This window comes from Rutidosis leptorrhynchoides, chromosome 2 (assembly GCF_046630445.1).
Source record: "Rutidosis leptorrhynchoides isolate AG116_Rl617_1_P2 chromosome 2, CSIRO_AGI_Rlap_v1, whole genome shotgun sequence".
In the NCBI taxonomy this organism is placed as follows: Eukaryota; Viridiplantae; Streptophyta; class Magnoliopsida; order Asterales; family Asteraceae; genus Rutidosis; species Rutidosis leptorrhynchoides.
The window spans coordinates 638,575,414-638,647,502 of record NC_092334.1 but is presented as its reverse complement, the minus strand read 5'-3'; the positions used below and the strand labels follow the sequence as shown (position 1 = coordinate 638,647,502).

Below are 72,089 nucleotides of genomic sequence, written 5' to 3'. Positions count from 1 at the left end.
TATACGCCTTTTTGATCATTTGGAGGTATGTTTTATGTTACTTTATTAGAGGTGTCTTAATATGATGAAGCGATGTGGTTTTGGGCATTTTTATGGAGTAAAACGAAGAGTTTCCTGTGCCAGTACTAAGCCGCGGTGCGGCCAGAAGACCTGCGGCGCGGGCTATAACAGAAACTGAGGGTCGAGCATATTGATAATGGTTGGAGTGCTGGTTAGTACTAAGCCGCGACGCGGCTGTGTGGCCCGCGGCGCGGGTCGCATCTGGGTCAGTTTTTCAGGGTATAAATAGGGAAATTCAACCCTACCTTTAGATCACTTTTTGTCAGCCAATTTTCTGAGCAATAGGGGCAATTTTCAGTCACTTTTGGGGAATTCCAAGGTTACTCTAACGCTCTAATCATTCCGCTATCAAGGATCAATTCAAGTAATAATCAGGATTCATTGTGTTAGGTTGATTCTTACTTATCCAACAATGTTTTCTCTATTATTTATTAATTTGATTTCTTTTGTTGCCATGGTTATTGGCTAGTTATTTTAATGTTTGTCAAGACTTATAAACCTATATTTTGGATGCTACTTAAGAGTTATTCGTTTTATTTATGATGATTTGATGTTTGGATCAAAGAACAATTCTTATTAAAGCAAGACTTTTCGATTCAATTGGTTGTGTATTTGTTTGATAGGATGAGAGTTCATTAATTTAATGCATAAATTTACAACTGGTTTGTCTTAATTGGTTGTTTGCTTACTCGAAGACGAGAGTAAATTGAATTCAAAAGGCTAGACGAAATAGGGGAGAATTACACACAACGAGAGTTGGCGTGATTACGATTCAAGTCTTCATCTCAGTTGAAATATTTGGTCACAATTAGGAGGTCTTAGGCTACAGGGAATTCCGTGTCGTGTAATTTTAATTGAAGTGTTTGCGCTGGGGAATTCCAGGTGAACTGACTATATAATTCGCATAGGATAGAAAAATAACTGGGGCATCTTCTAAATGCATCCAAGACTAGGTGTAAAGAGTCTAGACGAACATTTGTTTTCCTATTTGATTTAAACTATCTTATTTTATTTGTCTGTTTGCTTTAAAGCTTAAATTCAAAAATACCAAAAATATTGTTCTTTTTCTGTTTATAACCAAATCTTGATTTGGCTAATCGTTAAATAGCCACAAAACAAATTATCTCGTACTTTCAACTTTCATAGATTAACTTAGTTTATTTTTTATTAGTTGCAATCTTAATTTTCACGTTTAAACTGTCCTTGGAACGATTTCGGAACTACCAACTTTATACTATTGCACGATCGGGTCCACTGCCCGTTAGCGTGTAGTAATCTTTAAACCGATATTTTCCAGAGATAAATTATATACTAGATTTCACACATCAGTGTACTTTCAGGGGGTGATATTTATATTTACGTTAAGTCTAGTTACCATGTGCCCACGGTTATACATATACTTTTCATACTGTTTTGAAACATTGAAATCTCGTGGTCAATCTTATATTACTGTTACAAATTAAACTATAGCTCACCAACATTATTCTTGACGTTTTTAAGCATGTTTTCTCAGGTGCTTAGAGGTTTGTTGCTTCCGCTGTTAGACTTGCTGTCATGCTGTTTAGACTTGCTGTTAAGGACCTGCTATGTTAGATATCTGCTGCATAACTTAGAGATGTCTCAATTATGGAACTTTTCTTTTGCATTCGTAATTTATATTATTTTCAAAAATAATGACTTTGTAACGATCTTTGTGTCACGTTATCTTTTGTAAACGCTATGTATTTTTATGAATACAAACTGGTTTTTAAACAGCATATAGTATTTGACCGTGTAAAGATCATGTTGTTGACGAATCGTACACGATGGTTTTGTACGGGGCGTCACATTTATCACAACTTTTTTCTTCGAATAATTAATAGAAACATCTTTATACCTTGTGTTTATTTAACTTCAACAATAAAGTACAACAACACACTAATAATAATGTTTCTAATCATGATTTTTAATCTAATAATCACATCTATATAAATTTGAAAATGCCTTTCAATTAATCTTAAACCGATCAAAGCATGCAAATAATAAAATCTTATAAAAGTACTAACATGAAAACTCTAGTAGCCATGAAAAACTTTTTACTTCTTTTATCCCTTTTCTTTTAGTCATCCTTTATAGCAGTTTGCATTGCATCTAATGACTTAAATTCCATATAGCCAAAACAAAATTCATGTTACTGTCAAAAAAGTAAATATGACATTTCATAAAAAAAAAAATTAGTATTGTATAGAATCGTAAAAGTGATCAACATTTCAGATTCTCATTAACAAACCTTGTCACTTCTTACATGGATATCATAGCTTTTGGTAGGCCCAAACATTTTCAATTCCTTATAGAGTTGTGCAACTATTACATTCATAAGCAAATCACACACATATATGGAGTGACCTACTGATATACTCCTTATTTTATTGTTATCTAACCATTATTTATTACTCAAAAACTGAAAATAAATAAACCTTACATCTTCTCATATCTTAAAAATAAATGAATTTAACGTTAATGTATTTCAATTTTTACCATCATGTTGAATATATGTATTTTCTTAATATATTATTATTAATCTAATTATATATATATATATATATATATATATAATATTAATCTAATATATATATATATAATATATAAATAATAAAATAATATAGTTCACCATCATAAATACATCATACTAACGACCTTTGTAGTCAATCTTTAAATAGTATATAGAGAAGAAGATTTATAGATATATAGTTATCAGGACTTATTAAAATATAATTTTAGATTTATTGTTAGTTATTTTAACTTTTACCATGTGAGTTAAGTGGGTAACTTAATAGTAAATCACTTGGATAAATGATCATATTTAAGACTCATAAAGGAAGGGTAAATGCAATGGAGTTAAGGTTGAATTTTTTTTACAGATAATAAATAATATAAAAGAATGGTAATTCTGGTGGAGTTAACGATTTATTATATATATATATATATATATATATATATATATATATATATATATATATATATATATATATATATATATATATATATTAGATCAATATATTATATATATATATATATATATATATATATATATATATATAATATAAATAATAAAATAATATAGTTCACCATCATAAATACACCATACTAATGACCTTTGTAGTCAATCTTTAAATAGTATATAGAAGAAGATTTATAGATATATAGTTATCATGACTTATTAAAATATAATTTTGAATTTATTGTTAGTTATTTTAACTTTTACCATGTGAGTTAAGTGGGTAATTTGGTTAACCTAATAGTAAATCACTTGGATAAATGATCATATTTATGACTCATAAAGGAAGGGTAAATTACAGGTGGTAAATAATATAAAAGAAGGGTAATTCTGGTGGAGTTAACGATAATTATTAAGGCATATTTAATTTTTCAGGACTCAATTCTTATATATATATATATATATATATATATATATATATATATATATATATATATATATATATATATATATATATATATATATATATATATATTGACGCATCATCCTAACACATCACTCAATATACCACCCCACTACTCCCTATTTTACCAACACATCTGTCACGTCAACGCCAACTACCTCACCCACCCACAGACATGCCAAAAAAAATCCGCCACCTTCTTAAAAGAAAAATTAATTGATTTCTACTACCCACACAAGTACCATGTCACAATAAATTCAGCATGGTCAAATTTGTCGACGTGTCAACCGGCAACATCATCGATTTTGAACGATGTGTCACGGACTTATCTCGATAAGCTCACGTGCGGCACTTAGTCTCTACTAAGTCAGCCTTACTCGAACCTTATAACGATTCAAGTAACCAAAAGAGAAAATATTATAGAACAGGTGGAATTGAAGAAAATACTTATATTGCTTGAGAATGCTTTACAAGAGAGAATGTTTGAGATTTGAGTTGTGGTGTGCCAAATGAGGCCACCCCTATTTATACTACTCATATCACAAAATGGATGGCTAGAATTAAATACAATGGATGGCTAAGATATCAGAACTAGAAGCTTCATGTGTCTAGATATTTCCATGGACATTCTATACCATTCCATAGAAGAACTCATGGGAAAGTTCTAGTGAACTTCCATGAGGTTCTTGGGCCTTCTTTGATTTTGACATATTGGGCCATAATCTTAGTGGGTTGGGCCATAAAATTATTGGATTGTGACATTCTCCCCCCACCTAAGCTCACGACGTCCTCGTCGTGTGATCCTCGTGATACTTCTTGATTTTGTCTGTGAACTGCCACAATAAGTCTTCGGCCTCCCAGTTTGCTTCACTATCGGGTAAGTTATGCCACTTAACTAGGTATTCTCTATAGCTCGGCACACCTCGTCTTCATACTGTTCGATGCAACAAGATATCTTGCACCTCACGATCAAACGAAGTCGCAACTGCCATTGGTGCACGTTTGGAAACTCCTCGTTCTGGGTTTTCCTCGTCTCCGTGATAAGGTTTTAGAAAACTTACGTAGAAGACTGGATGAATCTTTAATTTTGTTGGTAGTTGAACTCGATAAGATACATTCCCAACACGTCCAATCACCGGGAATGGGCCTTCATATCTCCGAATCAATCCCTTATGCACTTTCCTAAATGTTTTGAATTGTTGAGGTAGAAGTTTCACCATTACTTGGTCCCCAACTTTGAACTCAACATGTAGTCTTTTCTTATCCGCCCATTTCTTCATTTTCTTAGCCGCCTTATCTAGTGATGCTCGTGCCAAGTCATCCTGTTTGCGCCACTCCTTCATCATCCTATAAGCGGTTGGGCTGCTTCCATCGTATGAAGTGGCCAAGGCATTCGGGGTCAATGGTTGACGCCCTGTTACCAACTCAAAAGGACTTTTCCCCGTGGACTCACTCCTCTGAATGTTATAAGAGAACTGAGCAATATCAAGAAGCTTAGCCCAATCATATTGATTTGCACTTACATAGTGTCGAAGATAGAGCTCCAATAGTGCATTCACCCTTTCCGTTTGTTCGTCCGTTTGGGTATGAAAACTCGTGGAGAAATTCAAGTCTGTCCTCATGATCTTGAACAAGTCCATCCAAAAATGCCCTGTGAACCTTGGATCTTGATTACTTACTATCACATGCGGTATCCCCCAATACTTCACCACATTCTTGAAAAATAGTTTTGCGATTTCATCCGCGGTAACTTCGGATGATGCGGCTATGAAGGTACCATTCTTAGAAAACCGGTCTACCACACCCTTCCGACTTGGGTAAGCAAGTAATGAAGTCCATGCAAACACTCTCCCATGGTCCTTTCGGTGTAGGTAGCGGCTGTAATAGTCCTCCTGGTTGGCGTTGCTCTATCTTATCTTGTTGGCATATTAGGCATGTCTGCACGTACGTCTCTACGTCGTCTTCCATCCTTGGCCAATAATAAGTGCCTTCTACTAATGCCAGTGTCCTCTTGATACCTAGATGACCAGCCCACTTTGAATCATGACACTCCTTCAAGATTGTCCGTCTAAGATCACCCTACTTAGGCACATATAACCGGTCTCCTTTGGTGAATAATAGATCACCCTTGAGCCAAAACCTTCGCGTTTTCCCATCTCGAGCCAATCCAACAAGGTTTTTGGCTATAGGATCATGCTCTAATCCCTCCTTTATACGATCTTGAAGGAAGAATTCTGGTTTTGTGATCGTTGCAAACTCCGCCTTACGACTTAGGGCATCAGCTACCACATTGGCTTTCCCAGGCTTATACTCCAACACATAGTCAAATTCGGCTAAGAAGTCTTGCCAACGAGCTTGTTTGGGACTCACCTTCTTTTGGGTTTGAAAATAACTCGTTGCCACATTATCCGTCTTGATCACGAACCTTGATCCCAAAAGATAATGCCTCCATGTCCTCAAACAATGAACCACCACCGTCATCTCCTTCTCCTGCACAGTGTACTTTCTTTCCACCTCGTTAAGTTTCCGGCTTTCGAACGCGATCGGGTGACCCTCTTTCATTAGAACTCCTCCAATAGCAAAGTCCGATGCGTCTGTGTGTAACCCGAACGGAATGGTCACATCCGGAAGTCTCAACACCGGTTCTTCCATGACAGCTCCTTTCAACTCCTCAAATGCTTCTTGACATTTCTCACCCCACAACCAAGCTTTGTTCTTCTTTAACAATTCTGTCAATGGAGCCGCTTTCCCCGAGTATCCCTTGATAAAACGAAGATAGTAGTTTACTAAACCAAGGAAAGAGCGTAAATCATTCACCTTCGTTGGTGCCTCCCACTCTTGAATTGCCTTGACCTTAGCCCCGTCCATGAGTAACTTCCCATTTTTAATTCTATGTCCAAGAAAATCCACCTCCTCTAATCCGAATGAACATTTCTCTAGCTTCACATACAACTCGTTTTCCCTTAGTACTTGGAATACTTGCTTCAAATGCCTCACATGATCTTCCATGGTGTCGCTATACACGACTATGTCATCCAAGTACACCACGACAAACTTGTCGAGGAAGTGGAGAAATAATTTGTTCATCAAAGTACAAAATGTGGCAGGGGCATTGGTTAAGCCAAAGGGCATGACTAGGAATTCATAAGCATCATACCTCGTCACACAAGTGGTCTTAGCCTCATCTCCTTCGGCAATTCATACTTGATAGTATCCCGACCTCAAGTCCAACTTGCTGAAGTATCTCGCTTTCCCAAGTTGATCGAACAAATCAGCAATAAGCGGAATTGGTTATTTGTTCTTGATAGTTACCTTGTTCAGTGCTCGGTAGTCTATACACATTCGCAAGGACACGTCCTTCTTTCTTTGAAATAGCACCGGTGCACCATAAGGGGCTTTTGAGGGACGGATATATCCCGCATCCAATAACTCCTTGAGTTGTCTCCGCAACTCCTCCAACTCGGGTGGGGGCATTCGGTAAGGGGCTTTGGAAGGTAGTTTTGATCCCGGCTCCAACTCGATCGCATGGTCTATCTCCCTCCTAGGTGGTAGCTTCCTTGGTAACTCATTAGGCATGACATCCTTGAACTCATCAAGAACTTTCTCAATCTCCTTGGGTACCTCCAGTTTTCCCTTTTCTTCGGCCATCTCTTGCCTTGCTACCGCTAAATAGCAAGTCTCATTCTTGTTGTATCCCTTCTTGAATTGCATGGCCGAAAGTGACTTGGATGCACTCTTGCTTCCACATTCGGTTGACACCATACAAGTTTTCCCACCATCCAAGATACACAGTGAGTTAGCGAACGGCATAGGGAAACCGCGTACCTTATCTAGGAACTCCATCCCAAGTACTAAATTGAAGTCATCTATATGCACGACCGATAGATCAATCGTTCCTTTCCATTCTCCAATCTTGACTTACACATCTTTAGCCACCCCACTAATCGGTTTAGCATTCGCGTTCACCGTCTTCATCATTCCGCCCTCCTTTATCTCTTTAATCCCCAATCTTTTAGCTTTCTCGGTGGAGACAAAGTTATGAGTAGCTCCCGTATCTACCAAAGCTCGTACCCGGTTTCCTCGAACATAAACTTCCACGAATTGGAGTCCTTTAGCCATTACTTTGGGTACCTCCACCTTGGCCTTGATAGCGTTGAGTATTTGCATCGATCCCATGCACACATCCTCATCCTGACAACCCGCCTTTTGAGCTTCCATAGCATGAAGGCTAGCTTTCTTCGAACAATCTCAGGCTCTATGCGATCCATCACATATGAAACATCCATCATTCTTGTAAGAAGTTTTTATGCTCTTGTTATTCCCGGTTGGTGGCTTACGTGTATTATCATTCCTTGATTAGGCGGGCTTATCTCCCCCACCTTTCTCATGGCTCACCTTCTTATCTTTTGACTTGAACGAATCTTTCTTATTAGCATGGTCTACTAGTGCCTCCGCTTGAGCAATTGCGGTGGCAAGGTCTTGGACTCCTCGTCTCTCCAACTCCGTTTTTGCCCAAGGTTGCAAACCATCGAGAAAATAGAAGAGATGAATATCATCGGGAATATCTGGGACCTCCAGGCTAAGGTTCGTGAATTCTTTAATATACTCCCGAATCGTCCCGAAATGATGTAATTTACGTAGATGACTCATCTCCTCCTTTTGAGCATTCTTGGGGTAGAATTGATTCTTAAGTTCAGTAAGGAAATCATCCCAAGTATCAATAGTAACCGTACCTTTCTCGATATCTCCATATCGACGACGCCACCATAACGCTGCGGTATCCTTCAGGTAACGGGTTGCCTTCTTGATCTTCATTGCATCATCCACTATGTTGACTCCCTCCAAGTATTATTCCATCTCCCATATAAAATCATCAACCGCTCAGGCTTCCCGCTTCCCCACGAACCGTGACGGCTTGGGAACGTCCACCTTCAGAGCATTGCATCCAGTGTTGCCACCCCCACTAGCCATGAATCTCAAACAAGAGTTCATGTTGGTTTGTAAATCCACGAGGCGTTGGTGAATAGTGGAGACCTCCCCTCCATTTCGCCTCGCAACTTCGTAATCTCACCCATGAGCATACCCCTTAAGTCATGGATCTCACGTCGCATGTCAACGTCTAGCACGTTGATTGCACTCTTACAATCATCTTTCAATTCGTCAAAGTCCCCATCCAAACCATCCAAACGTTGGTGGGCGTCTTCGACCTTTGCTTTCACGTCGTCCATGGATGTATCTACATCCATGATCCTCTTGTCCAAGTTTGCGACAAAGTCTTTGGACGTACCTCAGTTCTTCTTGGCTCCTTGGCAAGTCTCTACCCGACCACGAGTCCCATCACCCATCACGCCACTTGTTGCGCTCACATTCTTCTCGGTCTTGGTTGCCATCTCCTTGAATCGACCTTGCTCTTGATACCAAATGTCATGGACTTATCTCGATAAGCTCGCGTGCGGCACTTAGTTTCTACTAAGCCAGCCTTACTCGGAGCTTATAACGATTCAAGTAACCAAAAGAGAAAATATTATAGAACATGTGGAATTAAAGAAAATACTTATATTGCTTGAGAATGCTTTACAAGAGAGAATGTTTGAGATTTGAGGCGTGGTGGGCCAAATGAGGCCACCCCTATTTATACTACTCATATCACAAAATGGATGGCTAGGGTTAAATACAATGGATGGCTAAGATCTCAGAACTAGAAGCTTCATGTGTCTAGATATTTCCATAGACATTCTATACCATTCCATGGAAGAACTCATGGGAAAGTTCTAGTGAACTTCCATGAGGTTCTTGGGCCTTCTTTGATTTTGACATATTAGGCCACAATCTTAGTGGGTTGGGCCATAAAATTGTTGGATTAGGGTACCATAAATTTAAGTTCTGGAAATTTTTATGCAGGTTACTTTTTTTATTATTTATTAACATTAAAAGCTAGAAAGTTTTTTTGCATGGAGTAGAACTTAGACTAGAAATAGATCATACCTTTTGCGAAGTCAGAATTTCAGATCAATGGTGTCAAAAAGTAATATAGAGTATTAAATGTAATATATTTGTTCCCGTTATATAATATTGAGTTAATTATAGCATTGATCCCTGTAGTTTACTAAAGATTATACCGCTAGTCCTTATCTTTTTAAAATTATACCCGTAGTCCCTGTGATTTTTATAATGCATGGTGGTAGTCCTAAACTAACGTTAGTTAATTTGTTCGTTAACTAATTATATGTGTGTAATACCCAATAAGCAGGGACTGTTTTTACGATTTGTTGAAAAATGGAGGGCTTAAATTCTAAAATTTCTATTTTATTGATATAAAAATCTGAAGAGTCCATATCTTCATTTTCGTTTAAACACTATTATACAGTAAATTATTGAGTTTTTTAATAGCAAAATGAAGAGGGAATATATCAAAACAAACACCTTCATTATTAATGAAGGAGGTTACAAGATCATAAATGTAGGACCTGAACATTTCGTTACAAGAACATAAATTTAAAAAACACACAACAAAGTCTAAGCCTTACATTTATTAACCCAAGGATTTGATTGATCCATAACATATTAACCCATTTAAAAAGGCTGTGCGCAACTTTCAAATGGTAAAACTTAGACCCCTTTAGCAAACGTATATCGATAATTTATAGAGTAACCAAACCACAGTATCTTCTTGAGATGGTGTGATATAGAACAAAGAGAATGAAGCAATTCATTAGCATCAATTGAATCTTGCTCATTCAATGGCAAGTCTACCGTTGAATGTTAGGAGGAAGCAAGAACCAAAATTGAAAGAACTATAGCATGTCTAATATGGCAGATTGGCAGCCCAAAACTGAAAGAACAAAGCTTGGTTACAATCTCGAAGAGGTACATGAAACTCACCATTTAGCCTCTCGATTAACACACAACGACCATAGGTGTTTCACAAGGCAATCCTCATATTACTCACTTTCGTTTAGGTTTGTCACTCCCGACCAAACTGTTCATAGCACTTTCGAATTTTCCAAGAGTGTGTTAAAATACAATGCAAATTTGGAATAATATGGAATTTGTAAATATGTATGGAAAAATATCTAGATATTAATATGTATACGAAATATCTAGATATTAATATGTAAAAGAAATATCTAGATATTTATATGTAGAAAAATCTAGATAATATAGATATTTGTAGGTGAGAAATATCTAGATATTTATCCATGAAAATATCTAGTGTGTAGAAACTTCCATGAACAAGTATAAATATGGGTGAGGAGTTTATTTGTAATCAAGTTGTGAAAAGAGTGAGAGTTGTGAGGAAGTAAGAAGAGTGTGAGTTAGAGAAGAGAAGAGAAAACATATAAGTAAGTAATATTGTAATTGTATTTTGTATTAATAAAAGTGTTCTTTGTTAAGTTTCCCGGTTAAGCCTTAGTTCGTGTTTAAGTTCTTAGTGCACTTGTGTAATTTTTATTATATGGTCGGCTCTGCCGCCTAAGTGATATATGGTCGGTTATACCGCCTGAATTATATATGGTCGACACAGTCACCTAAGTATTATTGTGCACTAAGGATTTATAAAATTAAAGGCTAATCAATGTCAAAGTGTTGGTGTAGTGAGTCTAGTATAGTCTAGATCCTCTATATTGGGTGTGTTGGGCTCGTCGAAGCTTCCAACAATTGGTATCAGAGCAGGTCGTTCGGGACCATTGCTAGTGGAGGTACTCATCGGTAAATGTTGGACGTTTACATCGTCTTGTTAACACCAAGGCCCTAAGGGAGATTCTGTCAGAGCACAGTTAGGAACTGTGAAAGCTCATTGGTCTGGGACCAAGCTTATTGAACGTTGGACGACATGATGGCAGATCTTGCAAGTACGAGCAGTGGAATCAAGAGTCTCAATAACCACAACTATGGTTATTGGCGAACTTGTATAGAATCCTACCTACAAGGATAGGATTTATGGGAAATCATTGCTGGCAATGACACAATGCCTCCACCGAAAGAAAATGCCGAAGCCTTGAGAAAATGGAACATCAAGGCCGGGAAGGCTTTATTTATAATGAAGACTACAATCGAGGAGGATCTATTGGAGCACATCCGTGACGAGAAAACACCAAAGGCAGCTTGGGAAACTTTTGAAAAATTATTTTCAAAGAAGAATGAAGCACGCCTCCAGCTCTTGGAAAATGAGCTTGCAGGTATCTCACAAGAAAGTCTATCTATTTCTCAGTATTTTACCAAGGTGAAATCTATTTGTCGTGAGATATCTCAACTTGCTCCTGAAGAGAAAGTGAGTGTTGCAAGGATGAAGAGAATTATCATCCATGGCTTAAGATCCGAGTATAATGGATTTATAGCCGCTGTGAGAGGATGGCCTACTCAACCATCATTAATAGAGCTGAAGAATTTATTGGCTAATCAAGAGGCATTAGCCAAGCAGATGAATGAAGTAACCATAAAAGACGGAGAAGATGCACTCTTCACCAATAAGAAGAAAGCAACATCTCGAAGACAAGAGGCGATGAAAGAAAGTAAGACATATGGGTGGAAGGGTCACCCAAAATCAAAAGGAAACGCTTCAGGGGGAGCTCAACAAGGAAGAAGAGATCATCGCCAACAATACGGGAAAAATGATAAGAGAAAGAATGGTAAATGCTTCAATTGTGGCAAGAAGGGTCATTTTGCTCGAGATTGTAGATTCCCCAGAAGGCGAACTTTCAAAGAAAATGTGGCCGCCGCAAGAGATGAGAAGAAAGAGGTCACATTCGAAGCATCCATTAATGAGGAAACTTGGGATGCAGAAGCAGAACTCTCCGTTGAAGCTGACATGGATGATCAAGCTCTTACAGCAACCTTAAATTCAAAAATAAACTACAAAGATGATTGGATCATTGATTCTGGGTGCACAAATCATATGACCAATGATGAGACGAAGCTGCAAGAAATAGATGATTACAAAGGAAAGAGAGTCGTGTTGACAGCCGACAATTCAAGGTTGTCTATTTCTCACATTGGAAAGACAATAATTCCAAGTGAAGGTGGATTTCATAAGCTCCAACTCGAGAAGGTGTATCTTGTCCCTGGCCTAAAGAAGAATTTACTGTCAGTACCACAATTGACAGCAGAAGGGAATTATGTGCTCTTTGGACCAGAAGATGTGTCCGTATTCAAGAGAGTGAAGGTGGTTGGCAATTCAATTATGCAAGGAAGAAGAATATAGTCGGTCTATGTACTATCTGCTGAAACAACATATGTGGATAAGACTCGAAAGAATGAGACGGCTGATCTTTGGCATGAACGTCTTGGGCATGTGGGCTACAACAAGTTAAAGGAGATGATGGTGAAACACATAGTAAATGGGCTTCCTCAAATTGATATCCGAACAGATACAGTATGTGCTGGATGTCAATTTGGAAAAGCTCGCCAATTTCCATTCAAGGAGTCACAACATCAGTCCAAGACACCACTAGAGCTCATACACTCAGACGTCTTTGGCCCAGTGAAACAAACATCACCTGGAGGAATGAAGTATATGGTGACATTCATTGATGACTTCTCAAGGTATGTGTGGGTTTACTTCATGAAGGAAAAGTCTAAGACTTTTCAGAAGTTTAAAGAGTTCAAGAAGAAGAAAGAAAGTGAGCTCAATAATAAGATTAGGTGCTTACGCACAGATAATGGAGGAGAATATTTATCGACTGAATTCAATATGTATCTTGAGAAGCACAAGATCAGAAGGCAATTAACTTGCCCTAATACTCCACAACAGAATGGAGTGGCAGAACGTAAGAATCGTCATCTTGCTGAAACTTGTCGAAGTATGCTTCATGGTAAGAATGTACCAGGAAGATTTTGGGCCGAATGTATGAGGACGGCTTCATACGTGATTAACAGACTCCCACAAATAAAGTTGGGATATATTTCACCATATGAAAGATTATGGAAGATCAAGCCAACCGTCAATCATCTCAAGGTTTTTGGATGTGTATGCTACATCTTCGTACCAGATCATCTACGAAGCAAATTTGATAAGAAGGCAATTCGGTGCATTGAAAAGGTTGGAGATGTTGTGATCCAAATACTAGAAAGTGCCATACTTCAAGAAATGTGGTATTTGATGAAGGTTCTTCATGGTGGTCACCTCAAAAGATAGAGCTTCCAGAATCTCATGGATTATAAGAAGGTCCAGAAGAAAAAGAAGAACCTAAAGAGCAGATATTGGATCCAATAAAAGAAGGAGAAGGATCATACTCTAAGGAAAAGAGTCCATGGAAAACTGATGTACATCAATCTATATCCGAGGAGGTTCGTCCAAGCCAAAAGGAAGTCGAGGAGCATGCACAAGAATTAAGGAGATCAGCAAGGCCGAGACAACCTAATCCAAGGTATGCCAATGCTGCTCATGTGGATGAATCAATACCTATTGAGCCTTCTACTTATGAAGAAGCGGCGCAAAGTCGAGAATGGCAGAAAGCAATGGAAGAGGAAATTAATGCACTAAAAGAAAACCAGACATGGAGTTTAGTTCCAAACCCAAAAGATGTAAAACCAATATCTTGTAAATGGGTTTACAATGTGAAGACTCGATCAAATGGCTCCATTGAAAGGTATAAATCTCGACTTGTTGCTAGAGGTTTTTCTCAACAATATGGGCTGGATTATGAAGAAACGTTTAGTCCAGTGGCGAAGATCACAACAATTCGAGCTCTACTAGCTTTAGCCGCTAGCAAATCTTGGAAGTTGTGGCAGATGGATGTCAAGAACGCTTTCTTACATGGAGAACTTGACAAAGACATTTATATGGAGCAACCAAGAGGCTTTGAGAACAAGTTTCATCCTGACCATGTCTGCAAATTAAAGAAAGCACTATACGGCTTGAAGCAGGCTCCAAGAGCTTGGTACGGGAAGATTGGTGAGTTCTTGGTACAAAGTGGTTTCACAGTTGCTTCTTCAGATTCTAGTTTATTTGTGAAACAAGATCAAGGAAAACTAGCCATAGTGCTAGTATATGTGGATGACTTAATCATCACGGGAGATCACTATGAGGAGATCCAAAGAACAAGAGAGAATCTGTCTATCAGATTTCATATGAAGGAGCTTGGAGAACTCAAACATTTTCTTGGACTCAAAATAGAGCAGAAAAGAGAAGGATTATTTCTGGGACAACAAAAATATGCGCGAGATCTTTTACAAAAGTACGGAATGCTTAATTGCAAACCTATCTCAACCCCAATGGATCCGAATACAAAACTACGAGCAGATGAAGGAAAAAGTCTTCAAGATGTTACCATGTATCGAAAGTTGGTCGGAAGTCTTATTTATCTCACACTAAGCCGGCCAGATATATCTTATGCAGTTGGAGTGGTTAGTCGATACATGAGCAATCCGAAGAAGCCTCACCTTGATGCTGTACGACACATCTTAAGGTATGTTAAAGGTATTATTAACTTTGGTATTTTATACAAGAAAATAAAAGAATGTCACGTGACTGGATATTGTGACGCCAATTACGCTGGAGACTATGATACACGACGGTCAACAACTGGATACATGTTTAGTCTTGGATCGGGAGTAATATCATGGTGCAGCAAGAGACAACCAACAGTATCCTTGTCAAGCACTGAAGCAGAATATCGATCGACAGCATCAGCAACACAAGAAATTATATGGTTGAAGCAACTAATGGAAGATCTTCATCAATCAACAGATTATCAAGTAGAGCTTTTCTGCGATAACCTATCAGCTATACGTCTAGCAGAGAATCAAGTCTTTCACGCAAGAACAAAACATATAGAAGTACACTATCACTATGTTCGCGAGAAGGTCTTTGAAGGGGAGATCAAGATGGTGCCAACAAAGACAGATGAACAAGTTGCAGATATATTCACCAATAGCCTAAGTAAACCAAAGTTTACAAAATTCAGAGAAGCACTTGGAATGGTCTGCAAGTCATCGTTGAAAGAAAATTTGCATTGAGGGGGAGTGTTAAAATACAATACAAATTTGGAATAATATGGAATTTGTAAATATGTATGGAAAAATATCTAAATATTAACATGTATAAGAAATATCTAGATATTAATATGTAAAAGAAATATCTAGATATTTATATGTAGAAAAATCTAGATAATATAGATATTTGTAGGTGAGAAATATCTAGATATTTATCCATGAAAATATTTAGTGTGTAGAAACTTCCATGGACAAGTATAAATATGGGTGAGGAGTTTATTTGTAATCAAGTTGTGAAAAGAGTGAGAGTTGTGAGGAAGTAAGAAGAGTGTGAGTTAGAGAAGAGAAAACATATAAGTAAGTAATATTGTAATTGTATTTTGTATTAATAAAAGTGTTCTTTGTTAAGTTTCCCGGTTAAGCCTTAGTTCGTGTTTAAGTTCTTAGTGCACTTGTGTTATTTTTATTATATGGTCGGCTCTGCCGCCTAAGTGATATATGGTCGGTTATACCGCCTGAATGATATATGGTCGACACTGTCGCCTAAGTATTATTGTGCACTAAGGATTTATAAAATTAAAGGCTGATCAATGTCAAAGTGTTGGTGTAGTGAGTCTAGTATAGTCTAGATCCTCTATATTGGATGTGTTGGGCTCGTCGAAGCTTCAACAGAGTGACTTAATTTTTTTGGTGTTGACATCAAAATTAAAGGATTATTAAAAAGTTTCTTGTTCACCATCTTTTTGACATCTCCGTTAGCCTCTACATCACTAGATATATCAGTGGATTCGTACAAAATAGAGGAATCGTAAATCTCCTCATTAAAAGCCGCCACTTTAGCTTTCAACTTCTTCTTAGTCCCAATTGATGAAGACCAGCCCAGAATAACTTTGTGATAAGGCTAAAAAGGAACATATATTTCATAGCAAAATCCCCCAAGAAAGACAAGATTTTAGTTGCAATTGTTCCATTTTCGAGTAATATTCGTTTATTTTAAATAAGTGCGAAGACAAAAGGCGAAAACGAAGATTTGAAGACGCAAAGGTCCAAAAAGCTCAAAAGTACAAGATACAATCAAAAAGGTTCAAATTATTGATGAAGAACGTTTAAAAATGACAAGAGTACAAGTTACAAAACGCAAAGTACAAGATATTAAATTGTACGCAAGGACGTTCGAAAATTCGAAACCGGGACATGAGTCAACTCTCAACGCTCGACGCAACGGTGTAAAAATTACGAGTCAACTATGCACAAGAATAAAATATAATATTTAAATAATTCATAATAAGAATAATATTAAATAATAAAAAGTTGTTAATTGAGCATAGTTCAGGGGTCGTAAATGAAAATTTCAATTCTAATTTGCCTATAAAGGCGATGATTTACGATCAAAATATGGGAGACTTTTTTTTTTCGATCAATTTTTCTATCTTTTTCTTACTTTTCTATATCAAATATCAATATCTATATTTATAATTCTCTATCATAATGTTAATGTAATCAGATATAACAATAATCTTAATTTTAATTTTAAATTATGATAATAATAAGATTTATGATAGAGATCGTTTGAGTGTGTAAGTCGAAATTCTGTCCGTGTAACGCTACGCTATTTTTAATCATTGTAAGTTATGTTCAACCTTTTTACATTAATGTCTCGTAGCTAAGTTGTTATTATGCTTATTTGAGCCGAAGTAATCGTGATGTTGGGCTAAAATATTAAGAAGGGGTTATTGAACTTTGGACCATAATTAAGGTTTGGGCAAAAGACCGACACTTGTGGAAATTGAACTATTGACTATTAATAGATGGGGGGTATTGTCTAATTGAGTGACAACTCATTGGAGTCTGTCGAACCTATCTTCAAATTAATTAACCTAATAATTAATAATGATTATGGTTGTCCTATTTAGTGATGTTCATATGGAATCTGTTATAATCATTTAATTAATCAATTGGGTTGGGTAATTGATTATTCATTCTGATCAAGTGGATGAATTAATATTCATAAACTAATTAAAACAGGGGTGGATTACATACAGTGATAACTGGTGTAATTGTTGACAGAAGTGATAACTGCGTCACAGTTTAAATCCTTAATCAGTTGGAATATTTGACTTCGGGTATAAGGGTAATTTGACGAGGATACTCGCACTTTATATTTATGACCGATGGACTATTATGGACAAAAACCAGATAGACGTATCAAATAAACCAGGACAAAGGACAATTAACCCATGGTAATAAATTAAAATCAACACGTCAAACATCATGATTACGGAAGTTTAAATAAGCATAATTCTTTTATTATATTTCTCATCGTATCTTTATTTACTGTCATTTTATTACTCGCAATTTTATTTACTGTCATTTTATTTATTGTCATTATTTTACGCACTTTAATTATCGTCATTTATCTTTACGCTTAAAATATAGAATCGACAAACCTGTCATTAAACGGTAAAACCCACCTTTTATAATAATATTACTACTTATATAATTATATATATTTTATATAAATATAGTTAAAAATATAGTAAGTATCACCAGCTCCCTGTGGAACGAACCGGACTTACTAAAAACTACACTACTCTACGATTAGGTACACTGCCTATAGTGTTGTAGCAAGGTTTAGGTATATCCCATCCGTAAATTAATAAAACTTGTGTCATATTTTGTAGTATTTTGTATTAAAAATAATACTATTTCGTACCCTCACGCTACATCACCAAGTTTTTGGCGCCGCTGCCGGGGAGCGCTAAAACGCTATATTTATTTTAAATATATTTGTACAAAAATAAAAAAATAAAAATATATATATATGTGTAATCGTGCACTCTAGCCATAGTCACATTTTTCTCAAAATATTTTAGATCTGTAAACATCGAATTGGTGCGTAAAGCAAAATGCAAAATTAAGATATTCTAATGAATTACTATGTATTCATCACTGTATTTTATGGGTAATAATTTGAAAAATCAATAGATATTTAGCATTTGTTTGTGGATTAAGGTAAGGCTACGTGGACCTGCCTCCACCAAGTGAAATGAATCGTTTATTGTCATGGCCTCTTTTTGTTTTCATCAAGTTGAAAACAAAGTTACAACTGAATATTGGCCTGAGTACAACTCATTAAGCCCTATTATTATTAAATTCTAAACCCTATTTAGGTTTCTTATATTTTATTATTTAGTTTAACTTCTTATTTAATTAGTTATATTTAAGTTTTAAATTAGTTTTATTAATATAGTTAAATTAATACTTTTATAAAATATATATAAAAATAATATTTTTGTAAAAATAATATTTTTATAAAAATAATATTTTTATCACTTTTTATTTATTTTATATTTTGTATCTTTTTGTCATTTTTAGCGTAATTTTTGTATTTTTATCATTCGTGCCTAGTTTTAAATATAGATTTTGCCGTAGTTTATTTTTATATTTCTAGATTTTTAGGTTTGCCGTAAAATCCCTTAAGTGTTTATTCCTTAGACTAAGATTTAGGTGCTTTAGAATTTTGCGACACCGTTTTCGTGCTACTTTCTTATTTTTATTTTTCGACGCCTATTTTTCGACCTTTTATTTTTTCGACGTTTTTCGACGCGCAATCTATTTCTTCCTTATTTCTCGTCATTCTAGTTATAGGACATAGAATTTTATCTACTACTTATCTAATATTTCTTAAACGGAAAGAAAAATTATCTAAGTGGTTAAATTAATGGACGTTGACATTTTTCTGGTTCGTAGTAATAGTTGGATTTGTTAGTGGCTAGTTGTGGGCTTCCGATTTAAAGGGTCCTGGCTACCTGCTACATCTTTTGGCTATTCGAAACGTGGGCAAAAATCAGAAAAGTCTATTAATTGGACAACTTATATAAGTTTTTCTTATTTTTTATAACTAATAGGATATTCTGTAAATGCACCGAACAAAACGTTCACCACCTTTCATACGTTCACCACCTGTAACTCGATCAAGGCATCTAGCAAATATTGTCGCCGTTGATTTTTCTTTAGAATCATCATCTAGTCGACCAAGTACTCCAACTCAAATTTCCGATAATCCATCTTTTAAACCCGACTTCACAACTAAGAACCCGGAGGATATTCAAGGACAATTCCAAGATCCAGAACCACTAATTATTCCTCCTGAACTACAAACTGTTAAATCAGAATCTTCTAGTGATTCGGATTCAACAAATTCAATTATGGAAGTAACGGAACCTCTAAGTATGGAAGACCGAATGAGAGCCACACGCACGGGCCAAGGTCACGCTATTGTTAAGCCAGATATTAATGCACCAGATTATGAAATCAAAGGACAAATCCTACACATGGTAACTAATCAATGCCAATATAGTGGTGCACCGAATGAAGACCCAAACGAACATCTACGTACGTTTAAAAGAATTTGTACACTATTCAAAATCCGTGAAGTGGAAGATGAGCAGATCTATCTCATGTTGTTTCCCTGGACTTTAAAGGGAGAAGCCAAAGATTGGTTAGAATCGTTACCTGAAGGGGCGATTGATACATGGGATGTTTTAGTTGAAAAATTTCTTAAACAATTCTTTCCGGCATCCAAAGCCGTGAGACTTCAAGGAGAAATTGTTACGTTCGCGCAAAAGCCAAATGAAACATTATATGAGGCGTGGACAAGATTCGGAAGGATGTTGAGAGGATGTCCTCAACACGGTTTAGACACTTACCAAATAGTACAAATATTCTACCAAGGTGTCAACGTTGCTACACGAAAAGACATCGACATAACAGCTGGTGGTTCCATTATGAAGAAAACCGCAACTGAAGCTTACAAAATTATTGATAACACAGCCTCCCACTCGCATGAGTGGCACCAAGAAAAAGATATTTTTCGTTCATCTAAAGTGGCTAGAGCCGATTCTAGCCATGACTTTGATTCCGTTTCAGCAAAAATAGATGCTTTCGAAAGACGAATGGAAAAGATGAATAAAGATATTCACGCAATACGAATCAGTTGTGAGCTATGCGGTGGACCACACTTAATGAAAGACTGTCACATTGAACCAACATTGGAACAACGAGAGAATGTTTCCTATATGAACCAAAGGCCTGGAAATAATTATCAAAATAATTATCAACCGCCAAAGCTAAACTTCAATCGAAATCAAAACATTCTTTACAATCCAAAAGGACCCGAAAATAACTGGTATAACCAACAAGGTCCGAATAACCAACCAACTCAAAACAACACTTTCAATCAACAAAGACCTGGCTTATATAAACCACAACAACAAACCGAAGAGAAAAAGTCAAATATGGAAGACGTGGTATTCAAGCTAGTTGAATCTCAAACACAATTTATTGAAACTCAAACCCAAACGAACGAGAGATTTGATCAGTCATTAAGAACTCAACAAGCTTCCATTTTGAATCTAGAAAAACACGTAGGTACTCTTGCTAGCATGATGAGTGAAAGGGAACAAAGAAAGCTACCGAGTAATACTGAAGTAAATCCTCGGAATGAAAATGTTAATATGGTTTCAACAAATTCTGAAAAACCAGCATCAGAAGATGGGGAGATTTTAAATGTAAGTAACAATGAAGAAGTTACACCACCACCACCACCTGAGTATGTAAAACAAGTGGTGACACCATACAAACCACCCATCCCGTTTCCAAGAAAAGGAGTTGAGTATGAGCAAGTGATAGGTAATAAAGATTGTGATACTTCTGGAAAGAAGAAGAAGAAGAATAATAAGAAAGTACAAGAAACAAAAACCGTAAAGATAAACCCGGTGAAGACAGTTCCACCAAATCCTCCACCTAGGGTAGGTGATCCGGGTGAATTTATTGTTCCTTGTCTACTTAGTGACTGTGTCATGTATGATGCACTAGCAGATTTAGGTGCGAGTGTAAGTATTATGCCTCTTTCATTATATAAGAGATTAGGTGTAGGTGAGTTAAGTCCAACGGATATGAGTGTTCGACTCCTTGATCAAACCATTAAACACCCAGTTGGAATTGCTGACAACCTACCCGTTCAAGTAGGCAATTTAACCTTTCTAGTCGAATTTATTGTCATTGACATAGAAGAGGACCTAAACATTCCTCTAATTTTAGGTCGACCATTCTTTGCGTCCACCGGGGCGTTATTTGATGTAGGAAATGGAAGAATGACACTTAGTAGTGGTAACAAATCGATCACCTTTATGATTCGAAAGTCTAAATCTCCACCAACCAAAACCATTGAACCATCAAAAACGATTGGTAACAACCATGTTGTTTTACCAACTTCAACGGTAGTGCTTAATAATAATAAAATGCCTAAGTGTGGGGAAAATGAAGTAACACCTAATGATGACATGATAACAAAGAACCCCGTTGTTGATACGAAATTAAATGATCCCGTTATTAATAGTTCAATGAAGAAACTTTTTAAACGGGCTATCGATGCTAGAAGTAAGGGGAACTTTAAGTTATGTAACCGGTTAGTATCCAATCTGTCGCCTAAAGAAAAGGCGAAACTAGTTGAATTTTGGGATATTACGGAAGAAGCCGGGCACTGGCTTAAAGAAAAAGTCACAGATAGGCAAGTTGATTATGGACCAAAAGAAATTGACGATGAAGTTAATCACAATTTCGACACCACAGCTACCTAAGTGTGGGGAGATTCAAATATTCTAAGAAAATGTTATCTAGAGTTAGTTGTTCTGTTCTCGTGTAGTTCCGAGAATGGAATCCGATTGGTCTTTTCCGCTAGCAGACACTAAAGAACTAGTTTTCTCCCCCCATTCTGATTTTTTTTATTTTGTAGGTTTTATATGAAATTAATATGCTTTTTAAATTTAAGTTTTGTGTGAATTTAAAAACAAAATTTACTTTAATTCATTAAGTTTAAAAAATGATTTCTAAAATTCGTCGTGAGTTAAAGACTAGGTCGTTGAGCCGAAATTGCTTTACCCGAGGGCGGGGCGACAAATTTTGTTATCATTTAATTTTATTGATCTAAAGTATGCAAAAAAAAAAAAATATATTATATTAATTTTTGAACGTAGGGGTTATATACCAAACTTCAAAAATATGTATATATGTTTGTATTTTATGTACACAACAGGGTAAAACAGCGCACTTTCAAAGACTGTCATTAAGTTCAACAAAAAGCTACTAATTTTGATGACAAGGCGCAAAATATCAAATGTGATGTAAAATAATATGCTTACAAACTGGGTATTTTTAATCACTTTTCTACACTAATCACCCTCATGAATTTATAATTATAGTCTGATTTCATGCAAATGAGGGCATTGCATGATCTCAAGTGTGGGGAAGGGTTATAAATTCTCTCGGGTTTACACTTAGTTTATTTGTCAAATTTTGTGAAAATTTGAAAAATTTTCAATTAAATGAACTCAAAATCATGTTTATACATATTTATGAACGATGAAAACTAGGTGATAATACCGAAATTATCGTTACCTCGAAAAGGACATAAATTGAGAAACACCCTAAAACGCTTGAATTCATTTAAAATGAAATAGAAGAAAATAAAAAGGCAAAGAAAGAAACTAAGTGTGGGAAGAATGTACCAAGTTATTCAATTTAAAACATATATCACATATTTTTGTACAAGATTATTGCAGGTACTTTTGCTTTGGACGATACTAATCAGTTTTACCCGGTTTACTGTAATACATTTGAAAGAAAGATGGATCTACACGATGAATCAATTCCATCATTAAAAGGAAGTAAAGTCTTCCGAAAAAGACACGCGCTTCTTGATTTAGGTCATGAAGTTGTCGTCCAGACCAGCTGTAGGTTGACGAAAAATCTAGAAAAGTCATCACTAAAATCAGCAGGAAATCCACGGACCTCAGCATCAAACAGGGTCGCCAAGTGGTCAGATTTATCCTAACCATGAGAAGGATTTATCTCGTACAATGGGGAGGCACCGTGCAAATTAGCTTGATAAGACTAATGAATCAGATCCCCAGAAAGGATAATCTCCTTAAAGATTAAAAATCAGCTTTTAAGACTGATATTACTCAATCCTAGAGATTGACCTTAAAGATTGAGAATTCAAACTCATGGAATTCAATGATATCTAAACTCGAGCTTGAACGAGAAAATATTTTGATCAAAATTAAAACCGATTTGTTTTCTGAAAAACCATTTTCAATGCGTTCATTACCATTGAACGTAAAATCCTAAGAAATTCACCTGGAATTCATTAGGTCACCTGAACCAAATCGGGTGTCAACCGTAAGAACGGTGGTTGCATAGCATGGTCGGAGACAGGACCTTGTGCCAGACCGAAAAATTATAGGATGATCTTTACTATCGCTCCTACCAAGGATAGTTCTAGCATCCGACACGTTAAAAGACCATAATCAAATGCATGTCACGGGACATTGCCTTAACAGTTTCTTGTTCATCGCTTTCCTTTACAACCGGACGGTAGTTTACCGAAAGGTAATATACGGAACAAGTAAACTGGATGTGTGCTTTCCGATACCGGGATAGCAGTGGATTACACGAACCTAAATGTTTTTAGCCAAAATATTGATCCACAAATATATTTTGCAACACCGATGGTGGGTTAAATCAGAAAACTTGTCTAGGGTAAAATCTAGCTTGAATTTTTAAAAGATCAAATGTTTTCATAAAGATCCAATTTCCTAAAGGATCTACATTTTTATAGTCATGTGGGACTGTAAACCGCCTTTCAAATGTGCACTTTGCTTTGGAAACCGAAAGTAAATCGGCTATTTGATTGCAAGTGTCGTTGACCTAAACCCAAGGCAACTGTGGATGACACACCCACCTTTAACCATGGTTCTATTGTTAATATCATTGTTTATACCGCTCTATCAAAATCACTGATGTACAAAGTGTGAAGAATAAAGAAGTGATTCGTGTGATGTATTATATTATTTCAAGACTGTATTGCTTGAGGACAAGCAACGCTCAAGTGTGGGGATATTGATAAGGCTAAAAAGGAACATATATTTCATAGCAAAATCCCCCAAGAAAGACAAGATTTTAGTTGCAATTGTTCCATTTTCGAGTAATATTCGTTTATTTTAAATAAGTGCGAAGACAAAAGGCGAAAACGAAGATTTGAAGACGCAAAGGTCCAAAAAGCTCAAAAGTACAAGATACAATCAAAAAGGTTCAAATTATTGATGAAGAACGTCTAAAAATGACAAGAGTACAAGTTACAAAACGCAAAGTACAAGATATTAAATTGTACGCAAGGACGTTCGAAAATCCGAAACCGGGACATGAGTCAACTCTCAACGCTCGACGCAACGGTGTAAAAATTACGAGTCAACTATGCACAAGAATAAAATATAATATTTAAATAATTCATAATAAGAATAATATTAAATAATAAAAAGTTGTTAATTGAGCATAGTTCAGGGGTCGTAAATGAAAATTTCAATTCTAATTTGCCTATAAAGGCGATGATTTACGATCAAAATATGGGAGACTTTTTTTTTTTCGATCAATTTTTCTATCTTTTTCTTACTTTTCTATATCAAATATCAATATCTATATTTATAATTCTCTATCATAATGTTAATGTAATCAGATATAACAATAATCTTAATTTTAATTTTAAATTATGATAATAATAAGATTTATGATAGAGATCGTTTGAGTGTGTAAGTCGAAATTCTGTCCGTGTAACGCTACGCTATTTTTAATCATTGTAAGTTATGTTCAACCTTTTTACATTAATGTCTCGTAGCTAAGTTGTTATTATGCTTATTTGAGCCGAAGTAATCGTGATGTTGGGCTAAAATATTAAGAAGGGGTTATTGAACTTTGGACCATAATTAAGGTTTGGGCAAAAGACCGACACTTGTGGAAATTGAACTATTGACTATTAATAGATGGGGGGTATTGTCTAATTGAGTGACAACTCATTGGAGTCTGTCGAACCTATCTTCAAATTAATTAACCTAATAATTAATAATGATTATGGTTGTCCTATTTAGTGATGTTCATATGGAATCTGTTATAATCATTTAATTAATCAATTGGGTTGGGTAATTGATTATTCATTCTGATCAAGTGGATGAATTAATATTCATAAACTAATTAAAACAGGGGTGGATTACATACAGTGATAACTGGTGTAATTGTTGACAGAAGTGATAACTGCGTCACAGTTTAAATCCTTAATCAGTTGGAATATTTGACTTCGGGTATAAGGGTAATTTGACGAGGATACTCGCACTTTATATTTATGACCGATGGACTATTATGGACAAAAACCAGATAGACGTATCAAATAAACCAGGACAAAGGACAATTAACCCATGGTAATAAATTAAAATCAACACGTCAAACATCATGATTACGGAAGTTTAAATAAGCATAATTCTTTTATTATATTTCTCATCGTATCTTTATTTACTGTCATTTTATTACTCGCAATTTTATTTACTGTCATTTTATTTATTGTCATTATTTTACGCACTTTAATTATCGTCATTTATCTTTACGCTTAAAATATAGAATCGACAAACCGGTCATTAAACGGTAAAACCCCCCTTTTATAATAATATTACTACTTATATAATTATATGTATTTTATATAAATATAGTTAAAAATATAGTAAGTATCACCAGCTCCCTGTGGAACGAACCGGACTTACTAAAAACTACACTACTCTACGATTAGGTACACTGCCTATAGTGTTGTAGCAAGGTTTAGGTATATCCCATCCGTAAATTAATAAAACTTGTGTCATATTTTGTAGTATTTTGTATTAAAAATAATACTATTTCGTACCCTCACGCTACATGATCACTTTGCAACCAAAATAACACTTTTTAACATATATCTTGACCATTATTCAATATAATATCATACAATAGACCTACAACTCTTATATGTCCATTTACCCACTTACCCCCAAACTTTCTTCATCTACGGTTTTCTTACTCAAAGCCTAGCTATCAAAAGAACAAGAACGAGATATAATTAAACTTTAGGATTGTGGGGAACCATAAATCTTCAAAAAACAAGCTTCATCAATACAAATCCGTGATTCCTTCCCCAATGTTCATACAATCGCCTCCTCCTCTCTCTAGGAATGAGTTTTAATAAGAAGTGTTTAAAAGAAAATGAAAATCAGGACTCTTCATATTTTTAGATCGAAAAATAGAAATTTTTAGAATCTAAACCCTCCATTTCTCAACAAATCACAAAAGAGTCCCTGCTTATTTTGAGTATTACACACATGTAATTAGTTAACGAAAAAATTAACTAGCATTAGTTTAGGACTACTGCCATACATTATAAAAACCACAAGGACTACTGGTATAATCTTAAAAAGATAAGGACTAGCGGTATAATCTTGAGTAAATCACATGGATCAATGGTATAATTAACTCTATAATATTTGATAAAAATTATATGAATTGATTGAGTTTTAATTGTGTTTTCATTGATATAACTTTTATTAAATATTATATAACACAAATAAAAATATATAAAGTTAAAGTTGAATAAAAAAGACTGGAAAAAGTCAAAGTGGACACTTCTGGTGGGACGGAGGGAGTATGTATTAAAAGAGAAGAAAAAAAAAGTACAGGTCGTTGGGAAAAAAACAAGTGGGCCCCACATTTCCAACAGTTACTCTCGTTGCAGGCCCACCTGGAGGGCTTGTTGGCGACTTGCTGATGATGGTAGTTGTCAGGTGGCGGCCGTTAACGGTCTTAGGCGGCGGACAGTTGCAAGTGGCTTGATGTTTCTTGTGTTTAGGTGATTATTTATATGGTTTTGGGCCTTCTTTAAAAGATCCAGTTAGCCATAATTGCTTTACTTGACATTGAAGATTACTTACACTTTTCTTGTTTATTTTAGGGATGTAGTAATATCCCACGAATGAAAAACGAATAATAAAGCATAAATAAATAAAGATAAACAACATGAGATTTAACGTGGTTATATCTCAACTTCAAAACACGGAGAAGGGTCACGGGCGCAAACCAGAGATTTTTCACTATAAATTTCGTGTACGCATTGTATGGGTTACATATGGTGTTTATATAGGTAAATCTAAACAAGGAAACAACTTAACGAGCAAGAAAACTCAATCCTAGAATTTTCTCCCGTCCTCGCGAACCTCGCGACCACACTAGAATTTTTGTGGTCACGAGTTTTGTTTTCTCAACAGACCATTTCTCTGATGTGATTCTTGCGACCATAATTCTAAACTCGCGGTCACAAGTTTCACAGATTCAGCAAACCTTGTTTTATTCGAACTTCGCAATCCAACAGAAATGAAGATGAAAATGATTAATATAAAATCGTAGTACTATACGGGAAGTATGGAACGATGGAAGTTAAATTCTAATATTATTAATATAAATAAAAAGTTACATAATGTTAGTAATGGTCCTAAAATGGCTTGTACGTTATGCATGTTGAAAATGTTATCCGGATATGACAATTTAATATGGTGAAAAGGACTATATCTTAGAAAGGATACAATGTATTTTAGCTTCAAAAAGGTTACGATGACATATAATAAGTTGGATATACTTGCTGGATACGACTATCTAATCAAATCAAAGAATAGAAATAATGGAGTTGGCTTACTAAATAAGACTATCTAAATAATGTACACCTTAAAAAGGACTTGGCTTACTAAATAGATAAATAATAAATAATTATAAATATAAAAACTGCAAAAATTCTTTATAAACGACGTTATGTGATCACACGTCAACCCACCTAACTAACTAAGGGCATCAACCCACCTAACTAACTAAAGTTGCGTTTATTTACCACTTAATTGAATGGTTAAGCACTGAATATTGAATGAAGCATTCAGCGCATTTGTTTTGACTTTTGAATGACATATGGTGTTGAATGATTCAACATTGGGTATGGAACTATATAGAGCTGAAATTCTTGTTTAACTATTAAAACACCTAAATTTAATATAATATTCTCTTTAAATTATATCAAGAACACTTATTAAACAATTTTTTTGAACGGCAGTATCGGTATCACCTAGAGCTCCCCCCCCCCCCCCCCCCTCTCCTTAGAGAAGCTAATTCTGGCAGTACCAATTAGATCCCAACCCTTGAAATCGAACCTGCGCCTACTCGTTGAACACAAACAGACCGCCCCCTCGTATACTACTTATTAAAAAAAATATATTGTAGTTTTTATTGGTATCAAATGTTAATAAAGTAATTTTACATCATTAATTTATCTATTTAAAATGCTTAACAAACATGTTATTGTAATTCAGAAACAACTTCATTTATATTATAAACTATTCGACACTTAATCATTCAATCTTATCAAATGCACCCTAAGTCAGTGGCGGAGCATGAATGTTATGGTTGAAGGGGCAAAACTTTGTCTAATGTGTGATACGATTTTTTGCAAGAAAAACGCTAACTTTGAAGGCAAAATTGCATATTTTATACGCACTTTAGGTAACAATATCGATCCTGATTGTACATCATCTAAGTTAACTTCTTAAACTTTAGTTTTAAAATTGATTTCAAGGTAAAAATGCCCAAGTGATATGAAAGAATTAAGTAGATTGTTGATGAAAACAAAATATGTGCGCCTTCACCATTTTCGTCATATCTTCTTCATACGGACTCCAATTTAGTTGATTCGAAAGCCCAAACGTCTTTAACTCAAAGAGCACATAGAGGAGAGCTCTTTACCACCACCTGTTTCCCTTTTGTTATGCAGTCTTTGCCCCCAACCTCGTCGCCCCGTGCATCTCCCCCGCGTTGTCGTTGTTTTATCAGTGGACCAAACTTGCTACCAATGGACTACTGATTCTTCCACGCCCGCACATCAAATACTAAGGGAAGCTCGAACGGGACAATAATTTGTCGGTGGACGAAAACTTGCTTAACTGGAATGTCACCTTGAATCGCTAACCCAATGAAAGATCGCAATGTTCTAAGGATCGAGATTGTAAAAATGTAAACTTTACAATAACCCAAGGACAATACAATAAACTGTTATAAACTTAGGAAAATGCTAACGACAACCCTAAAGTTGTCGTTAAGATGCATAAAAAGCTTGTAAAATTCAAAAATCGTTATAAACTTTAACCTAAGGTTATTCATCTATGAGTATCCTTTCTGGTAAATGTCAATGTCAATGAGAGGGTGTTCAACACAATCCAACCATGTGGAACTCTCAGCATCACATGCCCTTGCATTATTGTCATAAAGAATTAAACATGTTAACACATGACCATTTGTACCTCTACGGTACAGTTATAATGACTATATATTCCTTTAGTACTATGGTACAAATAAGAAAATAAAAAATAAAATGGTTTTGAAATTTTAAGATAGATTTTTGGAAATATTTAGAGCTATATTATTGGAAATTTAGACATATACAAATACTCCGTAATAAATAATTTGTACACTCTTAAGACCACTCTTAACAATGACGCAATGTCATGGCATCAATGACTGCCACATCAGCGTCACATCAACACATTCTTCCCATCACTAACCAACCACTAAATACTAACAACCATGACGTACCCATCACACACTTCCTCACACCCACTAAATTAATTAATTATTTACGGATACAAGTTTAAAAGTATTAAGTACAACAAAAAATTGCTTTGCTTCCGTGATCGAATTTGCTGTGCAACGACATTTTGGAATACGGGTCTTCAACGACCCTTCAAGGACCAATTGCTAGTATTGGAGTCCTTGAAGGGTGGAGGTCATTCACGGCCCAAGGACGAAACCGATACTACCACTCTAATAACTTCCCCACATTTAAATATAACTTCTCTCAACCAGGTAACTTACTTAATATACCACCAATTACATACATCTAATTCTTAAACATAACCATTAAAATTACAAATAGTGAAATCCTAGATTTTATTTTAGTATGAAAAGCATAATTGTTTGATTTAAATTGAGTTACTACAGTTTATTGTAAGAACAAAACCAAAATCATGAGTAAATGGTTTCTAATATACGGTATACTCTTGTATCGCTCTACTATTCTATCTTAATTTTAGTATGCCATAACATCCATCGGTAGTCATGTTCGGAGGCTCATTCATGTTCATTTTCATTATCAGGGTCGTCTCATTAAAAGTTCTTGGGCGAATATGAGCCCTTATACATGTTAAATTTTTCTTACTTAAATAAAATGATAATATTAAAATTTATCAATAAGTAACATGTATATATATATATATATATATATATATATATATATATATATATATATATATATTCAAATTTTTGGTTCTTCTAAATTTTTAAGTCCTGAACGGTCGTCTATCTTGCTCCTACTCGAAAACGTCTCAACTCATTATATCCTCTGACATATAAGTTTTGGTCTTCTCCTTATGCCGTGAACCGTGATGGCTAATTATCGCCGAATACAACATAGAATAAAAAAAAAAAAAAAAAAAGGGACCGAAAATGCAATTAGCCAAAAGTTTACTTGATATTTACCGTTGCGAGAAGAGGTCAAAATTACTAATCTAACAACAAATAATACAAACGACAAATGGACCCACAGTCACACGCAATGGAACAAGGGCGGGAAGAACACACAGTCACACGAACCACCGTCACTCCGGCTCCGGCCGGCCTGAATTTCAAGGTATTTACATTCTCTCTCTAGGTTTCACAATCACGAGTGATTTGTTTATGCTTGTGCACTTACAATCGTGCCGGCCTCTACTTTCTCTCTCTGTATCCAACAGCTATTATACATACATTTATTTATTTATATAATAATAAAATAAATATATGTATCTATGTATCGATATACATTTCTCTCTCTCTAGGTTTCAGGAACTGAAGAATCAATGGCTTCCGGTACCAAAATGATGAACACTAGGCACGAGAAACAACACATTGCTCCACCGCCTTCTTCTAAACCTGTTACCGGCGGTGGCGGTGCTACTGCTTCCGTACGGTCTAAAACACCGTCTTCTTCTGCTTCCAGACGCTCTGTTACGCCTAATTCTCGTTCTCACACACGCCAAAACGATGACGATTCAGGTTAATTTATATCTATTTTCATCTGTACTACTACTAGTATTTTTTACTATTTGCGTCTCGGAATGTGTAAGTTTTTGTTCTGTTATGTGTTGATATTAATTTTGAAAAGTCATAAGCTAAAATACCTATACCTATTTGATGATATTATACTGTATATACTATATAGTTTCATATACAAGTATATGCAGATTTGTTTTCAGTTGCAATTTGGAGTTTACTTTGAAATATTTTTAGTGTACTTTGCTATGATGAATTATTATCCTCCATCTTTTCAGTACTGATATAAATAAGTTGTTTGTGATGAACTTTTGCTGTTCGAATAAATAAATGTGGAATTGCTCGTTGCAGATTTTATCAGGAAAAAATGAGTAGACATTATGCGAGTAAATTGGTAATATTAATGTGGAACTTATTGCTTATAAAAGAGAAACTGGAATTAGTGGATAGAAATATTAGTAGTGTTTATGTAAGTTGGAAACTAATTTAATGTTTAGCTTTAGAGATGATCAAAACACTCTAAAACTGATAGTACTGGTTTTGAACTCGACTGAAACCGGTCCTAGAAAAGACTGGACTGGTCCTAGGAAAGTCTGACCTTATTCAGTTTAGATCAAGCAAATATTCACATTAAGGTAAATATCAATTTGAGTACAATAATGAGGGTTTAAAGACGACAAACTAGAAAACTTCTTAAATATGATCTAAGTTACTCGTGTTTATTTATTTATTTCTATTATGCTTTTGTTTTCTGATAGAAATTAAGTTTTCAAGTAAATTCTATTTCGTGCAAATTTATCTTTTTGTGTACGAAATTATTTCTCTAATATTAGCCAACTGATCAACAATCTCTAATGTATATATATTTTATTCACCCTACTTTTCACTTATTCAACTTTATTTTTTAATTTTTAATTTTGCACTACAAAATAAAAACTTATATTTTGATCAAAAGTTTGTTGTAGATACCTATATATAGAATCTCTATGAATAATAAATGAAAGTTCGAATTTCAACAATTGGCAAAAATATTGACCTTGAAGAAAAATACTGGAGTGGACTGAAACTAGTATGAGGCTGGATTGAAATTCTAAGAAAGACTGGAAAATCTGATAGAAAATTGGTCTGAAAATGGTCAAGTTCTAGATAAGACTGGTTTTTATTTTTTGCTAAAAGTGGACTGTTTTTAACTTGACTGAAAGCTGGTCTAAATTAGAAATTTTTTTAATGCTTACTGTGTTCTGTTGAAGGATAGATGCAGTTGTACTTTTGAGTTCTGTTTAATTTGTTTTTAGCTTTAAGCATGATGTAGTTCCTTTTTCACTGTTTGATGTACAAAATTGCAACCAAATCAAATATTATAACAAGTGTTACAGACAGTTTGTTTTGATGGTGGTAATGGCCATGGGGTAGCTTAGTATGATCCATTAGATAGCATGATGTTGAATTTGTAAGGAAAATAAAGTTCATATGGAATATAGAAAAATCTAGTGCTAACATCAATAATTACAACTTACCTGATCTTAGGAGTTACTCTACAAGTTACTTTTGCATGTCCATTGGACGAATTATGGGTATTCGTTTGTAGGTAATATTTGGAATAATTTATGTTCATCCTTTTTTTTCAGAATCTGGAAGAGTGAGGGTTGCTGTTAGACTGAGACCAAAAAACGCAGAGGACCTTATTAACGATGCTGATTTTTTCGACTGTGTAGAACTTCAACCTGAAGTAAGTATTACATTCAATTTAGAAGAGTTTTAATTATATTGCAGACCATAACTCACGCTCTAATTGGAATTATTTGTAACATCCATTTCATTATGTATGATTGCTTTCCATCATGCAGCTTACAAGGTTAAAGTTGAAGAAAAATAATTGGAGTTCTGAGGCTTACAGATTTGATGAATTGTTTACAGAGTCTGCTTCTCAAATGCGTGTGTATGAGGCGGTGGCAAAGCCTGTCGTTGAGGTAAGTGAGAAATGCTTGAGTTTAAATGAATTTAATGCTTCTGTGTTTGTGTGCAGGTGAACAAATTTCAGTACTTTGAATGCTACTTTTTTATACCGTTATAATCATTAGAGTTGTTTTTTTTACTTCTGTAGGGTGTGTTGAATGGGTATAATGGAACAATTATGGCATATGGTCAAACAGGAACTGGCAAAACTTATACACTTGGCAAATTAGGGAAAGATGATACATCAGAGCGAGGAATTATGGTCAGGGCTTTGGAGGACATCATTGCTGCTGCATCTCTAGCATCTGATTCTGTGGAAATCTCGTATTTGCAGGTAATTCTTATTTTCAATTAATCATGTTTATATGAATGTTATTTCTTACTTATGTATTCTTTATTTTCAATGAAATAACTAACTTATACCATCATTCAAATTATACTGAAACGGTAAGTCCTATATGGATCCTTTACTGTTTAAAAATCAATGAAGTTTCCTAATAGCACTGCTTTGTCCCGTAGTATCCAGAACATTACTCTATTACTCTAAGTAGTAACATGTAATACAATATTAAAACAGATATATTAGGTAAATTTAAACCCCTACTCGAGTTGTTTCAAAAAAATATATTTCCGGTTATTGTAACAGATCTACATGGAATCTGTTCAAGATTTACTTGCACCTGAAAAGGTTAACATTCCAATTGTCGAGGATCCTAAAAATGGGGAAGTGTCTGTACCTGGTGCAGCGGTAGTCAAAATCCAGAATGTTGACCACTTTTTGAATCTACTCCAAATTGGAGAAGCAAATCGCCATGCAGCAAACACAAAGATGAACACCGAATCTTCTCGTAGCCATGCAATTCTGATGGTGCGTATAAATGAGAAACTAGAACTTGAGGTATCCACTTACTTAAAGGCTTAATGACTCATTAGATCTAATTTCCCATTTTATACAGGTATCTTTTAGAAGATCTGTTATTGAGAAAGAAGAAAACAATACATCTCTTCGAGGGAATGATGATAGAAATGTGTTAGTTGGCGGCCATGTGATACCGACTGTTCGAAAGAGCAAGCTACTTATTGTTGATCTTGCAGGTTCTGAACGCCTAGACAAATCTGGTATGTTTTAATGAACTTTTGTACCAGATTTATGCTACCTTTATTATTCCAGTTGAGTGATAAGCTTTTCGAGTAATCCTTTTAAGATACACACAAAGAACACTGAACTTGCAAAAATGAGCGATGTTTTTGACAAACCATGGGAGTGGGAATTTCACATTTACATTTCCATCCTTTGTCCATAATCACTCGTTCTGTAACAAATCTTTTGACTTTTGTCTTATAAAACAATGGTCTCTTCGCAATAAAAGACTATTACGATGAGCGGAAGTCATAATTCTCTTTGTAGTTTTTTGTTTGGTTATTTCAGGCTTTGATCTTGTGTGTCCTCATGCTAGATGGTTTTTAATTTGTGATACATGTAGGTTAATTAGTGTCTACAAATAAAACACTCACATTTCTTGAGCCTGCATATGTGTATTTGCTCTTTTGGAACTTATATTACAGTTGCAAACACTGCAGGAAGCGAAGGTCATATGGTTGAAGAGACAAAATTCATCAATCTCTCGTTGAGTTCCCTTGGAAAATGTATAAATGCATTGGCTGAAAATAGCCCTCATATACCTACCAGAGATTCTAAGCTAACGAGACTGCTTCGTGACTCATTTGGAGGTAATGCGATTTTATTTTACATTTACTTACACACAGAGACACACACACGCACTCATACATACATTCTTTATACCAGTTAAATTTGTATCTCAAGTATGATACCTATGATGATTAAGAGCCAACCTTTACCCACAAGTAGTGTGTATTCTACTTGGAGATATCATTTAAGTGATCTTTTAATCTTTTTGTGTAATTAATTCGTCCTACCATGTTCATCAATACAAGCAGGCTCTGCTAGGACCTCACTGATAGTAACAATTGGACCATCTTCTCGACATTATTCAGAAACTGCAAGCACCATAATGTTTGGGCAACGGGTAAGTTATATTCCCAGCTGGTATGCCATTTCTAATTGTTAATAAAAAAATTGTGATGATCGGACATTTTAGGCCATTTACTTATTGGTTGGTTGCGTTTGGTTGTGTTTATCTCACACGCACTAAGTAAAAAAAAAAAAACTGTTGAAAGGGGAACGAGTCGAGTGGGTCGAATATCAAGTCTATAATTAGTGCATACAACCTCCAATATGGTGTTATACGAAATAAGATTATTTTATTTATGATATTGCTTTTGTAATTAAACAAACGTGTTAATTATATGTAAAAATTGACAAAAGAAATTTGTATAAGCTTATCAACCCGCAGTGGCCTGTCGCAGCCCGTACTACAAATGATCCGTTCCAACCAAAGCCATCTGAACCCATTCCTCAAACAGCCCAACCCAGCTATCATGTTGCCATTACAAATATGTTTCTCACTGCAAGTTCCCTAAGCGCACACATGTTTATGTATACATATGGTAGAAATCCAATCTTCATATATCTAGTCTTCTACTTATAATTCTTCTTACAAGTTTTTATATTTCTGTTTGATCAGGCCATGAAAGTAGTAAATTCGGTAAAACTAAAAGAGGAGTTTGATTATGAAAGCTTGTGTCGCAAACTCGAGAATCAAATTGATATACTCACAAAGGAAGTTGACAGGCAACAAAAATCTAAAGCAGACAACACTCATAAATTGGAGAATAATCTCAAAGAATGTCAAAAGAGCTTTAAGGAAGCAGAAAAGTCTTTAATTGCAAGGTGTGAGGTACATTTCTCTATTTTTAGTTTATCTGTCTATAGCAACTATATTTACATAAACTATAATTCCCTCCAAAAATCAGCTGTTGACTTTCTGCTCAATTCACACTTTGACTCAGGTTCTAGAAAAGGATAAATCACAACTGGAAATAGAGTTGAAAGATATTTTAAAGGAATTGAATTTCCAGAAAGATCATAATGATGTCATTTGCAAGGAGGTTGAGCATCTTAAAAGAAGCTTAATGGATTATGAGGTAGTCAAAATCTTGACCATCTGCAATATACATGAAACTGTACTTTTCTACTTTTCCTCTATTAGAAATCTAAAAGTCTGACCTTGACTTGCAGTTATTAGGGAAGGAGAAGGTCCGTTTGGATTCAGAAATGAAAAATTTGTTAAAGGAATTAGATATTCAGAAGAATCAGAATAATTTGATGCGTGATGAGATTGCACGTCTGCAAGGCGTATTTGAGCAAAACAAGGTGTTTTTTTTTTTTATTAGTCGTAGATATTATATACCAGCTTAGTTATATTCAGATCAAATTTATTAAAAAAATTATATTCAATTTATAAATAAAATCATAAACACAACTATTTACACTATTTTCTTGCATGCTAGCAGCAATACCAGGCTGAAACATCGACGTACCAAAATGTACTCGCGGACACAACCCAAATGTATGAGAAGAAAATAGGCGAGTTAATGTCACATTTAGAAGTGGAACGAGAACGGGCGAGCAGTGTTGAAGAACAGTTGCATTTAATGAAAAATCTACTAATTGATCATCAAAAAACAACGGAGGTTTATGCTTCATTCTATTTATTAGAACAAATATAAAATAAATTTCTGTATTATTTTCAGATGATGAAAAGCTTTACCTCACACTTGTTTTCGTCTCTTCATAGCAACATCAACTTGAACGTGCTAAGTACCAAAAGGCACTTGCGGAAACCACTCAGATGTATGAGCAAAAAGTTACTGAGTTGACGATACAAGTGGAGGAAGAACATTCCCAGTGTGTTGAGTTACAAAAACAAGTAGTTGCATTAAAAAAGTCTTCAAATGATGGTGAGAGTTCACTTCAAGTAAGTTTTTAGTTTTTGCATAAAGTGATTCTTATTACGAGTGTCTGATTATGCAGCGAAACTGACTATTTAAAGAATGTCAAATATTTGTTTTCTTTCTTTCAACGCACACTTTCATTGTTAATAGTATAACTAGATATTTAAATTATTGAATTACATACAATTCACTAAATTATACAATTGCTAACAAATACTTTATTGGGTAACCTCATGATATTGATTCATATCTAGTATATACACACAGATTCTCTTTGCCTCTCCTTTTTATGCGAATATGATCTTTGTACAGATCCAAGGACAAAACGAGATTGATGTTCTTAAAATGGAACTACAAAAGATGTCTCAACTTCTTAACAGAACTCTAGACGAACTTCAAATAGCGAAAACAGAAAATCAGAATATATCATCAGAGAAGGTAACTGGATTTATTCATTCATGATAGCTTTCTTACTCTATGCACTTCAAAGTTTAAACGATAAATATAAATATGTAATATGTAATGCAGGCTAGTTTAAGTGATGAGCTTCATGCGGTAAGAGAAGTGCTTGTACTTGAGGAAAAACGAAGAAAGGCAGTTGAAAAAGAGCTAAGTAGTATAAACTATGCTGTACCCGAAAGTGAAGACGACTTTGAGGTATTGTATAAATTCATTTTACATATTGAATACTTTTCAATGTTAAATACGCCGGATAGTTAATTTTTGAAGTTCCGTAGGATAAAAGACCTTCCATGAAAGAAAATATTGAACGAGGATCAAAAGTTGGCACCCCGTTGGGATCACACAATTCAAACAGATTAAGAGGCTCAAACTCTTTTCAGAGAACCACTATAGCTAAGATATGTGAAGAAGGCAAGTTTGTTTTGTATCTTTTGACTTTCAGAATTTGTAGTAACTAATCCTAAATTATTCCCTATATTTGTAGCTCAGATATTTATGTATGGGGAAATTAAGTAGAACTTTTTTCTTATACAGTTGGCCTTCAAAAGATATTGATGTTGATGCAGTCTGCTGATTTAGACGTCCAAACACATGCTGTGAAAGTGGTGGCAAACCTTGCTGCTGAAGGTAGGTGCTATCACATAACAACACATTGTAGAAGAATTTGATGTTTATTTTTGTAAGCTTCTATGAATAATATATGTATTTACAGATATTAATCAGGAGAAAATTGTTCAAGAAGGGGGTCTAGATGCACTGCTCATCCTATTGCGAACCTCCCAGAATACAACATTACTTAGGGTTGCTTCTGGAGCCATTGCAAATCTTGCTATGAATGGTACTCCTAAATCTCCTACCTATTTCTATGTGCAAATTCATTATTCATATTCTTGTTTTCATAATCATATTGGTTATTTCGAATTATACTGGTCTTTATGTTAATATTATGCATGTTGCATTCGGACTGTATACTGAATGAACTAATTATTTTTGTGGTAGAACTGAATCAAGCCTTAATAATGGGTAAAGGAGGTGCTGCTTTACTGGCACATACATCTTCTAAAACTGAAGATCCCCAAACTCTCAGAATGGTAGCCGGAGCGATTGCTAATTTGTGTGGAAATGGTAACCTGAGATCCGTTAAATACTTGTTTTGTAATTAGAAATATGCGAACTTTTAGTTGATATTATTCATTTCCCGATCTAGATCTAATCTTATCTAACTATATGCCATATTAGAGAAATTACATGTGCCATTGATTGAACAAGGAGGCATTAGAGCACTCTTAGGCATGGTTAGATCCGGAAATGTTGATGTCATCGCTCAAGTTGCCAGAGGAATAGCAAATTTTGCTAAATGCGAATCTCGAGCAATAACTCAAGGTTTATTATATAGTATAATGTTTTAGAAAATTGTTTTTAATTAGACTAGTTGTCAGCGAATATATTAAACGCAACCTTGGATGATTTTAAATCCTTCAGGACACAAGAAAACTCGTTCTCTTCTAATGGGTGATGGTGTCCTTTCGTGGTTGCTTGCAAACTCGAATATTGCCTCAGTATCAACCCGGCGTCACATTGAGCTTGCTCTTTGTCACTTAGCACAAAACGGTATATACTTTTCTTCATGATAAAAGTAAAAAATATATGACCCAAATGAACCTAATTACTTGGAGGTTATGTACTTAATATATCGAGTTGTAACTTAATTTGCTACTGATTTTCAGAGGACAATACTAGGGATTTTATAACCAGTGGTGGAGTTAAACAGCTTTCAAGAATTTCGATCGAATCCAGCAGAGAAGATATTCGGGACCTTGCAAAGAAGATATTGAGATTGAATCAGTCATTTAAAGCAGAAGTTCAACAAGAGTAACACAAGGCTCAAGTGTTCTTAAAATCTAACAAATACTAATTCATATTCCTGTTTGAGCTATTGAACTGCTCTTGTTCCTATATCAAGAATGATCTGTGATTTACTTAACATTCTATAACAATGAGTCGTAGTGATACTAATAACGATAGTATAATGTATTAAGAACAAAAGCCCTAGCGGATTATATATAGGTACACATTGTAATATCCACTCGTCTCAATCTTGCCGATATGATTGCGGATGCTAATCCCTTCTCTTCTATGTTGTTTTTGAAACACAGTGATGAAGTCGATTGATCATTATTTCTTTGATTATTTTCGAGTTATATAATCCCTTCTAGCAGATTATATGTTGTTTATAAAACCAAGACCCTTATTCATCAAGCCCTTATATAAATTGATTATCTTTAACTCCTTACCATTCCTCAAATCTCGCTTCTTTATCAGCTTTAAAGTCATCAAAGTTTTCAGATAGTGACAGATTCGATATCAAATCACCAACTAACAAATCTTTTTCTTGATTTGCAAGTAAAGTATGACTCGATATAGCCAATTCTTCGCCTACTCTTTTCATTGGATTTGTACTGTTGGTTTCATCCAGTGACTCAGAGGTATCATTTTGTGCCCATTTTAGATTTGTTGCCTTTACTTTAGCTGCCTTGAAAACAGACTGATAGAATTCGTTGATTTTTCAACTCTTTTACCGGCTGTTTTGATGACATGATAGCTAAAGATTTTGTAATGTCTTTGAGCATATCATCAACAATAGGGAAGCCACATTCTTTCATTGATCTCATCATTGTATTTGAATCTTCCGAATCTTCGGTGTGTAAACTGATTTCGCGTGATTTAGCAGTGACATTGTTTCTAATATTCACCACGTTTGGTACCGATCTGTAAGTATGTTGTTGAACGTAAAAAAGACCCACCGAGGGTTCTTTTGCTAAGGACTTTATCATGTTTCCAAATCCTTCTGAGATCTCTACAAAGCCATCTACTGGGGAGTATTCATACATTTTGGATCGATCACAAATGGTAGTAAGTGAAGGATTATAACCAAAATTTATCTAACAAAATGTGTCTCTATGCACAAACATCATTGGCCTAATTAGATCGATGAATATAAAGGTTAACTTGGAGACCTGAAGTTGATTAATGTCGATTTAGCATTTAAAAACAAACCATAAATCAGTGCTTGCAGTGCGCATAAGTGATTAATATCGCCGCAGCACTTAACCGATGTCTAATGTTAATCCAGAAACCTAACAGTCAATTTGGCCATTGAATTGCAATTTTGCTCAAATCAAACTGATAATAATGTAAGATTTGTAGGTTAGTTATACTGACTGAACCTTAAATTGAAGGACTAAAAGTGAATTTTGTTGGTTAGATGGGGGAAACTGAATTTAGAAAAGTAAAACTGAAGAAATTGGTGCCAAAATTTAGATTTGTGCCCATTTTAGATTTGTTGCCTTTACTAACGGGTGCGTGAGTGCCAAATTAGAAGATTCGGTGTCAAAATTGCCGTTAAAAAAAAGTCAGTTTTTTCCCAGTTTTCATTCAAGTTTGATTTCGGAATTAAACTTTTTTGAGAAAAAAATAACTACCATTATTATCAACTAATACAAAGTTGAAGGACTAAAAGTGAAACTATTGAAAACTAAATTTTATTAAAAACCATATCCACCATAGGATAAATAAACAAGATAAAAATAGAAATAAGAAATCCACTCATCATCATTTCCATATCATTCATGGCTTCTTCTGTCTTCATAACCAAAGTTTGTACTTGTAAAATTTCAAATCTCTCAAACCCATTTGTTCCTCTGAGTATTTTCAAGTTTTCATCATCATTTCAAACACAAATCCCACACCCTCATCATGGACTGAAGCTCAAGAACCTCCTCAAGGCGGCTCCTGAAGGTCTGTTATTACTTTTATTTTGTGGCAAAAATAATGGATAATTTGTAAGTATATTATTTAGTTATAAATTTAGTTGTAGTCATGTTGTTGTTTTGATATTTTGAACCAGACCTTCCTTCTGATGTGATGGAAGATTCGAAATTTGTTCCGTTGAATCCTGAAGATCCTACATTTGGTCCACCAGTAAGTTGTGGTTAGTTCTTTACCAATTATTAATCAAAAATATTATTTGTTCGGAATTGATATTGTTTGATACTTAAATTGAGTGAGAATGATTATGTAACCATGTGGTCCATGTATGCGAAGGCTTTGCTATTGATCGGGTTTCAAGTCGACGAGTTTGTGAAGGTAACTTTTAATCATTTTTCATTTACCTGTGTTTTATATGGGTCAAACGGCTAAAATACAAATCTTTACCATGTAGTTTCAAATTCTTTTAATGCACAATTATGAAATTTATCAAAAACAATGGTGTAAATATCACCATCTCCGGCCAATAGCGTGTAGCTCAGTTGGTAATGCACATATAGCACAAGATCAGGACACCACCATACCACAACCGTTTGTATGCCCCACATTATGATTGTGGTAGCCAATTGTGAGTCTATTTGGGTTGCTGTTTATCAACCTATTTCCACAAACATCCCCACCTCCTTTAATGTTTAGACTAAAACTAAATAGAAAGACAATCCTATACCTTGTATTAGCAATTTGTCCGCATTTTGACTTTTAAAAGTCAAACTGCAGCCTTGAAACATCAAAAAATTCTGTATCCAATGCTACCAAAGTTAAACATATTCACTCTAGACTTTGGTAAATTAGACAAGCAGAAATTCTATCAGCTCACACTAAATACCAAACGAACACATAAATGACATCCAAAATACTAGTAGCTGCAGAGACATAATTATGCAATCTGATCTATATATATAACTCCATATTGACCATCAATACTAATTGAGTAGATAGTACCATCAAATACTCTTTCCGTAGACAATGAAAGCTGAACTATTCTTCAACTACCAGCATAATCAGCAGTACTTGAAACAAGAAAACAATCTAACAAACTATCAAAACACCGATTGATAATAAATTGATAGAGAATCGTTTTTATTTTCGGAAGTCAAACTACCACAAGTGAATTGACTCTGAAGCTCAGAAAAAGGAATAAAATGGTTTAAGGATAAAAATTCCAAGAGATTACAAAGGGCTACAAATACCTCAAACAAACTAACCAAACATCACACACACAACTACCCATTATATTGACATAGACTTGGTAACTACAGATGAATTTAACTTTACACATTTTGTTGTTGCAGATACAGAAGTTCTTGATAGAGTTGGAAGGTGAATTCTTAGAGGTATCATGCCATGTCAGAGTTTTGGTTCCTTTGAAGATGTAGGCTAAAATTAAACATGTCGCAGGACCCAAAAAAAATAAAAATTGTTAATATGAACTTATTTGACGATTGTTTATCAGTTTTGCATAATGTTGATAATCCGCTACACTAACTGGTCCACACTTTCCGATAGGTTAATATGTGAAAGACAAGTTTATATCAGTTCTGAACTTAAAAGTCGGCTATTTCAACACTTAAAAGTCCAATATCTGATCATTTTTCTTGGGGAGACAGAATTTTATTTTTCTGTCATGTTCATAGGTGCTCATGAAACATGCAAATTTTGGGTTTGATATAGGTTATCTTCTGCACTGAAGATATGTTGACGGGCTCACTTTGGGAAGCTATAAATACAAAACAGTCAAATCTCGATGCTGCAAAGGTCTGTCCCCCTTCGTTGTGTGAAAAATGTTACTGTTAAAGGTTGCTTATGTTAAAACCCTATGTCCTGTACAGATTGCAAAATCGTTACCAAGGGTTTGCTTTTTATCCGGTCTTACAGGCGAGGAGATGATGATGTTCATAGATGCTTTTCCAGAATCCGGTAATTCTCAGCCAACATCATTGTTTGATCATGATGTATTTTGACTTTTGAGGTCAAACTGAATTGCAATCTTACTTCTTCTATCGAGTGTCTTACTTATCTGAATATTTTGCTACACCTGGAGCTGATTTTTTAAGTTCATTAAGATCAGGATGTTATTTCCTAAAGTGACTAACAAATCCAGAAATGTGAATCATTTTTAGATTAATTTGACCACAAAAGTCAAACAACGGATATAAAGGTAGTAGTGAACATATTAATCTATATGCATGCACACAGGATTATCAGGAACAGTGTTTGCAGCAGTTGTACCCAATAGTGCTGATAAACCATTACTAGAGGTGATCGAAGAGATCATGGGGGACCATGAGATGATGGTATGCTTGTCACTATTTTTTAAAGCCTCTGCTATTTAACAATTTTGTAATGATGCTCTAATCTAAACTTTGAAATTCTATAGGAAAAGATTGTATTTTTAATTGTTCTAATTCATTTGTTGTACTATGCAGAAATCGCGTGAACAAAGCTAGAGGCGCCAAGATATACGCTTGATTGTGGATCATGTAATTTGTAATTAAAGAAGTCAAATAAGAGTCGGATCATCAAGCATTAACTTTATATATTGTGGCTTATGACGTTACAATATCTGTTATACTAATGTCAAATTCGCAACAAGCATGTGATTAAGAAATTTGTAGTAGTAAAGGCAACAATTTGGTAGTAATGTTCTTTATTTATAGTGAATATCGTAACAGATTTATCACACCTGAATACACTTTCTCACATTGAACAATCCTAAAAGAGCACATTAAGAAATTAGTCTTGACACGCAAAATCTTATATAGACCATCATGTAAGACCAAAAATAAATAAAATAGGTACCAAGCTGAATTGAATAAGTGAAAACACTGCCCATGCACTCCATAAGTTCCATTACATCTACATCTGCACAAGTACGATTTGACGATTCTCAGCATACATCTACACCTGCATATATCAAAACCCTAAACTTAGTAGAAGTTTATGAATCACTAAATATCATGTATATTAACTACTTCTATTAACATCACACCATATCATACAAACTAAAACAAGAAAAAAATCTATACCTTTATTCCACCTTTATCTTCATCTCAATCCTCTTTGTCACTCTCGTCACTAAAATAGCTTGTCTTCTTCACCTTCTCTTTTTTCCCCTTTCCATCTCGACTCCCATTTTCACCACCACCCAACAACCTCTCATCAGCCTCGTTATCCACAATCGACGCCCAATTGTCATCCTCAAACACCTCATCACCGCCCGCCTCATCCTCCTCCTCCTCCTTCCCACCAACATACCCGCCACCACGGCCACCGCCACCGCCACTGCCGCCCTCTCTCCGCCCTCGTTTCGGCTGCGGCCGTTCCCTAACCCCAAACTGATTCTTCGGACACTCATATGACAAATGCCCGCCCTCTCCACACTCATAACACCTGCTCTTATCCTTATAAACCTTCTTCTTAATAAACTCAGGTGCCCTACCATTATCCGAAGCTATACTCGCACTCAACGTCCTACCATTAAGCACCTTTTTATCGATCCCTTTAACCGCTTTCATCGCATCATCACGCGACACAAACAATACAAATGCAACGCCACGGCTCTCTCGACTAACCCTATCTCTAAGAATTGTAACCTTAGCTACTTTACCAAAAGTTGAAAATATAGTGAACACATCGGAATTAGTTAAACTGTAATCCAGATTGCTTACATAAACGGTGGATTTCGATGGCGCTAAACCTCCACTTCCACTCGCACTGCCTCGATTTGATGATGATTTAGTTAGGGTTTTATTGGATGATGTTGATGATGATGGTTGTTGTTGTGGTGTAACAGATGAATAACGGTGATAAAATGTATCGTCTTCATCTTCGTCACTGTATCTACCCATTTTTTGGAAAGATTTGAGTGTCAATTTGACATAAATTGGACTAATTTAGGGTTTCAGATTTGCTTCAAGCTTCCATGAGCCCTAATTGTCGTTACAATGCCCACATGGATTCTAAGAGGGAAAGAGAATCTGTATTACAAAGTTGCCACAAAGGTTTCTTGAAATTCCATATTGACCACATTACTTAAACCTTTGTTTTTCCAAATTAGTATTATTATTTATTATTTATTATATATATTATATACCTATATCTAAAAGGCAAAGGCCAAATGAATAGTACTATTCCTTTTTCCACTTTTCGCAAACTTAACCCCCAACTTTTATTAAAATACAAATCGCACCCCACTAAATGAATAGTACTATTCCTTTTTCCACTTTTCGCAAACTTAACCCCCAACTTTTATTAAAATACAAATCGCACCCCACTTTACACTCTTATTAAAACACAAATCGCACCCCCACTTTATACGTATATTTTTTCCCAAATTTCGCAAACTTAATCCCCTAACTTTTATTAAAATACAAATCGAACCCCCACTTTACTAACTTTTTTTTTTACTAATACTCAATTTTCACAAACTTAACCCTCTAACTTTTATTAAAATAGAAATCGACCTCCCACTTTATACGTATATTTTTTTTAAATTTCACAAACTTAACCCCCTAACTTTTATTAAAATACAAATCGAACCCCCACTTTACTAACTTTTTTTTTAAATAAAACCAGAACGCTAAAAGAGGCAACTTTCACAAAAGGAACAACCCTTCAATGTTAGATGTCGAAAAAATTTCTTTTTTACAAAATAGATCAAGACTTTTTTTTTTTAACTCGCATTCAAAACGGAGCCCCCGGCGCGAAGCGAGGGCTCCACATCTAGTTATTTTTAAAGGCAAACACCCACCCTCGCAAATGATCCACCATGCAATTCAAATTCATAACCTCAAGTTTAATAACCTATCCCGCAACGCACACTGTTGATGGTTTCAACTAGTTTTTTGGGCACGCATGAATTCAGTGGCGGAAGCAGAAATTTGTTTCACCGGGGGGCGAAAAATTTCTTAAAAGCGTAGCAACTTTTTTTGACAAAACATTGAGGTTTTGAGAAAAAAAATATGGTGATTTTTTGGGCAAAATGTGAAGGTTTTAGGGCAAAATGTGGAAGTTTTGGGGCAAAATATGGAGACTTTGGGCAAAAAAATTTCCACCAGAGGTAAAATCGAAACATCTAAAATTTTTACATTAAAAATTGTAAATCGACTCGGGGCGGGTGCGCCCCTCTGCCCTCAAATATTTTCGCTACTCTGCATGATCTTCCAGTGTAGTGCTATTGGCGTTTTGCATTATATGAAGTAATATTATTTATTTTACAATTTCAGTCACAAATTTCACTACTCACCCTTTCATCTCATATCATTAGCACGTCACTGTCATCCCCACCTACATCACACTCACCATAACAAATGGTTAAATGGTCCATCGATGAAGACGAATTGTTGATTTGTTTTTGGGTAACCATTTCCAACAAATAACATGACTGGCAATTATTAACAAAAAAGATTTTTAATGATGAGATTAGTAGGTAGTATTTTGCTTCAAGAACGCAAACAAAAGTGAAGGTACATTACTATCAAATAACTGCTTCTATCATGAGTATGATGAATGGTCCGAAGTCCGAAGAAAATTGTATTGCACTCGTATTTGAGAGCTTGCTTGATCTATTACTTGGTCATCGGATCATCCACAAAACATTTTCGATACTTGGCTGAGATCATTGATAGAAGAAACTACTTCATAGATTTTTTTTTTTTTGTTTTTTTGTTTTTTTTACGAGGGATCCCACTACGAACGAACACATTAGCTTCCCCATAACAGGTAAACCTCGGACATCTCGAACCCAGACGTCACCCAATGCCAGGTAAAACACCTTCCGCTGAAAATCCCTTATTAGGTTCAAGAGAATGCCTTGCCAAGGATCAAACTCGAGACCTCCAACTTCACTAGGAGTCCTAGTGACCACTTGAGCAAGCTCAACTGGTTATCATAAACATTTGTTAATGAAGGCTTTTTTTTTTTAGATATAGAGACTTATTAGCTAAAGAGTCAAAAAGATCACAAGTAGTGAGTAGTGACTAATTAGCTCTGATATCAAGTGATCTAATTACTATGAAACCTCAAATAAATATAAACAAATTTTGTCATCATAATCTTACTAGAATTACTGTAACATAAACAGGTTAACAAATTAAGTAGCAAAAAAGCATCAGAAGTTTACTATGAATACATTCAATCTTGTTACAGAGCTACTTCTTTGTTCTTTTTAACCTCTAAAAACCATACTTATGCTATAAATAAACTTACAATTAAAAATCATAAACAGATCAAACAATCGACACTCAGCCAAGTTTATTCGATTAACTAATTAAGAACCAGCTCAATGGGCTAAAAAACTGAATGTCGACTAAATTTGTGAGCTGTCATGCTATAAACATTTTGGTGAGTGCAATTCTACTACTCGAACAATGGGTTCTGACGTATCAACTAATCGTATAAACCTTCATCAAGCCATATATCAACTAAGAAGTCTACCATCTCCTGCAGAAATCAAAATAAACAAAAATGATAACGTGCTAGAATTATATTTTTTAACATGCTGTGCTTTCTGAAATGAGTACTTATACAAGACACCCCAAAGAAGAATAGTCTCACTTTTATGGAACAAGTAAACTATTCGAAGAAAAAAAAAACTAATATGTTTATGCAAGTGTGGAGGGTAAAAAATCGCACCGATAAAGGGATTGGTTCAGGAAAACTGTCGGTATTTGAAAGAAGGTCTTCGTAAGTCGTTGACCAACTGCAATACCAATCCAACAATAACATTAATCAAACAAGAAATTATTGCCTCTTGAGATGAAATGAACAAGCAATTAACCCTAGAAATGGTATGATTCTATTCAGAACTACAAGATGATTAGCATAGCTATATTCAGATTCATAATTAATTCCACAATTAAATTCATTTATTTAATATTGAAACAAAACCTTATGACTGGATCTTCTGGCGTACTTCTTCTTCGTGATCTTTGAGATTTATCTCCGACCCATTTCCTTCTACTCTCGGTCCAAGCAATCATGCCTACAAATCATTTAGACAATTAATACGTATAGTGATTGATACACAAGCTTTCTTACACAAGAAATATCTGATTTGGGTCTGTGTGGCGGTGGGGCCGACCAAAGGTCAGAACCATGGTTACCAAAAAATGTACTAAAGTAAGACGCTCACCATGGTTAATAAACGTTGAAGTGTTGCTTGCATTGCTTTCGGGATGCTTTCTTGCTTCATTTTCAGGCCCTGAAATTTCTAAGGGCCGCTTGTCATTTAGTCGACTACTTCCATTATTGACTTCCATCATCATGAGATTGTTGGCTCGAGAACTTACAGCATCAACTTCCATCATCATAATATTATTTGTTCGAGAACTTGTACTATCGATTTCCATCATTTTACTGTTAACGCTACTGATTTCACTGAGAAAAGCTCGATTACTAGATGTTATGGTAATTCACCTACTAGTCAAAATCTCAATTTTAACTGTGAACTTTTTTCTACACATGCGACTACAAATCTGCAGGGAAACAAAAATGTACAATTGTACAATCAAATGATCATTACATAAATGTGCAAAAAAAAACAATGCTGCATACTTTCTTTATTGATGACTAATCGTATAAATAGGACCCACAATCCAATCTTTATTTCATTTTACATCAATCCAAGTGAAATTTTGATAAAATGTTTATCTCTTCAATCTCATACTCTGTAACATTTAAACCGAGACCCGCATGATTAAGAACATTTAACAGGTCATTAAAGGATAACGAAGAACCAAAGCACCGTAATCTATTTTTTTTTATCTTGTGATGATGACCAAACATAAACATTTATTCAACATAACCCAATGATTAGAGGTCACAGGTAAGTACGTAACACGTTCAAACCTCATTTGCAACATATCTAAAGGGTTGAAAGGGTTACGTGATAATCTGATTAAGTCGCGTACATCTGAGTAGAAAATACATTTTCCCGGGTTGTCCTTATCCGTTTATCCGTTTACACCAATGACACTTTTGAGTCATTTGATTACACATGAAGTTGAAACAGATCTAAATTATAAAAGCTCCATCTAACATCCTAAATCCACGATTTACTTAACATAATATATTGAAAACCTTAAACTAATCATAAATCTCATCTCATATATGATGATATATCATTGAGATTTACATCTTTTTAATTGTATCAGTGTTTGACGATTAATTTTAAAGCAATATAGACATGAAAATGGTCCTATTTTACATAAAGACACAAGCATGTACGCATTGCACATTATTTAAAATCAACCCAGCAAACAAGCACCAAACCAGTAAAATCTAATTACCCAGTTAATCAAGAACAAAACCACCCAAACCCATTAACTTAAACAAATGCGATGAGAAATAAAAATAGGCATATAACATAATAAATATAAATTATAAATTAATATTAAAAAAATTAAAACTAAATAAAATAGTAAAAAAGACAAATAAAATAAACTTATGAAAAAAATAAAAATAAAGAGAGAGAAAATAGGTGTACCTTGTAGAAATGCCCAGATTGCAAAAAGAGAGAAAAGGTTTTCAATGGACAAAGGGGGTTTATATAGACAATAATTTGTGATTTTTTATTTATTTTGTTAAATTTTGTTTACTTTTTGTCACGTTTCTTGCTCAAGACGTCTTTTTCGATTATTGGTCAGATTCGGGCCCCTTGATTTCTCATTGCGTGGATCTTGTCTGGATATCATGAACTTCTTACAATTTTGTTTTCTGAAAGGACGAAAATACCCATTGATTAACAAATAGTAGTTGAGTAGGTGAGGTCATGTTGGACATTTGAGCATGCCCACAGCCTTGCAACAGTGTTTCCATAGAAAACGAGTGGTTTTGTCCTGTTATTTTATACTTTTTTCTTTCCTGGAATATAATAAAAATAAATTTGTACATCTATTCTATTGTATACATCATAGGGAGTATTATATATATATATATATATATATATATATATATATATATATATATATATATATATATATATATATATGGGCAGGATCAACGGGGAATTAACCAATCGGGGGGAAGTGGGGGGAAGCAAAAAAAAAAAATTTTCGTTTTTTTTTCCGGCATCAAGATCACACGAAAATACGAACATTTAGAAAAGACACTTCGTGATGAATGTTATTATTTAGTCGGGAAAACGATCGACAAAAATAACATTCAAGATAATATTGTTCGTTAACAATATGAACGTTTTTTTCTCCATATTTTGTGAAGTAAAATTTAGCCCGATTTAGAGTTTAGGGTTTAGGGTTTGGTGTTTTGGGTTTATGGAATAAACCCAAAACACCAAACCCTAAACCCTAAACCCTAAACTCTAAACCGTTCGTGTTAAAAACTCAATCTAAATCCTAAATCTAAACCCTAAACCCTAAATTTCTAAACCCTAATATCTAAACCCTATAAACCCTAAAATCTAAACCCTAATATCTAAACCCCAATAGCTAAAACCTCAACATACGCTCAAAAAACATGAGAATTGTTATATATTACTTCTTCGAGCGTTTTCCCGCCAAAATAAAAACATTTATCACAAAGTGTCTCTACTAAATGTTCATATTTTCATCTCATCTATAATGTTTGTGAACAAGGTTTTTTTCAAAAAACGAAAAAAAAAAGTTTTTGCTTCCCCCCACTTCTCCCGATTGGTTACTTCCATCTTGATCCTACCACTATATATATATATATATATATATATATATATATATATATATATATATATATATATATATATATATCTTCTCTTTATTATATTATATTAACAAAACCAATAATAGATCATCTAAAATTTAAAACACTAATCCTAGCCATTCTTTATCATTAATATTTTATAATCTACACCATTCAAATTTTTTAATCAGCATTATGACTTCATAATCACCTTTAGTAGTTATTTAATGATTAAATTACCCTTCTAATTTTGGGCAGAATAATACTAACAAATTAAGGGCCGTCCACCTATTTCTCACCTATTTGAAAACCCACCCAAATTAAAACATGTTTTCCTCCCATTAGAAAAAAAAAAATACGCCATCTAAATGTTAATTAGGGTTTTGAAAAATTATTGTCATCGTCAAACCTACATCCGATCATATTCGTTTAAATTTCAATTACATTATCAACTACTTTCATAACCCTAATTTTACCTCATCGACTCAATTGTATCATCTTTTCAACAATGATTAAATTTTAGCACACATGAATTTCATTATCAGGTACTTTTATGTTCATCCATAGATTATCATTATCATTTTAATTTTGTATTATTTGATAACATTGCTTATCATCAACAAACCCCATTGAACTCAGTTTTTGGTTAACAATTTTAGTTTTCGATAATTTGATTAAATTGTGTAATTATTCATGCTTTTTATAACTACGAATTCATTCTTTTCAGTTTTGTATAATTTGATTACATTGCTTATCATCAACAACCCCCTATTGAAATCAATTTTTGGTTAAGAATCGATTCATTTTGATTACATTGCTTATTTTTGATTATTTGATTAAATTGTGTAATTATTCATTGCTTATCACGAATAAATCATATTGAAATAAGTTTTTGATTATTTGATTTAATTATTTATTAATATTATTATATTTTAGGATAATATATGGGATTTACACAATTATTTAAATGATCCTACTCTATTGTTACGTAGCTATATGATTGACTTTAATTTGATTTTAGGATAATATACATTGCTTATCACGAATAAACTATATTGAAATAAGTTTTTGATTATTTGATTAAATTATTATTAATATTATTCTATTTAGGATAATATATAGGAATTACACAAATATTTAAATGATCCTGCTCTATTGTTACGTAGCTATATGATTGAGTATAATTTGATTTTTGGATAATATAAAAAAATTTAGGATAATATATTCGCAATATTAATTCTTAGAAAAGATAAACATGAACAATATTTATATTAATATATGTACAATAAAAAAGGGATAAATTTAGGTTTCAAATTATATTATTGAGTTAAATTCGATTCATATATTATCTTAAAATACACCGTTATCCTTTCTATTACTTGTGGTGGAAACAGACGGCTGGATTGTGGGGTTGCAACCACCAAGTGGCTTTTTCTTATATGATTAGATTAAATTCTAGATGTAACAAAATTGCCCTAACACTTTTTGTAGCTTAATATAACTAAACCCAAATATGCAATTTTTTAGTTACCCATTTCAGTAAATGAAATATTCTTCTTATGATTCTTGATTTTTTTGGAATTTATATGTTGTGAGATTGAGTTTTGTTAATGTATGTCGTGTTTGATATAATAAGGGTTACTTGAGAGATGGGTGAGCTTTATGAAGGCAAGTAAGCTTTTAGTTAGTCTAACGATATGTGTTGCTTTAACAAGTGCATTTTGCAATTTACTTCTTTTATTGCAGGCAACAAAAATTTATAAGAAGGTTGCTCATAATGAGGATGTTGGTGGCCATTACAACTTGAGTGTTTTGTATCTCAAAGGAATTGGGTCCCGAAAGATCCGAAGTTGGCTTAAACGTATTTAACACTAGCAGCTAACGATGGTCATCCAAAAGCGTTTTTCAATTAGCAAAATTGTTACAAGTATTCGGTTAAAGAAGAATCTTTCAATGGTACGTATTTATTATGGTCACGTTTTTTACGTATATATTTATCTCTTATTTGCATCCCGACTTTCACTTATAGAAATTAAGCATTCATTTGGCAATAATGGTTGAGGGCTCTCAACGTGATATAAAGTGCAATGTTGATGAAATGAATAAAGAGAAAGAGAGTGCGTACTTATAGCTCTGATATCGAAAAACTGTTGAGCTTCACCTGATATTAATACTTAATAAAGTGTTGGCATTTTGTATCCTGATATATATGTGAGTTGATTTTGCCTATGTGTCATATTCAATGAGTTAAATGAATTAGGATGATGTTAATTTAAAAAGGAAGAGAGTTACAAGAAATTGACTCATACTTTTGTTAACCATATTTTACACATTAAATAATTTTCACTAAGTAAGCGGCAATTTTTTTTTATATCCTCAATCTGACCCACCCGTTTTAAATGCACCTAAGTTATCCATCGACCAACTTGCTTATTCTTTCAATTTAGATAAAAAAAAATATATGTCATTGTGAAATTTAAATTCTTTTAGGTGTTTTTCTTGAATTTTTATAACGGGAAGTTGTTGGTTAGTTTTAAAGAGCATAATGCCAGCTAAGAAGTAAAAGAAATCCGTTAATAATGAACATGGACCTTCCATGGTTCCTGGTAATGGTGATGTTGTTTTTTCCAACATATATATCGTCCAGTCAGGCTACTGCAGCACATTAATCATCTTAATAGTGTTTTTGATGGTAATTTAACTCAATATGTGATAAGTTCACCCTCTGTAGTCAGGTCTGCAGCATCATTATCTTCTTTTTTAGTAAGTAGTACTCTTTTTGAGACCCATCAAAATAGCGTAGGTATCTTTATTTGGCACATATAGTTCAGTTGGATGGTGCAATATGAGTCATGGTTTGCCTCATTCTATTTGGTTTCTTGGTTGCATCTACAAATGTAGGTGCTTGCTCCACTCTTACAGCTCAATGACCAGTAATGCGGTCGAGTTTAGTTGTTATAAACTATCAGTTATCAACTGGCTCTGGGTTATCCAATTCTCATTAAGTTGGAGGTATATAAATGCATACTGATTTTCTATACAAGAATGTATTTTTGGGTCGAATTGTGTGATTTGGGGGCATATTTTGTCTCATTTATTTTGGTTTGTGGTTGCATCTACAATTGTAGGTGCCTTCTCATCTGTTGTGCATAGGCAACCAGTTTTGCGACCAGCTTCCGCTGTGAGAATACATCGTTCATCGGGTTCGGGCTCTTTTAACAATGTAGAGGCTGAAGGTATGTTTATTTGTCTTCATTTATTGTGAAGCTTTTTCAATACTATATTTTGTAACCATGTTTTTCTATTGGTTTTCTATTGCTGTAACCGTGTCAAATTATGTTCTTTCTTTAGTTGATGGTACTGTGTGATTCATTTGATTGTTATCTTTATTGTGTTGTGTGATTGTTATCTTTATTGTGTTGTGTGTTGTGTGTTGTGTGTTGTGTATTTACATGTAATATGCTGGAGATTTTGTTAGAATATTGATTGTGCTATTTGTAATGATTTTGATAATGCATTGCTTTCCTTTAACATTGCAGACAGATCAATTACGAGCTCTTATGTTTAATAACATCCAAAAGATATATATATATATATATATATATATATATATATATATATATATATATATATATATATATATATATATATATATCAATTTCAATTCTTTTCTTTTTTATTCAGATAGTATATACCTTTTTACTTTATTATCAACCACTAAAAAATAATTATTCACAAATATACATTTAAAAAAACTCCGCGAAGTCGCGGGCTTTAAGCTAGTATATATATATATATATATATATATATATATATATATATATATATATATATATATATATATATATATAATCAGGAGGGATGCACTTTTTTGAGAAAGCGAGGGGAAGTAAAAAAAAATTTCATTTTTTTTTGATTTTTTTTTCAGGCATCAAGATCACATGAAGATATTAACATCTAAAAAGACACTTTGTGATAAATGTTATTATTTTGGGGAGAAAACGTTCGAAAAAAATGAAAATATGCATCATGAGTAATATTATGCTTCTGAACTTTTCTAAGGGTTTAAAAAATTAGGGTTTAGAAATCATGGTTCAAAAATTAGGGTTTAGCTATTAGGGTTTAAGGTTTAGAAATTAGGGTTTGGGGTTTAGAAATTATGATTTAGATTGAATTTTTAACACGAACGGTTTAGGGATTTGGGTTTAGGACTAAACCCAAAACACTAAACCCTAAACCCTAAACTTTAAATCGGGCTAAATTTTGAAAAAAACTTCATATAATATGAAAGAAAACAATGTTCCAAAGATATTATTAGGAATAACATTACTAATGATGAATGTTATCAATTATGTCTTCAATTGTTTTCCCGCCTAAATAATTACATTAATCACAAAGTGCTTTTTGTAATGTTCAGATTTTCACCTAAATTTGATGTTCGAAAAAAAAATTCAAAAAAAACGAAAAAAATCTACTTCCCCCCACTTCCCCTAAAAAAAGTGCTTCCCTCTTGATTATGAATATATATATATATATATATATATATATATATATATATATATATATATATATATATATATATATATATATATATGATCAATGGGGAAGTAACCAATTGGGGGGAAGCGGGGGAAGCAAAATCTTTTTTTTTTGTTTTTTTTTGATTTTTTATTTCAGTCATTAAGATCACATGAAAATATGAACATTTAAAAAAGACACTTCGTGATGAATGTTATTATTAAAGGGGGGAAACAATCGACAAAAATAACATTCAAGATAATATTGATCGTGAAGAATGTTAATCTTTAAACATTTTGTTTTTTCATATTTTGTGAAGTACTTTTTATCAAAATTTAGCCCGATTTAGAGTTTAGGGTTTAGGGTTTTGTGTTTAGTCCGAAAACCTAAAATCCAAAACCCTAAATTCTAAACCGTTCGTGTTAAAAACTCAATCTAAATCTTAAATCTAAACCCTAAATTTCTAAACCCTAATTTCTAAACCCTCAAATACGCTCGAAAAATACGATAATTGTTATATATTATTTCTTCGAGTGTTTTCCGCCAAAATAAAAACATTTATCAGAAAGTGTCTTTTTAAATATTCATATTTTCATTCAATCTATAATGTTCGTGAATAAAGTTTTTTCAAAAAAAGAAAAAAAGAAAAATTTGCTTCTCCCATCTTCCCTCCAATTGGTTACTTCCTCATTGATCCTACCGCTATATATATATATATATATATATATATATATATATATATATATGCTCTTGTTTAGAATTAGGTATATTGTGTAATTCAATCTTGTAACATGTTCAACATTGTAACATGTTTGTAAGTGTTGTTTGTGGTTAAATATATGTTCGATATGTGTAAGTGATCTTCGTGTACCGAAAATCGACCAAAAACAGTCTGAAATCATGATTTTTTGGGTTGAAACCCGTTGAAACTGCTATTGTCCCTGATGAATTGGAACCGTACGGATGCAACTTGCAACCGTACAGATGTAGACCCAAAACCGTAAGGATTTAGCTTAAACCGTACGAATGTGCAGTCCGAACCGTACTTATGTATAATCGGGAACCGTACGGATGTATACCTATATCCGTACGGAGCCATATGTAACCGTACAGATAGAAACTGGAACCGTACGGATTTATCTCAACAATGTGGATGTATCTCAGAATATCTAAATGAAAGGACCCGTTCATATACATTATAAACGATTCACAATAGTTGATTACATTGCGAGGTATTTGACCTCTATATGATACATTTTACAAACATTGCATTCGTTTTTAAAAGACAAACTTTCTTTACATCGAAAATTGACAGGCATGCATACCATTTCATAATATCCACTATCCAACTATAAATTGATTTAATAATAATCTTTGATGAACTCAATGACTCGAATGCAACGTTCTTCAAAATATGCTATGAAAGACTCCAAGTAATATCTTTAAAATGAGCAAATGCACAGCGGAAGATTTCTTTAACACCTGAGAATAAACATGCTTTAAAGTGTCAACCAAAAGGTTGGTGAGTTCATTAGTTTATCATAATTATTTATTTCCATCATTTTAATAGACCACAAGAATTTCATTTCCAGTTCTCATAAATATACGTCCCCATGCATAGAGACAAAAATAATCATTCATATGGTGATCACCTGATAACCGACATTAACTAGATACATATAAAAATATCCCCTATCATTCCGGGATCCTCCTTCAGACATGATATAAATTTCGAAGTACTAAAGCATCCGATACTTTGGATGGGGTTTGTTAGGCCCAATAGATCTATCTTTAAGGATTCGCGTCAATTAGGGTGTATGTTCCCTAATTCTTAGATTACCAGACTTAATAAAAAGGGGCATATTCGATTTCGATAATTCAACCATAGAATGTAGTTTCAATTACTTGTGTCTATTTCGTCAAACATTTATAAAAGCGCATGTATTCTCAGCCCCAAAAATATAAAGGGTAAAAAGGCAAATGAAACTCACCATACTGTATTTCGTAGTAAAAATACATATAACGTCATTGAACAAGTGCAAGGTTGGCCTCGGATTCACGAACCTAAATTAATTATATATAATTATGTGTTGGTCAATATTTGTCTAACAAATTAGGTCAAGTCATAGTGTACCACAATCCTAATGCTCGAGACTAATATGCAAAAGTCAACAAAAGTAAATTTGACTCAAAATAATTTCCAAAAATCTATACATGATTAATATATAGTTTAAATATCGTCGTTTTATATTTTTAAATATTTTTTAAAAGATTTATTAGAGTAAATAATATAATTTATTTATTAATAAATAAAATTTTTATATTAAATTTATATAATAAAATATGCTTTTATATATATTAAGTAATAAAATTTATAGGGTTCATTTAATATCATAAAGATAATATGATATGTATTATTAAAGTAAGTTATTACACGTAGTAAAATATGTTTGTATCACATATTTATTTGATAAAATAATATCTATAATGATAGTAAGTAAAAGTTGTATTATTTTGTAATAATAATAATTATTATAAAAATATCAATATTTATAATTACTAAGATGACATTATGATAAAACGATAATTCTAATTATGATAACTTTAATATTTACGATAATTTTTAATATTATCCTTAAAATAATAATTTTATTTAAAATAATAATAATAATGATATTTTATAGTAACAATGACATTTCTATTAAAATGATAATTTTTGTTAAAATGATAGTTTTAATACTAATGATACTTTTAATAATAATAGTAATGATAAAAATAATAAGAACGATAATTTTATCTAAATCAATATCTTATAATATTTTAATTTCATCATGATACTCTTACTCATTATTTTCTAATCGTTTCGTTTAATAGCTTTTAATTGTCTTTTATATCGTGTTCATAATAATGATAATAATAGTAATCAAAATAATTAGATGTTACAAATATTTGTTTTAATTACACTAATATTAATAATGATAGTTACTATAACATTATTAACGATAATACTAATAATTATCTTAATGATAATATAGTAATAATAATAATAACAATAACAATAACCATTTTTAAATAATGATATATATATTAATAATAATAATAATAATAATAATAATAATAATAATAATAATAATAATAATAATTGGATAATAATAATAATACTAATTATAACTTTAACGATAGTAATAATAAAAAAATAACAATTTTTAATGATAAATCCCTTTTATTGATAAAGATAATAATAATGATAATAATAAGATAAAACTAGAACGACGATAAAAACGATGATAATAATAATCATTTTTAATAAAAATATCGAAAATTCAATTGATTATAACTTCTAATCCGTTCATCGAAACCATTCGATATCTAAAGGAAAAGTTCTTAATATTTCGCTAGCTTTTCAAGGACATGCATATCTTATACCTTATCTCAACCGCAAGTGTAACTAATTCAATATTCAACCTAACATGTCTAAGGGCAATATCAAAAGTACAAGCATGCATAATCCTAAATACTCGAGCACTAGTCAGGGATACACTATTAGTATGTAAAAGTTAAATTATGAGTACTCACGTATCAATATTGAGATTCAATATTGCAGGAAAGGTACGTAGACGCAACGGAAATGATAAACACTATATTGACCTCACGAGCATACCCATGAACCATACTCAATCACCTCCATAGCTATAACCCATAATTTCCTTAATCCTATCCTACTCAAAAAACAATTTCGAAATCACTCGGACAGCACTCCGCCGTAATATTTTATGTATACTAATAATATCTTGAAATAATACGGAGTAAATATATATATATGTAAATCGATTGAGAGAGTTTAGAGAAAAATATTTTCAAGTTTCTATGAAATAATGAAACCTATTGAATTCTATTTATAATAGATTTTTGAATTATTAAAGTGAATTACTAAAGTATGAATTATTAAAGTAAATTATTAAAGTATGAATTATTAAAGTGAATTATTAAAGTGAATTATTAAAGTATGAATTATTAAAGTGAATTATTAAAGTATGAATTATTAAAGTGAATTATTAAAGTTAAAGTAAAGCAAAAATAAACTAAAGGTAAAGTTTAAATATAGTAAAAGTATAAAACTATGTACGTATAATACGCGTATAAATATATATAATATTAATTTAAATCGTTATATATATTTAATAAAATAAAATATAAATATCGTTATCTTTATCATACTAGTTAAGTAATGAGTTGTCAAAAGTGGCTCTAGATATTTATAAAAGTTATATACGTTTTAATAATAAAGTTCTTTTTAAACTGAAAACGTTTTTTTACGTTTGAAACTAAATAGATCAATCGAGTCTTTATGTGATTCAATCTTCCACTATCCTTTGTCTAGTTCTCAATGATTGACAATTTGTTCTTATTTATAAATCACTTTACCATTTTCCGAATATTGTTAAAATGAAAAGATTTCTCAAATCAACGTGGGCCTTTCAACAGAGACTTGTAATCATAATTCAATATATCTGATAATTCAATCATTTGATCTTATCTTCTAATTCCATTGATAAATATTTTGAAACAGATACAATCATATAAAGTATTTAATCTAATTTTTTGTTTACGTTTCAAGTTATAATATATATACACATATACATATATAATCATATTCGTTCAATGGTTCGTGAATCGTTGGAACTTGGTCGAGGTTGAATGAATGTATGAACATAGTTTAAAATTCTTGCAATTTAACTTAACAAATATTGCTTATCGTGTCAGAAACATATAAAGATTAAAGTTTAAATTTGATTGGAAATTTCCGGGTTGTCACACTAAATGGATGATAAGCGGATATGGTATGGGTATGGATGATGTGAAAAATTAGTAGATCGGGTATGGATGAAAATATATATATATATATATATATATATATATATACACACACACACACACACACACATATTATTACTTAAAGATATGCATTTACATTTACATATCCTTATCCATGTACACTATTAACTACTAAAATATTATCGAAAGTATATATTGTAATGATACAATTATGTGAATACTATTAAATTCATATATCTTACATATATTACATATCTTTATTAAAAATACTTTGATGCTTTCATATCAAAATAGGAATATCTTTGAATAAACTTAACAATTAACAGATATCTATTAACTCGCTTAATCCAACAGATATAGATATGGATGGACGAGTTTTATTTAAATGTATATTGATATGGATTTTAAATGTTAAATGGATATGAATTTTATTTCGGGGTTTCATTCAACTGGTAACACCAGTGACCACCAATTCTAGATCCGCTACTGGTATCACCCGATCCATTAACATTCCTACTGGTTGTCCATGTCCATGCTACCACCGGAGATAAACTAGGTCCGCCCCGAAGACCCTAAAAAAACATCCAAATAAAACGCCTAAGATCCCCACGGATCTAAACCACCAAACATTCATACAGTGCCGAGACTTCTCCGCGAAACTTCACAAGTAAAGAAAGATCCAGTTTGTGTAACCTTTGTCACAATCAATTCTTTTAAAGTAGAAGGTATTATTGAATATTGATCCAACTACATGATACACTATCGTTTGACTTTATATGCAACAAATACTTTAGATCGCACAACAAATTGGACTTCGCATGTCACCTTCATTCCACCACATTTCCAGTAGGTGCTCCCTCTGTATGAAAGAGAGAACAAAAGTGACGACTGTGATTGGTGATCAACAAAAGATTGTGATAATGTCTTCCTCCCGATATTTTCACATAATAAATTTACCATAATATATATTATTAAGTTATGAATTTTTCTAATGATAACTCTTAGTGTTATCACTAAAGAATTTAGACGTGCTAAAAACACTTTTACATTAAGAGCGGTCCCAATGGTACGTCCAGGAGATCCGCCCAGCTCCGCCCAGCCTGGGCGCCGATTGCACGACCACCGCCCAGGTGCCGCCCACAGGCCGCCCAGCCTCCTCCGCCCTCCTCTTCGCCTATTTCAATCAGATCTGTGGACGGATGAAATAGGTGTATTTTGGCCAAATATTTTCTTTTTTCTATTTTATATTTTAGCTATGAAATTAAGATGAGATAGGTTTTGTGAAATTAAAATGAAACTAGAAAAGATCTGTAAAAATGAAAGTTGGGATAGTTGAAGAAGATGAGTGTGGGTCCCATTATTAAATGAAAATGTGGTCATAGTGTACGTGTCCCCTATTATTTGATTAATTTGATTAATTTTTAAGTTTTAATTAAATGTAATTTTATGATTAATAATTCTTTTAATATTATTAATAAATATAAGATTTATTTAAATAATTACAATTACATGATATTATAAAAAAAATTAAAAAAGAAAATAAAATATGGAAGGAGTAGTGTCATTGCTGGGAGTGTTTAATCCTGGTTTTAGTCCTGAGAAGGAAGTGATATGGAAGTGATGATGTGGCGCTGAATAGTTGGCTAGTCCTGGAAGAAGTCCTGTCTTGATTGGGAGCACTCTAAGAAAAGTCAATTACCCTATAAAAATAACTACCACACGTAACATCATTTTTTGCACTAAATAAATCTTAATGATAACCCTAATACGCTACAATAGAAATCTATTGATGTGTACGTGCGGTAAATTAGTGTATTTGTCATTGTCATTTCCTTTTATGTGGGAGGGGGCAGTTTAGTCATTATATTTTGTAAAGTTAAAATATTTTTTAGTATTCTTATGTTAATGTTAATTTTAGCATTTCTTTTCAAAGTTGAATCATACTTGGTAAATACGCCTCTGGTTGTTCACCTTCATCACCAAATTATTAAGAAATACTTACTTATATAATAATTTTTAATACCCTTAGACTATTTCTAATCTTAATCAAAAAGTAGAAATCTGCATGTGACATGACAATGTCAAAATTTGACTTCATTAATTTAAATGTCACATTTTTTGTCAAATTTTTGTAGAATCCATCAGTTTTTGATTTTTTTTATTTTGAGTAAATATAATAAAAAAGTACATTACATAAAATAAAATGCATATTAAATCTGATTTTTCATTAAATTTCAGCAATACATAAAATTTAACGATTACATAAAATTTAACGACTACATAATTTTATAAATATAAATAAACTAAACATCTTAAAAATAGGATTACATAGCAAAAACTAATGCATAGTGCGAAATGTCGATGGAAGGTTCCAAATATGCTCTATTAGATCCTCGGTAAGTTGGTTATACACAATTATATTTATCATTTCTCTTGTGATTGTGTCTTGATCTCGTCCTCTATTCCTTATACATTCGGGACGATTCTTCATATAAAATTGTCCTCCTACTGACGTAGTGCAAATTCATTATCTTCTAGAATCATATTATGTTATATGAGACAAGAATCCATTACTCTTTGCATCCTGTTTACTGACATAGTGCGTGAAGCAAGTCTTAAAATATGAAATCGACCTTAAAGAACCCTAAATGCCCTCTTTACATCCTTGGTTCATATGCGGGACACGACATTCCTTTGAAAAGAGTCGGTCATTCGGGGTATATATTGTCGGCAAAGTAATAACCTTTGGTGTAATGATGATCATTTATCTCAAATGGTGTGGATGAAGCATTTCTTTTCTTAAGTTTATCAAATATAGAGGATTGATTCAAAATATTTATATCATTGTTGAAATTTGCCATCCGCATGCCAAATCTAAAAGTCGTATGAAGTCATTGCTTCAAGCATAAGGGTCGGTTTCTTGTGATCGCACCGAGTGTATTGTACTTTCAAAGCAACGGGACAATTCATCCACTCTCAATGCATACTCCCGAGCATACCCTTGAAACCGTGTTTCTCCTCGTGTGCACTATTGTGATGACCCGGAAATTTTTGACCAAATTTAATCTTAATCTTTGTATGATTAACATTTTCGACACGATAAGCAAAGTCTGTAAAACTGAATCTCAAAATTTTTGAACTATTCAAATACCTTTCGGCTGTTCTCGACGATTCGCGAACAATTATATGTATATAGATACATATATATACTATAACTTGAAAACATAACAATGTATTAATTATTTAATACCGTACATTAAACTGATTGGTTTAAATATTTATTTGAATATATATGATAAGTTGGAATATTAATTGTATGAATAACTTGCGACGTATATTTAAAACGTGTTTATGAATGTTGAAAATATATATTAACTTGGTCATAAAACGATTTGTTATTATATATATATTAACAAATAGCGAGACGATAATTTATAGAAGTAAATGATCAAAATACTCGAAAGTTTAAGATATACTTTGAGTGGTATAGTTTAGGGATAATTTAAGGCTATATTTTGACAAAGGTACGTGACACGAAATGTAAAATACAAGTTTTCTCAGCGTACGAAAGGACATTTGAAAAACCGGAACAGGGACATAAGTCGAGTGATGACGTACGACTTATCGGAACAAAAATTACAAGTCAACTATGCATGTGAATTTAATATAATATATAATTAATTATATAAATTAAATATATTATATATATTATATAAAATTATGTCGACAAACAAAAAGTTAAAAGTTTGTGAGCTGGATCAGAGGGCCATGCGATCGCATGGCCTTGAAGCACAAATCCCATGCGATCGCATGGGGTACTTTTTCAGAAAAGGTTCTATAAATTGCTCAGTTTTCACACTCTTTCTCTAAATCATAGATTACAACGTATTTATTTTATTTATTATTGTTATTATTATTATTATTATTGTTATTATTATTATTATTATTATTATTATTATTATTATTATTATTATTAAGATTAATATTATTATTAATCTTATTATTATTAATATTATTAATTAGTATTATACATAAAATACTACGACGAGGTTATGAGCGTGTCACTTTCAAAATGGTTTTCAAGCGGGATAGAGCTAAGGAAATTATGGGTTATTGCCAAGGAGGTTATGGGTAATGTTCGGGGATATATTTGTGAATCAAACCTAGTGTTTATCATCTCCGTTACGTCTACGTACTTTCTACAATATTGAATCTCAATATTAATACGTTGAGATCTACGATTATTTGATATACGGAGTTTCGGTCACATTACGATGAACAACTTTATGTGCTGCTAAGGTGAGTTTCATTGCTCCCTTTTTAATTGCTTTTGCAATATATATTTTTGGGCTGAGAATACATGCAATTTATTTTAAACGCAATGGATACAAGTACATACTTAATTCTACACTGAGTTTGAACCGAAAATCCCTTAGCTTTGGTAACTAGTAGCTGCCAGTACATAGGATATGAACTGGTGGGCGCGAATAACAGTATATGGATCCATAGGGCTTGACATCCCCGTCCGAGCTAGAGCGCTAGCCTTTTAACGGACGTGTGTTATTTGAGTTTAGGACACGTTGGTTTGCGTGTATTAAAACGAATGGGGTATTTATCATTATAACGTTAAAGCTTAGTTACCAGGTGCTCTGTTACGTAGAATCTATTGACAAACTTTTGATAAACGTTTCTGGATGAAACAACTGAAATCTTGTGATCCATCTTTATATACAGATTATGCGAAACATACAAACTATGAACTCACCAACCTTTGTGTTGACACTTGTTAGCATGTTTATTCTCAGGTTCCCTAGAAGTCTTCCGCTGTTTGCTTATATGATAGACAAGCTATGTGCATGGAGTCTTATATGACATATTTTTCAAGGAAACGTTGCATTCACCAAATCATCACCATGTATCTTATTTTGACTGCATTGTTAACGAAAGTACTATTGTAAACTATTATTTACGGTGATTGTCTATATGTAGAAATTATCAGATGTCGAAAACATTTGATTTAAATATTCATTTATGGTGTGCCTTTTCAAAAGAATGCAATGTTTACAAAACGTATCATATAGAGGTCAAATACCTCGCAATGAAATCAATGAATGACGTGTTCGTCCATATGGATTTGGAGCGATCGTCGCAACTATATAATCATGCAACATCATGTGCATTGGTACATCTCATGTATTCACATTTGTATAAATGATGACATTTACAAAAGTTGTCTAGACATGTTATTGATCATGACTCACTCATTTGCAATTATTAATCTCACATAGATGGGGCGGTTCCATACGCCAATTAGCGTAAAGTCGAAGTACATTTTTGTAAAGTAGTAAAAGTCTGTCTACCAACAACATCATAACGTTCCATAAAATAACTAAAAATGCTCGGGATATCACTACTAGTGAAATTAGTTATACCTTGTGCTATTCGGAGGAATAATTGATATTTCATACGATAACGCCTTTTAGATTTTGATGACGGATACTTTGGCGTTTCACTAAAATAATCATCCCACAATCGTTTCACGGCAACCTCACGAGCTCTCGGAATATAACCGCGGCTCTTGCAATACGCGGCTCGAGCTCATATTCGCATTCTTCTAATTGTTGAATAAGTTGAACAACAAGACCTTTCTCCGAATCGGATTCGAAATGACGTAAATACGATTCCATGATTATAAAAAATATAAGGTTATAAAAATTTATAGAAGAAGAGCGAAAATGTATGTTTTGTCTTGTAAAAAGAAAGAATAAAATGAGGTTTAAATCTTTAAAAAATATTTGTTTAAAAAAAAATATTTTCAAACTGCTTAAGAGGGTGAAATTTCACCAGCTCAGTTTACGAGACCCTCCTGACGCAGCATTACAGTCTTATAAAGATCAATGTTTTTAGTCCTACTTCTTAAAACCCTAAAAAAAAGTACAATCAACATATTTTCATCCCAAAAAATTTGCTATAAAAATAATAATGTAAAATGTATCGCTCATAAAAGATGATAGAAAAGGTCTTAAGATTTTATGTTCTGAAGGAAAGACAGTGGTAGTGGGATCATTGTCGGCGTCTATCTATAAACGACATGTGTCGGAGTTTATTTTGAGTTTTAAATGAACGCCAATGTGCTAGGTTTTTGGAAGAGAATGACTATAAATTAATATTAACATATATATTAATTGATGTGTATGGATCAAAAGTTAGCGTGTGAAAATCACCTCCTTAATTTTGGGTTCTCCTAATGCTGTCGTGTGGTTTGAGTTTCGTCATTGAATTGTTCATTTTTATCTATTTACTAGCTTTTTGATATTGTTTTTTCAATTTATAAATTTTTTTGATAATTTTTCATAATACAAGTCGGACTTTGTGATTTGCAGGTAAGTTCAAGGGTAATCTGGTTACATTGTTTTGTTTGATATCAATCGAGTCGGTTTTATTTTGAAATTAGTCAATCCATCTATTTACTTGTAATAGATTAAGTTGGGTATTGATTCGATTTTCCTGGATCAACTTGACCACAAGCGAATGTGACTTATTGACTTAAACTCTTTTTCATTTAAATCAAACTATAGTGAAATCACTTTCCTATTCTTTTCCCCAACCACGCGACTCAAATAAGACTCGTTCAGTAGTATCTATTGACGAACTTGTATTAAACAGACATAACCAATAGAGAGGCGGGCGACTATCAATCGACGAAATTGTTTTTTTTTTTGTTGGTTTTAACCGGCAAGATTTGCATCAGTGTATCATTTATTTCAACGACACTCATCATTTGCACACACGCGCGTTCGGGACGAAATTGTTTTAAACACCGACATAACCAAAAGAGAGGCGAATTGAAAGCTAGGCAACTCAAATAGGACTCACACAGAGAAATTTGTTAACAAGCTTGTTTCAAACACCAACAAAATCGAAAACGAGGCGAACTGAGAGCTAGGCAAAGATTTGCATATGTGCATATAATTGAAAGCTAAGCAAAGATTTGCCTCAAGGGATAAGATACTCATCCGAATCCGAGAGTTCAATTACATTGCGTTGCCAAAGTCCATAAACGCAAGGGAAGTCATAAATGGTAGGGGGTTAATGAAGGTCAATCATAACATAGGGACCAAAAGACCTTTGTATCTCGAAGTAACTCATCAACCTCAAGGTTATAAGTTCATCAACCTCAAGGTTATAAGTTTGAGCCTTGTGGTGAACTGTGTGTGCGCGGGTGGTATTTCTTCACCTTGTAGGAGATATAATACGGCGAAATTTTAAAATTACACATTCCCATCAGATATCAGGGTCTACAGAAACCAACATTTGCATCTTACCATCTATGGAAACAAATATATGGAATCAACTTATAACTTCTTGAGTTCTTGTGTTCACAAACTATCACTGTTATTTTGCACTTTAAGCTAAAGCAGAACAAGCATGGTATCAACATAAAACTTGCAACTAACATCCTATGAGTTCTGGGTCACAACGCCCGAAACCATCGTGTCCATACCACACATGCCTGACCCCCTACAAAGCTTATAATATCCCTTTTCTCCCCAATGTTTTCCCCATGAATTCTTAATGATCCAATATGGTTTCTTGCTCAACCTTAATATAGAAAACCCTTCAGAACCGTACCCCACAATCAGCACACCGTGGTTTACACGTTTCTTGGAACAAATCAAAGGACACGACACCCCTCCAATGTAAGTTTGCATGAACACCGCATTCAGTCCAACTGCAATAAACAGAATACTTGCTTAATTGATGATGTCATCACTCGATTCACAAGATGGTAAATGATTCGAGTATCAGAGTATGCGATGTTACTTACCAGCAAGAGGGCCGTGTTTGATCAAATGTGCAGCCATTTGATCTTCATCAGCTGGGATATTGGTAAAATTGACGACCTTCGCGGCTATTTTATCAGAATCGAACTTGCATTCACCCGATTTTCCAGTGTACGGATACGATTCTTCGGATTGAATGCCGCCAGATTTGATTAGGTAATTGTAAGCATTTGTCATAAGTCCTCCAGAGCAACCATTATCACACGCATCCTTTTGCGAAGAATCACACTACATAAAAACACACCAACAAGCAAAAAAATAAAGTAAAATAAATAAAATCCACATTTCAGTTTTCAAATTTGTGGAGCTTTAAAAGAGAAATATGTTGGAATCTTACGGTGTGATCGCAATCAACAAGCTGTTGCTCACTCAAGTTAAGAAGCTTCCCTGTTTCTATGAAATTTGCACCTTCGATTACTCCTGTTGTACTGAACGCCCAACATGATCCGCACACACCCTGTACCAATTTAAAATCAAATCAAAGCTGTTAAAAATCACGATGTAACAAATAACGTGTACTAAATGTCAAAATACATTAACAGTAACATTAACAGAGTAAGTTGGATTTTTTAACAACGTATACAATATTCAACCATGAAAGTTCATTTGTTAAGCACAGACCGAGGGATAAGCTTAAATAGGCCAAATCATGCACAACTTCTTTTTTTTCTCCGAAAAAACAAACTTTATAAATAACGAGGAATTTCATAAAAATTCAAAGAACCCGAAAGAAACGCACAACAAACAACAAGTCCGTCAATTCTCTCAACTAAAGAAACAAACACAAAACCAAACGAAATCAAGTAACCCCAACATGGCGGAACTTGAACCCGATACAGATTGGACGAGTGTAAAAACTTAATAAATTTTTCATTGTCAACAGCGGATAAATACTAAATAAAACCTTATTTTTTGTTAAAAAAATATTTTTAGTGTACAAATTTTCCCACCGTTAAATTTAGGTGGGGCGGATACCCCATGTGATACACTAAGTTCCGCCCTGAATGCACAACAAGTCCGGCAATTCTAACTTGCGTTTCGTTTCGTGTTTTCAACAAATGTTTTTTACGCGCGTTTTTGTCTCGCGTTTTCAACGCGCGTTTCTGATGCGCTTTTTCGTTTCTCGTTTTCGACGCACTTTTTCTACACGCATTTTCATTTCGAGTTTTTGCCACAGATTTTAGAAATGTACATTTTTTTGTATAACTTTTTAATTATTTTATAAATTCCATGTCAATAAAAACATATTTTTTCACGTTCCATGAAATTTATTAATTCCAATTTTTCGAATACCCATTCTTTTGATACATCGGTGCCTTAGTCACATACATATAACATTGTATTCGAAGTTCGGTTTCTAACTGTTAATTTAAATAATGTAAATTAAATTTAAATTTTAAATCTTACAATAAAACAAATAAATCAAACAATACGGAGTAATAAAATGTAAAATGCACAATAAAAATGAATAGGTGAGAAAATATTTAGGCCCAATATATATTTTTTCATAAAAAATCTAACCTGTGTTTTAACCTCGGTAACGGCACCTTTCTCCCTCCAATCAAAATCCTCAGGCAAATCATCAACCTTCAACGGCGGTGCAGTTCCAAAACCGTTACTATTCAACTCTCCTCCATTACCTCCTTTCACGCCTAAATACATGCTCTCAAACTCTTCCTCCGTTAAATCAGAAAACGGCGTTACACCGTGAGTCGCACTTGGATCAAGCAACTGATGTTCAGCAGCTCTAATTAAATTTTTATAAAACACACCTAAACGATGCACATATTCATCTCTACTAGAATACTGTTTTCCGTGTTCTTGTATAAACGCCGTGAACCGCTGTTCCGTTGGTGTTCCGATGAGATGGTTGTTGTTAGTAACGGCTTCAGTAACTTGGCGTATGATAGCATCGTAACGTGTTGCGTGAACAGCGCATGTTAGTATGGTGATGACTACAGCGTAGGATAGAGATTTCATGTTGTCGAAACCGAAGGTGGTTCTGTATGCGTTAGCTGGAACGTTGATAAACAAGAAATGTGAGAGATGAATTTACGAGTTCACCCTTTAAGGCGGTGACGATTGGTTGAAACGAGAGGGGTAGAGATGTAATTGTAGTGTGGAGTTAAACACGTGGAATTTGCATGAGATCATATTGGTGTTAGCTTCTGCCACGCACTCATTTTCACACATCGCAAACGGTGAAACTGTATCTTCTCCATCACTAATAAAATTGATACTCCATCGTCTCAAATACAACAAAACCACCGACAAAACATAATCTCACAAAGTGGATAGAAAATCTTTTTTTATTATAAAATAAATAGAAGTTATTTCTTCCCCATAGTAAAACAGTCAAAAATACCATCACTAATAAAATTGATACTCCATCGTCTCAAATACAACAAAACCACCGACAAAACATAATCTCACAAAGTGGATAGAAAATCTTTTTTTATTATAAAATAAATAGAAGTTATTTCTTCCCCCATAGTAAAACAGTCAAAAATAAAAAAAGTCATCTCACTTAATGTTCTATAGATAAAGAGATTGTTTCGTAATGGACCTCCGACCTATAAATAGGTTAAAAAATAACAAAAACAAAAAAGTATAAGACGTCAAGAAAATGACAGAAAAAAATTTCCTTGCGTTTTAATAGATTTAATTTAAGCTCTAAGCAACATTTATCATCTCAAATCTCTTTTTCTTATAATATCTTACAAAAGTGGGTATCGGAAATCTTTTTTCTATCCTAAAATAAATAGAAGTCATTTCTTCACCTAAAGTGAAACACCCAGGAGTAAAAAAAGTCTCTCACTCAATCTTTTATAGATAGAAAGTTTGCTTCGAAATGGACCTCCGGCTAACAAATAGGTTAAAAAAAAAAATACGTCAAGAAAATGATAGAATCAAATTTCTATGAGTTTTAAAAGGTTTAATTTAAGCTCTAAGCAACGGTTATCGTCTCAAATCTCTTTTTCTTTATAATATCCTAAATTAAAATTAATTATCAACTTAATAAAAAGAAATAAATAAATTTTCTTTATACTCTTAATTAAATATGTATATAAGATAAAAAATAAACACAGGGTAAATAGTAAAATAAGAAAACAAACAAAAAGTATACATAAAATACATTATACTATTATAGTAATAATAATTCTTAAATAGTATATTTTTGTTTCGAAACAATAGATTCGGGACGATTTAAATAATATGTTAGACATGGAGGGTGAGTAATTTAGTTTAAGAAAAACAATAAATAAATTTATAAAATGAATAATAATTTACATGAAAGTGATGAAAAGCCTAGTAATTACAAACTATTAAAACCAATCGTACATGAAATAAACTCTGTGTTGAGTTTCTTAGATTTGTTCTTTCTATTTCTTCATCTTCACCCGACGTTGTAGAGTATATTAACTTCCTTTCCCCTCGGTGGTTGTTCTCAAAAGTTTGGTGGCTTGTGTTGGAAATTTAGTTGAATTGAGAGGTTTAGCTTACACTTGTAAATGAGTTAGAAGGTACGAAGTGTACACCTGTTAAGTGATAGGTTACCCGAACTTAAAAGTAGTTTTCCATTATTTACTATCATGACTTAGTCTATTCGAAATTTTGACTAAGTGTTTTGGTG

General features: G+C 33.5%; 5 protein-coding genes, 1 long non-coding RNA gene and 1 pseudogene across 8 annotated transcripts in view; 3 read left to right on the top strand and 4 right to left on the bottom strand.

The window, feature by feature from the left end:
• The first annotated feature begins 30,988 nt into the window (after positions 1 to 30,988).
• Positions 30,989 to 39,890, top strand: LOC139893695 (kinesin-like protein KIN-UC). Of its 3 annotated transcripts, none has more exons than XM_071876870.1 (23): positions 30,989 to 31,062; positions 31,250 to 31,466; positions 33,092 to 33,192; positions 33,311 to 33,433; positions 33,568 to 33,753; positions 34,066 to 34,287; positions 34,376 to 34,538; positions 35,001 to 35,150; positions 35,379 to 35,467; positions 36,026 to 36,238; positions 36,351 to 36,485; positions 36,580 to 36,714; positions 36,855 to 37,034; positions 37,139 to 37,318; positions 37,608 to 37,733; positions 37,824 to 37,952; positions 38,033 to 38,168; positions 38,292 to 38,384; positions 38,470 to 38,595; positions 38,757 to 38,882; positions 38,997 to 39,140; positions 39,240 to 39,368; positions 39,485 to 39,890. In XM_071876870.1, exons 2-23 carry the CDS (start codon positions 31,271 to 31,273, stop codon positions 39,631 to 39,633), a joined length of 3,231 nt encoding a protein of 1,076 aa, XP_071732971.1. In that variant the 5' UTR covers positions 30,989 to 31,062; positions 31,250 to 31,270; the 3' UTR covers positions 39,634 to 39,890. The 3 variants fall into 3 exon arrangements, with proteins under 3 accessions (XP_071732971.1, XP_071732970.1, XP_071732972.1); XM_071876869.1 differs by having other exon boundaries at positions 35,376 to 35,467; XM_071876871.1 differs by lacking the exons at positions 30,989 to 31,062; positions 31,250 to 31,466 and adding an exon at positions 32,214 to 32,319 and having other exon boundaries at positions 35,376 to 35,467.
• A 157-nt stretch (positions 39,891 to 40,047) lies between these two features.
• LOC139893874 (uncharacterized) lies at positions 40,048 to 40,648 on the bottom strand (annotated as a pseudogene).
• Positions 40,649 to 41,348: 700 nt separating this feature from the next.
• LOC139893694 (uncharacterized) lies at positions 41,349 to 44,246 on the top strand. Its single transcript, XM_071876868.1, has 8 exons — positions 41,349 to 41,555; positions 41,665 to 41,738; positions 41,862 to 41,903; positions 42,878 to 42,919; positions 43,257 to 43,340; positions 43,415 to 43,502; positions 43,782 to 43,879; positions 44,012 to 44,246. Exons 1-8 carry the CDS (start codon positions 41,387 to 41,389, stop codon positions 44,030 to 44,032), a joined length of 618 nt encoding a protein of 205 aa, XP_071732969.1. The 5' UTR covers positions 41,349 to 41,386; the 3' UTR covers positions 44,033 to 44,246.
• Positions 44,171 to 45,569, bottom strand: LOC139893693 (U11/U12 small nuclear ribonucleoprotein 31 kDa protein). Its single transcript, XM_071876867.1, has 2 exons — positions 44,612 to 45,569; positions 44,171 to 44,489 (listed from the first exon to the last, which is right to left on the bottom strand). The coding sequence occupies exon 1, from the start codon at positions 45,431 to 45,433 to the stop codon at positions 44,636 to 44,638; it is 798 nt and encodes a 265-aa protein (XP_071732968.1). The 5' UTR covers positions 45,434 to 45,569; the 3' UTR covers positions 44,171 to 44,489; positions 44,612 to 44,635.
• A 2,137-nt stretch (positions 45,570 to 47,706) lies between these two features.
• LOC139893692 (uncharacterized) lies at positions 47,707 to 50,094 on the bottom strand. The gene is made up of 5 exons (XM_071876866.1): positions 50,071 to 50,094; positions 48,718 to 49,060; positions 48,474 to 48,567; positions 48,219 to 48,285; positions 47,707 to 48,026 (listed from the first exon to the last, which is right to left on the bottom strand). The coding sequence occupies exons 2-5, from the start codon at positions 48,935 to 48,937 to the stop codon at positions 47,973 to 47,975; spliced, it is 435 nt and encodes a 144-aa protein (XP_071732967.1). The 5' UTR covers positions 48,938 to 49,060; positions 50,071 to 50,094; the 3' UTR covers positions 47,707 to 47,972.
• Positions 50,095 to 51,670: 1,576 nt separating this feature from the next.
• LOC139893691 (uncharacterized) lies at positions 51,671 to 54,677 on the top strand. Its single transcript, XR_011774670.1, has 4 exons — positions 51,671 to 51,802; positions 53,004 to 53,213; positions 54,159 to 54,269; positions 54,386 to 54,677. It is a non-coding gene; the product is annotated as an uncharacterized lncRNA (long non-coding RNA).
• Positions 54,678 to 68,071: 13,394 nt separating this feature from the next.
• LOC139890125 (probable cysteine protease RD19D) overlaps positions 68,072 to 72,089 on the bottom strand; it is a 7,964-nt gene continuing 3,946 nt past the window's right edge. Inside the window, exons 3-6 of the mRNA XM_071873024.1 lie at positions 69,977 to 70,470; positions 68,793 to 68,912; positions 68,440 to 68,683; positions 68,072 to 68,343 (exon numbers count right to left, since the gene is read on the bottom strand). Of these exons, the coding sequence (XP_071729125.1) occupies positions 68,072 to 68,343; positions 68,440 to 68,683; positions 68,793 to 68,912; positions 69,977 to 70,470 (1,130 nt within the window). The remainder of the gene's footprint in view (positions 68,344 to 68,439; positions 68,684 to 68,792; positions 68,913 to 69,976; positions 70,471 to 72,089) is intronic.

Excerpts from the sequence above, each read along its gene's own strand:
- LOC139893692 (XM_071876866.1), bottom strand. The coding sequence starts at position 48,937 with ATGATGGAAATCGATAGTACAAGTTCTCGAACAAATAATATTATGATG. Across the intron at positions 48,286-48,473 it reads CCAGAAGATCCAGTCATAAG|TTGGTCAACGACTTACGAAG; the intron begins GTTTTGTTTCAA and ends TTGGTATTGCAG. Across the intron at positions 48,027-48,218 it reads CTGAACCAATCCCTTTATCG|GAGATGGTAGACTTCTTAGT; the intron begins GTGCGATTTTTT and ends TGATTTCTGCAG.
- LOC139893693 (XM_071876867.1), bottom strand. The coding sequence starts at position 45,433 with ATGGGTAGATACAGTGACGAAGATGAAGACGATACATTTTATCACCGT.
- LOC139893695 (XM_071876869.1), top strand. The coding sequence starts at position 31,271 with ATGGCTTCCGGTACCAAAATGATGAACACTAGGCACGAGAAACAACAC. Across the intron at positions 31,467-33,091 it reads CCAAAACGATGACGATTCAG|AATCTGGAAGAGTGAGGGTT; the intron begins GTTAATTTATAT and ends CTTTTTTTTCAG. Across the intron at positions 38,169-38,291 it reads AGCTAAGATATGTGAAGAAG|TTGGCCTTCAAAAGATATTG; the intron begins GCAAGTTTGTTT and ends TTTCTTATACAG.
- LOC139893694 (XM_071876868.1), top strand. The coding sequence starts at position 41,387 with ATGGCTTCTTCTGTCTTCATAACCAAAGTTTGTACTTGTAAAATTTCA. Across the intron at positions 41,556-41,664 it reads CCTCAAGGCGGCTCCTGAAG|ACCTTCCTTCTGATGTGATG; the intron begins GTCTGTTATTAC and ends ATTTTGAACCAG. Across the intron at positions 42,920-43,256 it reads TGGAAGGTGAATTCTTAGAG|GTTATCTTCTGCACTGAAGA; the intron begins GTATCATGCCAT and ends GGTTTGATATAG.